The sequence below is a fragment of the Hypanus sabinus genome, unplaced genomic scaffold, assembly GCF_030144855.1.
Source record: "Hypanus sabinus isolate sHypSab1 unplaced genomic scaffold, sHypSab1.hap1 scaffold_465, whole genome shotgun sequence".
In the NCBI taxonomy this organism is placed as follows: Eukaryota; Metazoa; Chordata; class Chondrichthyes; order Myliobatiformes; family Dasyatidae; genus Hypanus; species Hypanus sabinus.
In genome coordinates this window covers 227,413-299,501 of record NW_026781336.1, presented here as the reverse complement: position 1 = coordinate 299,501, position 72,089 = coordinate 227,413, and the positions used below count along the sequence as shown (strand labels likewise).

At 47.8% G+C, this 72,089-nt stretch overlaps 1 protein-coding gene across 1 annotated transcript; it reads right to left on the bottom strand.

Annotated features, from left to right (window-relative positions):
* Positions 1-55,251: 55,251 nt before the first annotated feature.
* On the bottom strand, positions 55,252-69,442 carry LOC132389037 (C-type lectin domain family 9 member A-like). The gene is made up of 6 exons (XM_059961448.1): positions 69,376-69,442; positions 61,474-61,587; positions 60,562-60,660; positions 57,159-57,301; positions 56,555-56,619; positions 55,252-55,490 (listed from the first exon to the last, which is right to left on the bottom strand). The coding sequence occupies exons 1-6, from the start codon at positions 69,386-69,388 to the stop codon at positions 55,301-55,303; spliced, it is 624 nt and encodes a 207-aa protein (XP_059817431.1). The 5' UTR covers positions 69,389-69,442; the 3' UTR covers positions 55,252-55,300.
* Between the last annotated feature and the right edge of the window lie 2,647 nt (positions 69,443-72,089).

The following is a 72,089-nucleotide window of genomic DNA, read 5'->3' as shown; positions in this document are numbered from 1 at the left end:
TCCTTGTAAAACCTCTCAGCTCTCTTTCAACCTTAGTGATATGTTTCCAGTAAGTTGGTGACCAAAGCTGTATACAACACTCCAAATTCGCCCTCGCTGGTGCCTTATACAACCTCCCCACAACTTTCTAACTCTTATACTCAATACGTTGATTTGTATAGGACAATGTATCAAAACTCGACATGTGAAGAAACTTTTACGGAATATTTTGTCTGTATTCCCAGATCCCTCAGTTCGAATGCACTCCTCAGTGCCCTACGATTCACCCTGCATGTTCTACCTAGGTTTATCCTTCCAAAGTGCAATAACTCACACTTGTCTGTATTAGGCTCACCTACAAATTTCCCATTTGGTCGAAATCCTTCTGCAAGCTTTGGAAACTTACCCCACTGTCCACCATATCTCCAACCTCTGCATCATCAGCAAATTTGCTGATTCAATTTACCACATTATCATCCAGATCATTGAGATAGATGACAAACAACAATGGACCCAGCACTGATCCCTATGGTACACCACTAGTCACAGGCCTCCACTGAGAGAAGCAACCATCCACTACCACTCTCTGGCTTCTCCCACTGAGACAGTATCTAATGCAATTTACCACCTCATCATGTATACCTAGCGGCTGAATCTTCGTAACTTATCTCCCATGCAGGACATTGTCAAAGACTTTACTGAAGTCTATTTAGACAACATCCACTGCCTTCCCTTCCTGCACTTTACATTACATCCCAACTCCGATACTCAGTGCTCTGATTTTTAAAGGCCAGCATACCAAAAGCTTTATTCACCACCCCATCCACATGAGATTCCATTTTCAGGGAACTATGCACCATTATTCCTAGATCACTCTGTTTTACTGCATTCCTCAATGCCCTACCATTTACCATGTATGTCCTATTCAGATTTTTCCTACTGAAATGTCGCACCTCACACGTATCAGCGTTAAACTGCATCTGCTATCTTTCAGCCCACTCTTCTAACTGGCCTAAATCTCGCTGGAAGCTTTGAAAGCCTACTTCATTGTCCACCACGCCACCTACTCAGCATCATCTGTATAATTACTAATCAAATTTTCCATCCCATCATCCAGATCATTAAAGTATATGACAAACAACATAACCGTACCAGAACCTGCTGGTGTGAGTCACGAGACTCTTCTAACTTTTTCCTGTAGATTGAGGGGTAATAATCGATCTTGAGGCGCCTGTACCTTCTTCCCGATGGATGAGGGTTAGAAGCTGTTCCTGAACCTGGTGGTGCGGTTCCTATGGCTGCTGTACATTCTTCCTGATGGCTGAGGGGTAGTAACTGTCCTTGAACCTAGTGGTGTGGGTCCTGAGGCGCCTGTACCTCCTTCCCGATGGTTGAGGGATAATAACTGTCCCTGAACCTGATGGTGTGAGTCCTGAGGAGTCTGTAGCTCCTTCCTGATGGTTGAGGGGTGATAACTGTCCCTGAACCTGGTGGTGTGGGTCCTGAGACTCCTGTACCTCCTTCCTGATGGTTGGGGTGATAACTGTCCCTGAACCTGGTGGTGTGGTTGCTCAGGCGCCTGTACCTCCTTCCCGATGGTTGAAGGATAGAAGCTGCTCTTCAACCTGGTGGTGTCAGTCCTCAGGCTCCTGTACCTCATTGCCGATGGATGAGTGGTAATAACTGTCCCTGAACCTGGTGGTGTGAGACCTGAGTCTCCTGTACCTCATCCCTGATGTTTGAGTGGTAATAACTGTCCCTGAACCTGCTGGTGTGGTTCCTGAGGCGCCTGTACCTCCTTCCCGATGGTTGAGGGATAGAGGCTGTTCCTGAAACTGGTCGTGTGGATCCTGATTCTGCTGGAACCCTTTCCTGCTGGTTGAGGGGAAATAACTCTTACACAACCTGGTAGTGAATGGCCTGAGGTTCCCGAACATTCTTCCTGATGGATTCGGTTTACTAACTGTCGCTGAATCTGTTGGAGAGCGTTCTTTGTCTCTCGTAACTTCGGCCCGAAGGGTGAGGAGTAATAAATGTTTCTAAACCCGGTGTGTGAAATTCGAGGCTCCTATACCACCTTCCTGATGGTCGAGAGATAATAACTGTTCCTGAAGCTGGTACTATGAGTCCTGAGGCTCGGGGACCTATATCCCGGCACTTGAAAGGAAATAACTGTCCCTGTACCTGTTCGTGTGGGTCCTGAGGCTCCTGTACCTCCTACCTGATGGATGAGGGTTACTAACCGGTCCTGAACATGATGATGTGAATTGCGAGGCTCCTGTACCTGCATCCTGAAGGCTGAGGTAAAATAACAGTTCCTAAACTAAGGCGTGTGTGTCTTCAGGCCCGACATCTACAGTGAATGATTCTGCGAAAAATGGATGGTTGCAGGGTAATGTCCATTCAGTGAGTTTACCCGTAACAATCTATATCAGAAATGACATGATGTCTCTCTGTGGGTTCAGAATTTCTTTGTCAGCAAAACTGAAACCGTCACTCACTGTTCTTTGTTCCCCATTTACAGAACAAACTTGTTGCCATGGATGGATAACAGGAAAGGTACTTGTTACTTTACTCAACGGTGGCAAAACCTGACGATGAGGCGAAGAAAGAATGTTCAAACAAAGATTCAAAGCTACTGGTAATGAGCTCAATCGAGGAAGAGGTTTGTTCCAGACCATGTGAGGATGACTCTACACTGTCCAGGGCCTGACAAAGTGAATGTCCCAACACGCTCTCCCGTCTATCAATCCCGGGGTCAGACACAGAGGGAATCTCCCTCCGCACCGTCCCATCACAGACTCCAGGGGTCAGACACAGAATGAATCTTCCTCCACACTGTTCTATCACACACTCCCGGGGAGAGTTTTTGGGAGAGTTGCTGAACTTGAGTTGCAGGGGGATGGGATTCAGAACTCCAGAGCAGAACGGAGTCGATATGGAGACAGATGATGTTAAGACTGCAGAAAAAGTCAGATATCAAGACTATATGAATAATACGAATTGTGCACTCAGCACTGTATATTTCAATGCAAGAAGCATTAAAAAGGCGGTTGATCTCAGGGAATGAATCAATACAGTGAATTATGAAATTGTGGACATTACTGTGAATTGAGTGTAGGAGGAGCAAGCAGGAGAGCACGATATTTCTGGTTTCCCTATTTTTAGACGTGGGAAAGAGGAAGGAATTAAAGGAGGAGGGATGACATTACTCGCCTGAGAAAATTTTACTGCAGGGGACAGTCAGGGCAGGCAAGAAAATTCGACTGTGAGGTTTTATGGGTGGAAATGACGAATAAGAAATATATGGCAATGTTACAACATAGAACATGGAATAGAACGACACATTACAGACCCTTCAGCCCACAATGCTGTGCCGACACTTAGATAATGCCCCCCATATCATCCCTCACCTTAAATTCTCCCTTACACCTATCTAGTAGCCTTTTCAATTTCACTAGTGTTTCTGCTTCCACCCCAGATTCAGGCAGTGCATTTAACGCACCAACCACTCAATGTGTGAAAAAAAAAACTTCCTCTAATATTCCCCTTGAACGTCCCACCCAGTGTCTTAAAGCCATGGTCTGTTGTATTGTGTATTGCACAGTGGTGCCCTGGGGAAGAGGCACTGGCTCTACACTTTATTTATTCCTCGTAATAGCTTATTTACCTCTATCATTTCTGCTCTCATCCCTCTGCTCTCCAAAGATTAAAGTCCTAGCTCCCTTAATCTCTGATCAAATTGCATACTCACTAAACCAGGCAGCATCCTGGTAAATCTCCTCCGTACCCTCTCCAATGCTTCCACATCCTTCCTCTCGTGAGGCGACCAGACTGGACACAGTTCTTCAAGTGTGGCCTAACAAGGATTTTATGGAGCTGCACCTTTATATCGCGACTCCAAAACTCTATCCCTCGACTTATGAAAGTCTGCACCCCATAGGCTTTCTTATCTACCCTATCTATCTGTGAGGCAACTTTCAGGGATCTGTGGATACGTACCACCAGATCACTTTGCTCCTCTCCACTACCAAGTATCCTGCCAATTATTTTGTACTCTGCCGTGGAGATTGATCTTCCAAAGTATACCACCTCACACTTCTCCGAGGTGAACGTGTCTGCTGCTTTTCACTGGGAAATGAATAACCAGGCGTAAACGTCCTATCACGGATGGACCTCAACCCCGTGTATGACCTCGGAGTGTGTGTGTTGGAACAATACGGAGGGAGCTGCACTCTGTGTCTGATCCCGGCAGTGTGCAATGGATAGTTGTGCAGTGACCGTTATTCAGTGTATGTTTCCAGGAGTGTGTGATGGGATTATATGGAGTAATGCATGCCCTGTCGCTGACTACAATTAATGGGCCAGTGGATTTTGGCGTTTAAGCAGACTCCAATCCGAAATAGGGAGCAAGGGAAATGGTAACTCACATGTTCAGCTCCAACGGCAGCAATCTGAACACCCTTTCTTTGGCCCCACTCTCCGCCCCTTCCGTACCCTGTTCTCAGCACACCATTACTTCTCTATCATTCTTAAGTGGGTGAGTCAGCAGCGTATATGTACAAATGAAAACACGCTGTACGGGAAGCTGGTTTTGCAAAGTGAGGTCAGGGATTTAGCTATTAAATTAAAGGAAAGGACCACCAGATATAGGACGACCGTACAGTTTAGCACGTGGTGTAAGTGGGAGGGCACCGAAAATTGGAGTCATAGCAATTTTCTCCAAGGAAGGTGGGATCTGTACAGAATAGATGGAAGACATTTTTCACCTGAACTGGAGGGGAACTGATATCCCAGCGGGAAGGTTTGTCAGTACTGTGCATGAGAGGTTTTGGGAGAGTTGATGAAATTGAGTTGCGGGGGGGGGATGGGAATCAAAGCTCCAGAGCAGAGCAGAGTCGATATGGAGGCAGAAGTAGTTAGGCCCGCAGAAATAGTCAGATATCAAGAGTTTATGCGTAAAACGACTGGTGCACTGAGCTCCGTATATTTCAATGCAAGAAGCTTTAAACAAGGCGGTTGATCTCAGAAAATGAATCAATACAGTGAATTACGAAATTGTGGACATTACTGAGAATTGGGTGTCGGAGGTGCAAGCAGGAGATCACGATATTTCCCGGTTCCCTATTTTTAGTCGTGAGAAAGAGGAAGGAATTGAAGGAGGAGGGGTGACATTACTGGGTTGAGAAAATTTTACTGCAGTGTAAAGTCAGGCAGACAAGAAAATTCGACTCTGTGAGGCTTCATGGGTGGAATTGACGAATAAGAAATGTATGGCAATGTTACAACATACAACAAAGTATAGAACAACACATTACAGGCCATTCGGCCCACAATGCAGTGCAGACACTTAAACAATGCCCCCCATATAACCCCTCACCTTAAGTTCTTCCATACACCTGTCTAGTAGTCTCTTAAGTTTCACTAGTGTATCTGGCTCCACCACTGACTCAGACAGTACATTCCACTCACCAACCATTGAGTAAAAAAACCCTTCCTCTGATATCCCCCTTGAACTTCCCTCCCCTTACCTTAAAGCCATGTCCGCTTGTACTGAGCAGTGGTGCCCTGGGGAAGGGGCGCTGTCTGTCCACTTTATCTATTCCTCTTACTATCTTGTATACTTCTATCTTTTCTCCTCTCATCCCCCTTCTCTCCAAAGAGTAAAGCCCTAGCTCCCATAATCTCTAATCATAATGCCTACTCTCCAAACCAGGCAGCATCCTGGTAAATCTCCTCTGCACCCTCTCCAATGCTTCCACATCCTTCCTATAGTAAGGTGACCAGACTGGGCACAGTTCTCCAAGTGTGGCCTAACCAGGGTTTTATAGGGCTGCACCTCTACATCGGGACTGTAAAACTCTATCCCTCGACTTATGAAAGCCTACACCCCATAGGCTTTCTTATCTCTCTTATCTATCTGTGATGCAACTTTCAGTGATCTGTGGACACGTACCCCCACATCCTTCTGATTCTCCCCACTACCAAGTATCCTGCCATTTAGTTTGTACTCTGCCTTGGAGTTTGTCCTTCTAAAGTGTACCACCTCATACTTTCCTATCTACCTGTTTTCTATCTGTTTTTCTATCTGTGAGGCAACATCAGGGATCTGTGGACTCGCACCCCCAGATCTCTTTGCTCCTCCCTGCCACCAAGTATCCTGCCACTTACTTTGTACTCTGTCTTGGAGTTTCTCCTTTCAAAGTACCACCTCACACTTCTCCGAGGTGAACGTGTCTGCCACTTTTCACTGGGAAATGAATAATCAAGCGTAAACGTCTTATCGGAAGGACAGACAGGTGGGCAGAGTGAGTGGGGTGGCTCTGCTGGTGAGGATTGACATTCAGTCCCTTGTGAAGTGTGACATAGAATCAGGAGATGTAGAGTCAGTATGGATAGAAGTGAGAAATTGTAAGATCAATTTGATACCTCCTTTGTTCCTGATGTTTCTTACATTGTCGGACACGCACACTAGCCCTTCTACCGAACTACCTTTAACACCTTTATTCTGTTTCTCTTTCCTCAAATGCAAGATCTGGCTTTACTCCATCCACTGTACTTGCAGCTCTCGCATGGCCTTTATCCTTCTCCATCTCACAATCTGCTCTAACACTCCGGTTCCCCTCCCCCTGCAAATCTAGTTTAAACCCCCCGGTGCAACACTAGCAAAACTTCCCGCATCAGTTCAGGTACAACCCGTCCCGTCGGTACAAGCCCCACCTTCCCTGGAACAAGGCCCAATTGTCCAGAAGCATGAATCCATCCTTCCTTCACAAGGTCCTTCGCCACGTATTTAGCTGCATTATCTTCCTATTTCTGGCCTTACTAGATTGCAACCATGGAGGTCCCGTCCTCCAATTTTGCACCTAGCTACCTAAACGGCCGCAGGGGTGCTTTACTCATTCTGTCGCTTCCGTTTCCCCCTGCTAACAGTCACCCAGCTACCTGCCTCCTGACATTTCGGGGTAAATGTCTCCCTGTAATTCCTGTTTACTTCTGCCTCCGCCTCCCGAATGATCCGAAGTTTATCCAGCTCCACGTCCAGTTCCGTAACTCGGTTCGTCAGGAGCTGCAGCTGGATGCGCCTTTTGCAGGTGTGTTCATCAGGCACATTTGTGCTCGCCCGGATTTCCCACACACTGCTAACGGAGCACTCGACTGCACTAACTGCTGCCTCCATTACCTAGCCCTAAACTAATTAGATTAATTAAAGGAGATTACCCGGCCTTACCTCACTGGGAGCAAACTCGTACTCAGCATCTGCTCGCCGAAGCCTCTGGACCCAAAGCCTTCCTACTCTGTCTCCCTCCACTACGTGCTCCGCTCCGTTAATCCGCTCGCTTTTTAAACTCTCCCGCTACCTCACGGGCTGAATTTCACGCGCTTGCGCAGTCGGGCCCGTTCAAATTGCCGAAGCAATCTTTTGGAGATATGATGTGGTGGCCATTACAGAGACTTGGATGGCTCAGAGCCAGGAATGGTTACTTCAAGTGCCGACCATTAGACGTTACAAAAGGACAGGGAGGGGGCTAAAGAGATGTGGGCGTGGCGCTGTTGATCTGAGATAGTGACACAGCTGCAGGAAAGGTGGACGCCATGGAGGAGTTATCTTCGGAGACTCTTAGGGTGAAGATTGGGTACAGGAAGGGGTCAATAACTTTAATGGGTTTTTTATATGGAATATAAGATATTTTATATTGTCTGATTGTCAGGAAACAGAGAGCCGGAATATGCAGAAAATAGGGGAACAAATCCTGGACAGTTATGATAATAACAGAGTATATTAATTTCCCAAATATCGAATGGCATCTCCCTAGAGCAAAAGGTTTAGATGGCCGGGAGTCTGTTCGTTATGTCCAGGAAGTTTTCTTGACACAATTTGAAGATAAGCCTGCAGGAGGAGAATAGTTGTTACTGGAAAATTAGCCTGGTCAGGTTTTACATCTCAGTGAGATCTCACTATGTAAAATGATTTTGGCGATCGTTGTGATGACTTGCAGCAGACTGAAAAGCTTGAACACGTTGATATTAAAGAAGTGGATGTGCTGAAGAATTTCGAAATCATAATTTGGATAAGTCGCAGGAACCGGATGAGATGTACCCAAGGGTACTCTGGGAAGTAAGGGAGGAGGTTACTGAGACCTTGGCGATTATCTTTGCATCGTCAGTTGGGGCGGGTGAGGTTCCGGAGGATTGGTGGGTTGCCGATATTGTTCCTATATTCCAGAAATCGAGTCGTTGCAGCACAGGAAATTATAGACCAATGAGTCTTAAAATAGTGGTTGGTAAGTTTATGGAGATGATCGTAAGAGCCAGGATTTATGCACATTTGGGGAGGTATCATATATTTAGCAACAGACAGCATAACTTTGTCAAGGGCAGGACGTACCTTACAATCCTGATTGAATTTGTTGAGGAAGTGACAATGCACGTTGATGAAGGAAGAGCCGTAGATTCAGTGTTAAATGATTCCGGCAAGTCATTTGATAAGGTATCCCAAGCAAGGCTTATTAAGAAAGAAAGGATGCATGGGATCCAAGGGGACACTGCTTTGTGGATCCTGAACTGGCTTGCCCACAGAAGGCAAAGTGTTGTTGCAGAAGGATAGAGTGGAGAGCGGTCAGAGGTTACAGCGGTATAGCGATTTGGATTTTGAGGAAATTACAGGAATACTAGACAAGGGAGATGCAGTGGATGTTGTGTATTTGAATTTTCAGAAGGCCTTTAATAAGGAGACGCACATGAGCCTGCTAAAAAAGATAAAAGCCTGTAGAATTACGGGGAAGTTGCATACGTGGACAGAGCGTTGTCTGATTGTCAGAAAACAGAGAGTGGGAATACTCGGATCCCATTCTGGTTGACTTCCGGTTACTAATGGTGTTCCACACCGGTCCGTGTTGTGGCCGCGTTGTTTAATCTGTATGTCAAAGATTTGGATAGTGGATTAGATGGCTTTGTGGCTAAATTTGCTGATGACACAAATATAGGTGAAGAGGCCTGTAGTGCTTAGGAAACAGAGTCTGCAGAAAGACCTGGATGGATTGGGAGAATGGGAAAAGAAGTGGCAAATGCAATACAATGTTGGAAAGTGCACTTTGGTAAGAAATCACCGGACAGAATATTATTTAAATAAGGAGAGAATTCAAAATTCTCAGATGCAACGGCACTTGTGAGTCCTCGTACAGGACACCCTTAATGTTAACATCCAGCTTGAGTTGGTGCTGAAGAATGCGAATGCAATGTTGGCATTTATTTCCAGAGGAATAGAGTATAGGAGCAAGGATGTGACTTTGAGGCTGTATAAGACACTGGTAAGACCTCAAGGCGCACTGTCGGCAGTTTTGGGATTCTTGTTTAAAAAAAGGCTGAGCTGACTTTTGAGAGGGTTCAGAGGAGCTTCACTACAATGATTTCGGGAATGAGAGGGTTAACATATGAGGTGCATTTGTCCGCTCTTGGACTGCACTCCTCTGAGATTAACAGAATGAGCGTGGAACTGATAGAAACATTTCTAATGTTAAAAGGCAAGGACAGAGTTGATGTGGCAAAGTTGTATCCCATGGTGGGGTGTCCGGTGCGAGAGGGAATGACTTAAGGATTGAAGGACGCCCATTCAGAACAGAGATGCGAAGAATTTTTTTTAATCCAGAGGGCGGTGAATCTGTGGAATTTGTTGCCACGGGCGGAAGTGGATTTCAAGTAACTGGGTGCATTTAAGGCAGAGATGATTGTTATCTAATTTACTTTGCATCAAAGGATAAGGTGAGAAGGCGGGGCAGTGGGACTAAATGGGAGAATGCATTAGCTCATGGTAAAATGTCGGAGCAGACTCGATGGGCCGAAACGCCGACCTCTGCTCTTTTGCCTTATGTTCTTATGGATACAAAATTGGGCTGAGAAGTGGCAGATTGCGTTCAACTCAGGTAAGCGGGAGGTGGTTCATTTGGTTGGGTTAACTATAATGGCCGAATACATTACTAATGGTTAAACTTGCAGTGTGGACGATCAGAGGGATCTTGGAATCCGAGTCCATCAGACACTCAGAGCTGCTGTGCAGTTTGACTCTGTGTTTAAGAATACGGGTCATTGGTAATCATCAGCCGCGGAATCGAGTTCAACAGCGAGAGGTAATGTTGCAGCCCTATAGCACAACGGTCTGACCCACCCCCCACCACCTTGGAGATCTGTGCTCAGTTCTGGTCACCTGACAAACAGGGATGATGCTGAACCTATAGGAATGGAACAGAGGAGATTTATAAGGATTTTGCCTGTGTTGCGGTGCATGCCTTCCAGTAATAGTTTGAGTGAACTCGGAGTTCTGTCCTTGCAGCGACGAAGGATGTGAGGTGACCTGATAGAGGTGTATAAATGATGAGAGGCATTGAACGTGTGGATTGTCAGAGGCTTTTTGCCAGGGCTGAGATGGCGAACCGGAAATGGAACAGTTTTAATGTGCTTGCAGTAGGTACAGAGGGGATGATAGGAGCAGTTTCTTTTTTACGTAGACTGGTGCAGGTGTGGAATGCGCTACACCCGACTCTGCTAGATGCGGATACAATAGGGACTTTTAATAGAGTCCTCTCTGGAGCTGAGAAGAATAGAGGATTATGGGTAACTAAGTAATTTCTAAATTAAGTACTGGTTCAGCACAGTATTGTCTGAAGAGGTGCCTGTATTGTGCTATGGAATTTTTATTTTTTTTTATGTTTCCCTGGTTTTCTCTGTTCCACAGCACTCGCCAGCGACCCTGTCTACCTGTGACTGCAATTTCATGGAAACGTGAAACTGGATGCCGCGTCGCTTTGCACTGCTATAATTCCTAGAGTCGCTCCCGTTCACTGTGAAAGTCCTGCCGTGGTTTGTCGTCCTGAAGTATGACTGCTGGCCCTTAACGAATTCAGCTGAATGTGGCTGCGACCGAAAAACCTCCTCAGTTGATTAGGATCCTCCTGTCAATGATAACTGTCCTCTCTGTTGCCAACGCCACCAACATACTCTTTTCGGCAAGGTTATTAACTGCACAGTGTACATTCTTGTGCACGCAATCAAACTGCTCGGAGGGGTGTTCGTGGGTTCCACATCATCCTCCTGTGTAGTCTTCAATATTGATCTTGTTAAAAGCCTTGTTAAATTCCATGAACGTCACATCTACTATCCCTGCGTGATCTCCCTTCCCCGGTCAAATCAGACCGATAAATCTCCTTGGGACTCACGCCATCTGATACCTCCCTCCCCTTCGATGTTCCACGTTCGCTAACCACTCCAGTTCTCACACAACCTTCCACCTCCCAGGGCGTCCACCATGGGGGTTATTCCTAATGAACATATCTATGTATATTACATATACCAACACAGAAAAATAGGTAGTTCATGCACAATCAAATCAGTCGGCGATCTCTCCCTAGGTCCCACATCATTACGCTCGATAGAACTTGCCCTGTTTTACCGAATTGGACTTTTAGAAGAATCTATCCCGAAATAAAGACACAGACATCGGTGTACGGTTAACCCTTGAATAGGTGATCACTTTGCCTTACGACTCTGCCAATATCACTTAAATTTATACATTGCATTTTCGGCGCAAGCCAACAGCCAAATACAGTCAGTGAGCGATTTCCAGAAGCACTTGATCGGTATCAGCCAATCTATGAATTGTACCGGGAGGTGCACAAAATTATAACCGTCCGTCAGCCTTAAAAAACAAATCATTGGCCTCCACGGCCGCCTGTGGCAAGGAAATCAACAGATTCACCACTCTCTGGTTAAAGTAATTTCTCCTCTTCTCCTTTCTAAAAGGACGCGCCGCTCTTCTCAGTCTTTGTCTTCTGGTCTTCGACTCCCCCACCATAGAAACTATCCTCTCCACACCATCTCGATCAAGGCATTTAAATACTCAATAGATTTCAATAGGGTTACCCTCCGAAATTGAAGTGAGTGCAGGCCTAGAGATATCAAGCACTTCTCATATGAGGCCCCTAAATCTTGGATTCATTTTTGTGAACCTCGTTTGAGCTCTCTGCACTTTGAGCAACATCTTTCTAAGATAAGAGGGCCAAAACTGTTCACAATACTCCACGTGAGGCATCACCAGTACTTTATAAATTCTCATCATACACCTTTCCCTTTATATGCGAGCCGAAATGCTGAAATGCATTTGTCCTCCTCACCAGAGACTCTACCTGATAAGGTTAGATCATCGACACAACATTGTGGGCTGAGGGGCGGGTAATGTGCTGTAGATTTCTGTGTTCAACCTGCAAATTAACCTTTGGGGAATCCCCCACAAGGAATTTAAAGTCCCCTTGAATCTCTGATTTTTGTGTTTTCTCTCCATTTAGAAAATAGTCAACCCTTTCATTTTCTCCTAAAGTGCATATTTCAACACCGCAGGACATCTGCCATTTCTTTGCTCGGTCTAAGCCCCTCTGTAGCCAGTATACTCCTCAAAACTACCTGCCCCTCCACCTATCCATATATCGTCTGCAAACTGTGGACCCACGTTGATGGAGCTGCATACACGGACCGTAAGATCCCTCTGCTCATCGACACGGTCTTGTCTTTAATAGTGTGCTATATCTTTCTATTTGCCCGGGTTGAACTCATCGGTCATTTCTCCAACCATATATACAAGTTATTTCAGCAGAGCTGCAACTGTTTTCCTTTCTAGGAAAAAATGAGGAAGGGGCAGGACATGTGTATTCCAAAAATGAAGAAGTTCTCAGTACTCAAGAAGCATTCAATTTTGGCCGAAAAGGGAACTCAACACTCTTGTAAAAGCTAAAGAAGGGGCTTACAAGAAAATAAAAATTAGTGAGAATTCAATCATCGGTTCGGCTCGCGTCTTCGTTCGGGTGTTGGTAGCCCCCGGGCCGAGAACCTTACGAATTCTCCTTCAGGTGGACGCTGTACGGTGTTTAAAAACAGTACACAATATGAGAGTAACCGATTGAGCTTTACATTTGTATTTTGACCATATGGTTAGTAAAGTAACATAATAAAGAAAGGGGCACATTCTTATGAAACAGTCTAATATTCCATCGTTGGAGCTCACGGTGTCGTCCATTTGTTCCCGTCGACCTCTCCAGAACGTAGCCGATCCTCGGATCCACTCTATTCAGACTGCTCCGTCTAGTAGTCATAGAAACAGAAACATATAAAGCCTAAATCACAATAAAGGCCCTTCGGCCGACAAACTGTTAGAACATGTCCTTACTTCCGAAACATCCAGACCTTTTACAGATTGGACTTCTAAATTACCTCTTTTCACCAATAGCTCTCTATTTTCCTGCGCTCCATGAACCTGTCCAGGAGACTGTTAAAAGTTGCTGTCGTATCAGGCTCCACCACCGTGTCCGGCAGAGCATTATGCGTACTCACCACTCTCTCCGAACCAAAATAAAAATACCCCTGACCACTCCTCTGTAGGTACTTCTAAGCCGCTTAAAACTGTACCCTGTCTTGGTATCCAATTCATTCCTGGGAAAAAAGGCTTCTGACTATCCACGATCAATGTTTCTCAACTCATAAACATCTATCAGATCATCTGTCAATCTACATCGCTCCAAAGAAATATAGTCGAGTTTACTCAACCTATTCTCATAAGACAGGCTCTCCAATCCAGGCAACATCCTTGTAAATCTCCTCTTCATCCATTTTATCGTTTCCACATCCTTCCTGTAATGAGGCTACTAGAACTGAGCACCGTATTCCAAGTGGGGTCTTATCATTTGTAAAATAACCTCTCTGCTACTAAATTCAGCTTCACGATTGATGAAGGCCAATGAACCGGATGCTTTCTTAAGCACAGAGACAACCTGCGCAGCAGTGTTGAGTGTCCTATGGACTCGAACTCGAAAATGTCTCTGAGCCACCAAACTACCGAGAAACGTTCCATCATATTTGACCTACAAAAAAGGACAACCTCACACATATCTGGGTTGAACACTATCTGACACTTCTCAGCCCAGTTTTGCATCCTAGGACTGTCCCGCTGTAAGCTCGGACAGACTTCATTATTGGGGGTATCTCAACAAACCCAACCATGTATATTCCGCAAATTTACTAACCCATGCCTCCACACATCTTCATCCAGGTAATTTATAAAATCACGAAGAGAAGGGCTCCCTGAACAGGTTCCTGGGGAACTCTACTGTTCACCGGCCTCCATGCGGAATAGGACCCGTCTACACCTCTGTTTGCCTTCTGTGGGCAAGCCAGTTCTACATCCAAAACGCAAAGTCCCTTTGGGTCCCATTCAGCCTTACTTTCTCAATAAGACCTCCATGGGCGCATTATGAAATTCTCGTTGGAATCACTATAAACTAGATCTACAACTCTACCTTCATCAAGATGACCTGCGGCTCAGGTCTCTCCTCGTTCGGCTCGCACAGTTGCCTGGTCCTCCTTTCCTGGCGACATTTGCAACTTGATGCTTTCTAAAAACTACAGCATTTCGTATCTGTTAACATGTACATGCTCAAGGTTTTTAGTCCGCTTTAAGTCGCCTTTACAATCGCCAGAATCTTTTACACTGGTGAATTCTGAAGCAAAGTATACATTATGTACGTCTGCTGTCTCCTAAGGTTCCATCCACACTTCTCCACTGTCACACTTGATTCGTCCTAATCTCTCACATCTTATCCCCTTGTTCTTCACATTCGTAAACAGCGCGCTGCGGTGCACCTGAATCATATCCTCTAAAGGCTTCTTATGGCCACTTCTGGTGCTCCTAATTTCTTTCTAAAGTTCCTTCCGGCTAGTGTTTAAATCTTCCAGATCTCTGTCATCAACTAGTCTTTTTTTAAAATTTGGTAAGACCTTCTTTTCATCTTTTCTTCTTTTCCAAAAGCCTTTGTTGACCACGGTTCCTGTAGCCTATTAAACTTTCCCTTTCTCATAGGAACATATCTATGTATAACGTCACGCAAATATCCTGTGGAAATTTGCCACAACACTTTCTTACATTTCTGAGAACACCTGATCTCAATTTATGCTTCCAACATTTTGCTTAACCTCTTTTTTCTCCTTAATTCAACTAAATGCTAACTTATCTGTTCCTATCCCTCTCCAACGCTCTGATAAAGGAGGTAGTCTGTGATCATTATCCCCTTTGAAGCTATGATGTTGTGGGCATTGCAGGGACTTGGATAGCTCAGTGACAGGAATGGTTACTTGAAGTGCCGAATTTTAGATATTTCAGAAAAGACAAGGGGGGGGGGCGAAACACGTGGGGTCGTGGCACTGCTGATCAGAGATAGTGACACAGCTACAGAAAATGTGGTCCGCCCAATAATAGCAGGGATATCGAGTTGCAGGTAGGGGGACAGATCCTGGAAAGGTGGAATAATGACAGAGTAGTCACGATGGGAGGTTTTAATTTCTCAAATATTTATTGGCATCTCCCTAGAGCAAGATGTTTAAATCGGCTGGCGTTTTTTAGGTGTTTTTTTCAGGAAGGTTTCTTGAAACAATATGTAGATAAGCCTACAAGAGGAGAGGCTGTACTTGATATGGTATTGGGAAATCAACCTGCTCAGCTGTCCGATTTCTCAGTGGGAGAGCATTTTGGAGATCGTCATTATAATTCTATTTCCTTTCAATTGCATTAGAGAGAGACAGGAACAGAAATCAGAAAAGTGTTTAATTGTAGTAAGGACAATTGTGAGACTATCACGGAAGCTTAATTTGGAAATAAATGTTCTCCGGGAAAAGTACGGAAGAAATTTGCCAAATGTTAGGGGGATGAATTTGAGGAGCCAGGGAAGTAATGGTAGGGTACAGCCAACAGACAGATAAACTCAGTAAGCGATTTCAAGAAGCACTTGTTGTATACCAGACAGTCTACGAATGCTGCCGGGCGGTGCGCAAAATTAGAACTGCACGTCGACAGTCAGTTACTGCATTACCAAGAGAGTGTGGGATAGAAGTTAACACTACCTCATTCTTGGTATGGAACTTTGCTACCTTTTGTTAGCTCGCACAAGCAGAGCAGCTTCTACATCTTATCCTGTGACCTTCTTGGTCTCAATCTTCAGCTAGTCAAGTTTAGTAACAGCATTTAACTTCTTTCATAATAAAACAAAAGAAACTTATTGTAAGAACTTAAGATTTAGGGGCAGAATTAGTGGCTGATCCATAGAACCATAGAATATTACATCACAGAAACAGGCCTGTTAGCCCTTCTTGGCTGTGCCGAACCGTGTATCTGCCTATTCCCAGGGTCCTGCAACTGGCCCGGATCTCTCCATACACCTCGCATCCATGTAACTGCCCAAGTCCTCAAATTTAAAAGTGAGTCCCCATTTACCACATCATCTGGCCGCTCATCCCACACTCTCACTACTGTCTGTCTGAGAAGCCCCCGCCCCCTAATGTTCCCTTTAAACTTTCCCCCCTTCAATAGAAATAATAGTAATAGGTATCCATTAGTCACCTGAGACCATGGATTTGTGCCTTGGAAGGTTTCCAGGGCGCAGGCCTGGGCAGAGTTGTATGGGAGACCGGCAGTTGCCCATGTCGCAAGCCTTCCCCTCTCCACGTCACCGATGCTGTCGAAGGGAAGGGCATGAGGACCCAAGCAGCTGGCACCAGTATCGTCGCAGAGTTGTTCACTGTCTTGCTCTAGCACACAACACGCTGCCTCAGCTGTGGCTAGTACCAGTGGCCTTCAGATCACTAGACTGATGCCTTATCTACAAGGCCACGCGGCAAAACCTTCACCCTTAACGCAAACCCTCTGATTTTTTTTTTCTGCTCTAGCCTACACTTAGAAAGCCTGCTTGCATTCACACTATCTAAACCCATCATAATTGTAAATACCTCTATCAAAACCCTCATTCTTCTACGCTCCAGGCAGAAAAGTCCGAGCCTATTCCACCTTTCTCTGTAACTCAGTTTCTCAAGTCCCGGCAGCATCCTTGTAAACATTGTCTTCACTCTTTCAACCTTATTAATATCCTTCCTGTAATTCGATGACCAAAGCTGCACACAATACCCCAAATTCGGCCTCACCAATGCCTTATACAACCTCACCATAACATTCCAACTCTTATACTGAATTCTTTGATTTATAATGGCCAATATACCAAATGCTCTCTTTACTCCCCTATCTACCTTCGACGCTACCTTTAGGAAATTTTCTATCTGTATTCCCAGATCCCTCTGGTCTACTGCACTCCTCAGTACCCTACCTTGAATGTTCTAGCTTTGTTTTCGCATCCAACTTCCAATACCTCACACTTGTCTGTATTGAACTCCATCTGCCAGTTCCCAGTCCATTTCCCCAGTTGGTCGAAATCCATCTACAAGTTTTCAAAATCTTCCTCACTGTCCACTACACCTGCAGGCTGTGTATCATCTGCAAATCAGCCAATTTACCTTATTATCATCCAGATCAATGATATAGACGACAAATAACAATTGACCCAGCATTGATCACTTTGGAGAACCACGTGACACAGGCCTTCAGTCAGAGAAGCAATCATCCACAACCACTCTCTGTCTTCTCCCATAGCGCCAATGTCCAATCCAATTTACTACTTTACCATGTATACCGAGCAACTGAATCTTCCTCAGGAACCTGTCGCGCGGGTCCTTGTCAAAGGCCTTACTGAAGTGCTTCTCAGTGGGCCACACTCTGACTCCCTCTCCGCGGCACCTCTTCCACCCCCTGCTCTCGCTTCCTCGCTTTATCAGCTGCTCAGCTCGTGTTCGTTGGTGTCGGTCTGACTTCCTTGTCATAACGGGCTTCCTCTGACAACCGTTGCTTCTCCTTCCTGAGCTCAGAGACACAGAGGATCCTCGACAGGATGGACGACAGCGAGACTTACATGAATATGAAACCCATAAAAACCGGCTCACTGGCTCCTTCCCGAGGTGAGTGGGGCAGAAAGAGGGCGTTTATATCTGACTCTGACTCCGTGATCGTGTGATGGGCAGTGTAGATGGAAACGTCCTCTACGTTTGACCCCGGGAGTTCGTGATGGCACAGTGGGAAGGTAGCTTCACTCTGGGTCAGAGCGCAGGATTGTAAGATGATGAACTGGGAGATTCACTCTGTGTCTCACCGCCGGCGCGCGGGATGGGACGGTGAGGATCGAGGTTTCCTCCGTGCCTGAACACGAGTGTGCGCACTTTGTCGATGATGAGGGGGCCTCAGCCAATTTCTGAACCTCACTGTTTTGCTGAATCTCAGCTAAACGTTCTCTATCGTACGCGGAGCCTAAAGTCAAGACACTGTCTGTGCCCCAGGTCCGTAGGGATGGAGGTCAGTTTAATCTTTGTTGCCTTGACTGAGTTCATGTAATGTCTCCATTCCTGTCGAGAGACCTCAGGGCAAACTGCATCCGACCCTCCTGATTCGCTGTTTGAGAATACGTCGGACGTAGCGCGCAGGAGAGGCGACTAGGTGGGAGCAATTTGAAGGGGCGGGGGCGTTAATGACCATGGCGCGCTTCGGAAAGGCTTCGCTGAGAAGGCGAAAGGAGAGAGCTCTGGGATGCCAGCAGACTAACGAGCGCCGTGAGAAGGGTGCTGTTCAGAGAGGGCAATGAGAGATGCGGTAATGTGGGAGCACTCTAACATATGTTTTTAATTTCCTCTTGCCCCCTCGCTCTCCTCTCCCTCCTCTCACTCTGCACGCCTTATCTCTTCTCCCTTCTCTCTCCATTTACCTCACGCTGAATATTTTTTTCTCCTCTCTTCTATCTATCCCTCTTTCCCATCTCACCCACTCTGCCCTCTCTTGTATTCTCTCTGTCCATTCTCCCCCCCTGTCCCCTGTCATTTCCCTCTCCCCATTCTCCCCATTCTACTCTCTCTCTCTCTCGTTCTCCTCCTCTAACTACCACTCCCCTTTCTCTCCCTCTAACCTCTCTCTCTTCATTACCTCCCTCTCCCCCTGCCCTGCCTCTCACGCTCTGTCCCACTATTCCCTCTCTCCCTTTCCCTCCCTCTGTTCCTCCTCTTTTGACTCCCTGTTGCGTGATTATTCTGTCCGCTCTCTAACTATTTCCCAGCATCTCTCTACCCCTTTTTACCCAATAACTATTCCCTCCGTCATTGCTCATTTTTAAAATCCTCTCCCCTCTGTCAGCGGTCCCCGATCTCCCACTCTGGTTCTCCCTTCTGCACTCTTTCCCTCACTCTCTCGCTCTTTTTGTCTCTTCCACTCTCTCTCCGCCATATCTCTCTACCCTTCACTTTCTACTCACTCACTTCTCTGTCTCGTCTCTCAGTTCTACTCTGCGCTGACTACCTCACTCCATTCAACTCACTTTATTCCCTATCATCCCTATCTCTCCTCGTTCTCTTTCACCCATTCTCTCCCATTTTCGCGCCCATCGCCCTTCTTCGATCACCCATCTGTCAAACACTTCATCCTTCCTTTTCATCCTCTGTGTCGTTGTACTCCCTGTCTCTCTTCCCTCTCTCCCTTCATAACTCTCGCTCCCCAGCATTCTCTCCCCACCTCTCTGTACTCTCTCCCCTTCGCTCTGCACCTTGCTGTCCCCGATTCTCTGCCGCGCTCTCTCATCCTTGTCTATCTCTCTCTCGCAGACCATCTGACCTCCACCTGCACCGAGCTGAACATTCGGAAAGTCGAACGCCTCACCAATGCACAGGCTGGTCAGTGATGCAACAACCACATCATTCTGGAGGGCTGACATGTCATACTCCCAAATTCCCAAGTGTGCAATACATTTGTCTCCACCCATTCCCTGGCAGCTCGTTCCACAGACTGACCACCATCTGGGTAACGAACGGTTGTCAATTGGCTCTCCGGTTGAATTTTATCTTCCTCTTTCTACTTGAACCAGTGCGCTCTGATCCTTGATTGCCCAATCTGGGAGAAATATTTGCGCCCATTCATCTTGTCTGCGCTCCTTGTGGCTTTATATACCCATGAAAGGTCCCCCACCCCCTGCGCTACAAGGAATAAAATCACAATCAACCCAACCTCTTTTCCTAACTCAGTCCCTGGAATCCTGGCAACGTCGTCGTAACTTTTCCCCCGGCAAAGCCGTTGTAACTCTCTCCGCGCACTTATTTCCAGTTCGATTGCATATTTCCTGGAACAGGACGATCGAGACTGAATACCCAACTCAGAGTGCGGCATCACCGACGTTCTGTACAACTGCAACATCTGACGCCTGTACTCAGTGATATTCTGATGAAAGCCTGCGTCCACACGCATTCTTCACTGCCTTGTCTTCGTGTGACTTCACTTCTCTTTCTGGGAATAGTGTTCTGAATGGGCGCCCTTCAAACCGTAATTCATGCCCTCTTGTAATAGACTCCCCCACCACAGGAAACAAATGTGCCACATCCACCATGTCCATGCATTTCAATTTTCGAAATGTTTCTGTGAGATCCCCCGTCATTCTTCTAAATTCCAATGTGTACAGTCCAAGAGAGTTCAAACGTTCCTCGTATGTCGACCCTTTCATTCCGGGAATCAAACTAGTAAATCTTCTCTGAGCCTTCTCCAACGTCAGTCCATCATTTCCTGAATAGGGAGCACAAAACTGCACACAGTACTCCAAGGGTGCTCTCACCAGTGCCTTATAGAGTCTCAACATCACATCCCTGCTCCTGTTCTCTATTTCTCTAGAAAAGAATGTCAACATTGCATTCGCCTTCTTCACCACTGACTCAACCTGGAGGTGAAGTTGAAGGGTATCCTCCACGAGGTCTCCCAAGTCCCGTTTCATCTCAAAACTTTGAATTAAATAGTAGGCTCTGCCGTTTATTCCATCTACAAAAGTGCATGGTCATACATTTTCCAACATTGTATTTCATTTCCCACTTCTTTGTCCATTCTCCCAATCTATCCAAGTCTCTCTGCAGACTCGCTCTTTCCTGCAAATTAGCCAACGCTCTATCCACTATTTCCGTAATTCCACGGGCTCATAACTTGTTTAGCAGCCTTATGTGAGGCACCTTGTCGAAGGTCTTCTAAAAATCCAAAAACACAACATCTAATGCATCACCCTTGCCTAGTCTACATGTCATTCAGTTCGCTGTGAAATTTGAGAAATAGAAGCCAGAATGTGTCTGTATTTCATTGGAGTAAAGGAAATTGCAGTGGCAAGAGAGAAGAACTGGCTAAAGTTGCCTTGGAAGGGACACCAACGGGAAGGAGAGCAGAGTAGCAGTGGCTGGAGTTTATTCGAGAAGTGAGGAAGGTGCAGGACAGATATATTCCAAAAAAGAAGAAATTTTCGAATGGAAAAAAGATACTCCGTAACCTCGTGACTGACAGGAGAAGTCAAAGCCGAAGTAAAAGCAAAGCAGGGGGCACACAAGAAGGCAACAATTAGAGGGAAGACTGAGGATTGGGAAGTTTTTAAAATCTTACAAAAAGAATGTAAGGTAATCAAGAGGGAAAAGATGAACTGTGAAAGAAAACTGGCAAATAATAATTCAAAGAGGATATTAAAAGCCTTTCAAGTATACAAAGAGTCAAAGACAGGTGACAGCAGATATAGGACCGATAGAACATAATTCTGGAGAAATCTCAATGGGGGATGAGGAGAAGGCGTTGGAACTGAACGAGCATTTTGCATCCGTCTTCACTGAGGTAGACATCAGCAATATACCGGGCACTCAATAGTGTCAGGGAAGAGAAATATGCGCAGTCACAAAGAGGACAGAGAAAGTACTCAGGAAGCTGAATAGTCTAAGGGTAGATACATCTCCTGGACCAGACGGAATATACCCTCGTATTCTGATGTAAGTAGCAGTGGAGATTGCGGAAGCATTAGCAATGATCTTTCAAAAGTCGATAGAGTCTGGCCTGGTTCCGGGTGACTGGAAGATTTAAACTGTCAATCCGCTATTTGAGACTGGGGCAAGGAAGCAAAAAGGAATTCATAGACCTGTTAGCTTGAAGTTGGTGCTTGGGAAGTTGATGGAGTCGATTGTCAAGGGCAAAGTTACGGAGTATCTAGAGGAATATGACAAGATAGGCAGAACTCAGCATGGTTCCTTAACAGAAAATCCTGCCTGACAAACTTGGTGCAAAATTTTTGAGGAAATTACAAGTAGGCTAGACAAGGGAGATGCAGTGGAGGTTGTGTATTTGGATTTTCAGAAGGACTTTGACAAGGTGCCGTACGTGAGGCTGCTGAACAAGATAAAAGCCCATGGAATTATGGGAAAGTTACATACGTAGATAGAGCGTTGACATTGGCAGGAAACAGAGAGTGGGTATAAAGGGATCCCATTCTGGTTGGCTGACGGTAACCAGTGGTGTTCCACACGGGTTCCTTGTTGGGGCCGATTCCTTCAACTATTTGGATGACAAAATAGATGGATTTGTGGTTCAATTTGTAGATGATACAAATCTAGGTCGGGGTCGGTGTTACTGAGGAAACAGCGAGTCTGCAGAGAGACTTGGATAGATCGGTAGACTAGGCAAAGAAGTGGCGAGTAAATTACAATGTCGGCAAGTGTGCGGTCATGCACTTTGGCAGAGGAAATAAACGGGCAGAAGGGAAGATAATTCAAATTTCTGAGATGCAACGGGACTTGGCAGTCCTCGTGCAGGTCACACTTTAGGTTAACCCTCCGGTAGAGTCGGTGGTGAAGAAAGCCAATACAATGTTTGCATTCATTTCTATAGGAATATAGGAACAGGGAGGTGATGTTGAGGCTCTATAAGACACTGGTAATTCCTCATTTGGAGCACTGTGTGCAATTCTGGGCTCCTTATTAAAGAAAGGATGTGCTGACAATGTAGAGGTTTCAGCGAAGTTTCACTAGAATGGTTCTGGGAATGTGAATGATAACATATGTGGAACGTTTGACGGCTCTTGGAGTGTACTCTTTGGAGATTAGAAGAATGAAGGGGGGATCTCAGAAACATTTAGAGTATTGAAAGGCATGGACAGAGTAGATCTGGCAAAGTTCTTTCCCTTTCTGGGGGAGTCTAGTACGACAGGGCATTACTTGAGGATTGAAGTGCGCCCATTCAGAACAGAAATGCGAAGAATTATTTTTTTAGCCAGAGGGTGGTGAATCTGTGGAATTTGTTCCCACGCGCGGCAGTGGAGGCCAAGTCATTTGGCTGTATTTAAGGTAGAGATTGATAGATGTCTGAGTAGTCAGGGCAATATTCTCAAGGGAAGATTGGATCAGCTCATGATGAAATGGCGGAGCAGACCCGATGAGTCGAATGTCCGACTTCAGCACTTTTGTCTTATGGTCTTTCCACCTCTCTTACCAATTGCTTATCGCTACTTCTGTCCCACTCGCACGCTCTGCCACATTTTACTCCCCTCGCTCTACCCCTCTCTCCCTGTCTATTTTGATAACACTCTCGCATTTCTTACTCCCACTTCACTCATTGCCTCGGTCTCTCCTCTCCTTCTCTATTGCCTGCCGTATTTCGCTCTTCGTTCTGTCTCCCCATTCATATTTTCTCCCTCTCTCACTCCACCTCCCCATTTTCTGCCTGTCTGTTGCCCTTCTATTTGTCTCTCTATCACATTCTCTTGCTTTCTCTCCCAGTTGGGCTGGACCCCACCTACTGTCAGTTGAACCTTCGCCACAATGGACTTCTCATCTCTAATGATGAAGATCCTCCTATTGCGTCGGGACCAGGGGAAGTGCCCGTGACTGCGCAGGCAGGTCAGAGTTCACATTGTTGACGCCATTCTGAAAGGGTCGAGTGCTATACGCACAAGTTTACACGTGATAATGCATCTGCAAGGACCATTTCTCTGGCAGTACGTTCCATAGACGGAGCACCGTCTGATTTAAAAAATATCACTCTGGTCCGCAGTTAAATCTCGTTCTGCTGTCACCTCAGAACTGCGCAGTGATCCTCGATTATCCAAGTCTATAGAACATGACTCTGCGCATTCATATTGTCTGTGTCCCACATGGTTTGATAAACCTCTGTAAGGTCAACCATGAAGTCCACGGCATAAAATCCTAACCTGCCGGACTTATCTCCATTACTCGTCCATCGATTCTCGGCAATATCCCCGTAAAGCTCCCTCGTAATCTTTGTTGCTCAGGAGCATTTCACCAAGAGCAGGTGGACGAAAACTGAATACCCTACGTATTAAGTAAGGCGGCCTACCTGACGTCCTGTACAATAAAGTGACCTCTCCACTCCAGTGCTCAGTGCCTTGATTGATGAAGATGCAATCTTTACCACCCTATCGAACCTTTAACTCAATTTCTGGGAACGGATTTCCTGTATCCGTGACGCCATCTATTCCTTAACAATTTCCAGGGTCAATCTTCTTCTGTGAATGGGCGTCCGGGAGGCTGGCAGTCTCCAAGACACCCCGTATCTGACACCGAGCACGGGAAACTGGCCTCACACACATACGTCCTACTTCTCCTCGTCCCGTTTGCCGCCTAGGCCCGTTGAGCCAAAGCCCTGTCACTTTGCTGCCTCTCGCTCCTCTGCCCGCGAGGTCTTCTTTTTAAACCTTTCGCGCTCTGCTGGCTGACGTCACGCGCATGGGCAGTACCGCCTCTCTTTCTCCTGTGTAGTGAAAATCTCACTCACTCCGAAAATTCAGTAGTTCATTCGCAACCTTCTTGCTCCGAATAACGTGTCTACTGCTCTGCCCTCGTTAACCATCCTGGCTCCTCAGTCAGCTTGGCCTGTTCTTGTGGAATCCCGTTCATCTTTTCCGAGCACGATGCAGCTCGGCTTTGAGGGAAACTGCTCCGTCCATAACCGGAGGGAAGTGCAGAGAGTCGTGGAAAGAGCTCAGCATGTCGATGGTTTCAGCCTCACCTCCAAGGACTCCCTCTGCACTCCGGCAGCGTCGCGAAAGCAGACAGCCTGATAAAGATCCCCACACATCCTGGATAAGTCTCCTTCCCTCAGTCCCATCAGCCTCTATCATTGCAAGATACGAAAGCGCGTTTCACCAGGCTCAAAGTCAGCTTCTGCCCCGCTGTTATTGGACATTCAGATAGTCCGCTATTCCGATAAGATGGGCTGTTGTCCTCAAAGTTGTCCTCGCCGTCGCCCATGCGCCTTATTGTCAGCCTGAACCGCACTTTCTCCCTGACTGTACTCTGCATTCTGCTACTGTTTTACCCTATTCTAATCCAGCGGAGTCATCTTCATCTATGGCATTCCACTGGAACCTCTCCTGTCTGTGATGTTTATGTCGGGGTGGTGAGGAGAGAGGACAGTGGGAGTGACGGTGAGGAGGGGGGCACAGCATAAACCTTCAACCGCCCTCTCCCCTTTCTAACCTCACATTTTCGTCCTTTCCCTTTTCTCCCCTCCCTCTCCTTCCCTCACCCCATCTCATATCTCTCTATCACTCTCTCTCTTCTCTGCCTCTCTCCCTTCCTCTATCACTGTCTCTATAGCAAATTATTTCCCTCACTGCCTCCCCCTGTCCCCTTATCTTCGTCCTCTCTGCTCACTGCCCGAACCCCACCCGTTCTTGCCACCTCTGTCATTTCTTAAAATTGCCGCTCCTTCCTATACACCTCTATGTCCCTATCCCCGGCGCTCTCTCCCCTAGATCTTTCCTCCTCTTTCTCAAAAACTCTTCTCTCTCCTCCCCAATTCTCTCCCACTGTTCTCCACAAACCGTCCCTTCACAATCACACTCTCATTTGCTGTCTCTCCTTTCACTCCCCTCTCACTGCTCCGACTTTCTGCACTCTTCCCCAGCACACTATCCGCTCCCCCTCCGTCTCTCAATCTCTCCTTTCTCTCACCTCCTTCTTTTTCCGCATTGCTCTCGCATTTTCCAGCCCATTGCCCCATTGCTCTCTCCCTGTGCCTGTCTAGCGCGATCACAGTCTCTCCTCCTCTCTCCTCCCTCCCCCCAAAACCATTTGTCTCGCTGTCTCTCATCCCCTCTCACGCTTGCTTACCCCCATCTGTCACTTCTGCTGTCTCTTCTCTCTCTCCGCGACTCTCTCTCTCATTCTCCAACCCTGTCTCATTCTCTCCCTGATCTGCCTGTCCGACTCTCTCCACAAGATTGTCTGAACTTCATCTACTCAAAGCTGAACTTTTGGAGAAAGGATACCCTCATCTGCGAGGATGAGGGTCCACCCATTGTCATGGGACCAGGAGGGATGGCAACAACTACACAAACAGGTCAGAGTTCACAGCAGTGAAGCCGTTCTGGAATCATCAGGATTAATTCGCCAAAGATTTTCAAATTTCTAAATCATCTCCTAGAGCACTTCTCTGGGAGATCTTTCCACCTGCTGTCTGTGATGTACATAAACTTGTGCAAGACACCCTAAATGTTCAGTTGGTGGTGAAGAAAGCGAAAGAAATATTGACATTGACTTTGAGAGGCATGGAATATACGACCAGGGATGTGATGTTGATGCAATGAAAGGCACTCGGGAGACCAGACTTAGAATTGTTTTGGGTTCTTTAAATATATTAACATTAGAGGGGGTTCAGAGAAGATTCACGTTAGTGATCCCGGGATTGAGAGGGTTGTTAAATGAGGGACATCTGTCTGCTCTCGGGCTGTATTCCCTGAGGTTCAGGAGACTGAGGGGGGATCTTATAGAAACTTTCCGGATTTTGAAAGACCTGATCATATTAAATATGGAAATGTTATTTCCCATGGTAAGGGATTATAGAATAAGAGGTCGCGTCTTAAGGATTGAATGAATTCCTTTTGGAACTGAGATGCGGGGAAATTACTTCAGTCAAAGGGTGGTAAATCTATGGATTTTACCCCGAACAGCTGTCGAAGGCAAGTCATTGGGCGCATTTAAGGAAGGATAGATAGGCCGTTGATTAGCCAGCGTTTCAAAGGGTATGAGGAGAAGGCAGGAGAGTGGGGCTGAGAGGAAGAATTAGATCAGAGCATGCTTGAAAGGAGGAGGTCTCTATGGCCCGAATGTCCTACTTCTATTATATCTTATGGTCTTATGGTCGTATGGTCTCTCCCCAGCTGCGCATGAACAGGAGTCGAAAGTGAAGATCGGAAATAGACCGCACCGTCTGATCTGCCTACTCTGCCTAGTTACGTCCGCCCTCATCGTGGTCGTGGTCGAACTCTCGATCCATGGTGAGTGGAACGGTCTCCGGGTGGAGTCAGACCATGAATAAAGAGAGTGGAATGAATTGTCATTGTAAAGCACCACAGTGACACCGACACACCTCATAACGTAACACCGATTAAAAACCCATCACCATAACAGGGACACACCCCAAACCGTGATAAAAACACGGCCTTTACCGTAACACAATCAAGACTCGTCCTGTCACCGACACGCCATTCATCATAACATCAACAATCCTTTTACCGTAGTATGGTCGCGACCTTCAAAGAGACACTCCTGACCACGACATGGACACGACCATTGCCGTGAAACAGACATATCCCTCTCTGTGCGACCAGCATACCCCACACCATGACACGCATACTACACCAACCTTGACAGCACCAGGTACCTCACACTGACATTTCCCTCGCCTTGTCATCGAGATACACTTCATTTTGACACGGTCACCTCTCGACAGAGCACTGAAGTACCGACACGTTACTCACAAAAACTTGAACATACCCCGCACGACACTGACGCAGACCCCCATGGTAACAACTACAAAACATTCACCGGGCCATTGAAATACCCCTCAGTGTGACACAGACACGTTCCTCAAAGTGGCGCCGACGCCTCTCACTGTGACACCCTTCACCGTGATACTGAAACAGCACGCTCTGTGACCCGTTCCGTAGCTGACTCACGTGTCACTGTTAACGCTAAATATCCTTCACCATCTCTCTCAGTATCACAGATTCGTCAGTCTCTTAAACGAATGCACAACGATCTCCTTCACCAGTTCACTGAGATGGAAACGAAGTACAGATCTGTCAACGAAACCAAGGTTCAAATCTGTGAATTGTTGACCAGCAGAAGAGGTGAGGCCTCATCCCCCTCTTTCACCCGCTCCTCATCACAGGGCAGGCATGGAGAGAGGAAGCGTCACTCGATGCCTCGGATCGAGTTATCAGTATTCTCCAGAGGGAGGGTGAACATCGAGATGTCGTTTTCCATGTAGGGAAAACTAATGTAGGTAGAAAGAAGGGTGAGGTCCGGCAAACAGAGTTTATGGAGTTAAGAGCAAAGTTGAAGGACAGGACCGCCAGAGATGCAATCTCAGGAATACAACCAGTGTCACGTGCTAGAGAGGCAACAAATAGGATGATAATGCAGATGAATCCCTGGCTAAGGAGTTGGTGCAGGAGGGAGGGCTTCATGTTTCTGGACGATTGGGCCTTGTTCCAGCGAAGGTGGACCGGTTCCTTGCGGGAACGGAGAATGAAAGTCCTCTAAAGGTGAAATTTTGAGGGTACTCGATCTTTATGTTCGTGTTGGGCTGAAATGAAAGGTTTAAGGTTTGAGAGCGCCATGGTTTTCAAGGGATTTTGGAAACGTGGTTCGAAAAAAGAGAGAGATCTGCAATAAATTTAGGCAGCATGGAATAAATGAGGTGCTCGAGAAATATGATGAATGTTAAAAGAATCTTAAGAAAGAAATTAGAGAAGCTAAAAGAAAATATGAGGTTGTTTTCCCAAGTAAAGTGAAAATATATCCAAAGGGTTTTTACAGTTATATAAATAGAATAGTGAGGGATAAAACTGGACACTCATAGAATGAGAGTGGAAAGCTATCTGGAGCCAAAAGAGATGGGAGAGATTTTGAACAATTTCTTTTCAACGGTACTCACTAAGGAGAAAGATATTGAATTGTGTAAGGTAAGGAAAACAAGTATGGTAGTGATGAAAACTACGATAATTAAAGAAGAGTGAGTACTACAGCTTTTAAAGAATATAAAACTGTATAATTCTCCGGGTCCTGATAGGATATTCCCGAGGACTTCGAGGGAAGTTAGTGTAGAAATAGCAGTGGCTCTGACAGAAATATTTCAAATGTCATTAGAAAAGGGGATGGTCCCGGAGGAACCATTGTTTGAAAACTTTTTGAAGAGTAAACCTAGCAATTATCGTCTTGTACGTTTTACGTCATTGGTTGGTTAAATCAATGAAAAGTATTCTTAGAAATAGTATATATAATTATCTGCATAGACAGGGTCTGATTAGGAACAGTCAACATGGATTTGTGCGTGGAAGGAGATGTTTGTCAAATCTTATTGATTTTTGTAAGAGATTACTAGGAATGTTGACGAGGGTAAATCAATGAATGTTTTCCTTGTGGAAGGTTCCACAAGGAAGGTTAGTTAGGAAGGTCCATTCGTTAGGTATTAATATTGAAGTAATAAATGGATTCAACAGTGGCTGGATGGGAGATGCCAGAGAGTCGTGGTGGATAACTGTTTGTCATGTTGGAGCCCGTTGACTAGTGGTGTGCCTCAGTGATCTGTACTTTGACCAATATTGTTTGTCATATACATTAATGATCTGGATGATGGGGTGGTAAATTGGATTAGTAAGTATGCAGATGAAACTATGATAGGTGGCGTGGTGGAGAATGAAGTACGTTTTCAAAGCTAGCAGAGAGATTTAGGCCATTTAAAAGAGTGGGCTGAAAGATGGCAGATGGAGTTTAATACTGATAAGTATGAGTTCCTAAATTTTGGTAGGAATAATCCAAATAGGACATACATGGTAAATGGTTCGGCATTGAGGAATGCAGTAGAAGAGAGTGATCTAGGAATAATGGTGCCTAGATACCTAAAGGTGGAATGTCATGTGGATAGGGAGGTGAAGAAAACCTTTCGTATGCTGGCCTTTATAAATCAGAGCATTGAGCATAGGATTTGGAATTAATGTTAAAATTGTACAAAGGATTGGTGTGGAAAAATTGGAGTATTGTGTACAGTTTTGGTCACCGAATTATAGGAACAATATCAACAAAATAGAAAGAGTACAGAGGAGATTTACTGGACTGATAAATGGGTTTCAGCAGCTAATATTACAGAGAAAGTTTGAACAAGATAGGTCTTTATTATTTGCAGCGTATAAGGTTGAGGGAGGACTTGATAGAGGTATTTAGATTTATGAGGGGGGATTGATAGAGTTGACATGAATAGGCTTTTTTTTCCATTGAGAATAGGGGAGATTCAATCAAGAGGTCATGAGTTGGGGATTAAGGGGCAAAGGTTTAGGGGCAACCCGAGGATGAACTTCTTTACTCAGAGACTGGTAGCTGTGGGGAACGATATTCCAGTAGAAGTGGGAGAGGCAGGTTCGGTATTGTCATTTAAAGTAAAATTGGATAGGCGTATGGCCGTAAAGGAATGGAGGGTTATGGGCTGAGTGCAGGTCTGTTGGACTTGGTGAGAGTAGGTGTTCAGCACGGACTAGAAGTGCCGAGATGACCTTTCCTTTGTTGTAATTGTTATATGTTTATATGGTTATATGGGAATCTTTGCCTGTGCTACTCCGGAGGTTTTTAACTATATTTTCAGGTGGAGGGGATACAGAGTGTTAGAATGTATAGTGAGGTGGAGGAGGATAAAATTCAAGCGAGAACTGAAAGTACAGAGCATGGAGTAAAGCCAGATCTATCATATAAAGAAGATTTGAGGAGTGGGAAACAGAATAGATAGGTATTCACCAATGAGAGATAAATTCATGACAGTGAGGACAATATGAGTGAGGTTGATGTTCTGGAGCATGTTGAAGAGGAGGTGTTGGAGTTGTTGAAATACATTAGGACGGATAAGTCCCCGGGGCCTGACGGAATATTTCCTTCCAGGCTGCTCCTCAAAGCGAGGAAAGAAATGGCTGAGCCTTTGGCGAGGATCGTTATGTCCTCGTTGTCCTCGGGAATGGAAACTGTGAGCTGGAGGGAGGCGAATGTTGTCCCTTTGTTCAAAAAAGTGAGTAGGTATAGTCCAAGTAATGGTCGACCAGTAAGCATTAGGTCTGTGGTAGAAAAGCTGTTGGTGAAAATTCTTAGAGATAGGATAAATGGGCGTTTAGGGAATCATTGTCTGATCAGGGACAGTCTGACTTTGTGAAGTGCAGATGGTGTCTAACAAACCTGTAAGATCTGTTTGAAAAGCTGAGATGAGGATAGGATAGTGGATGTGATCTACATGGGTTTTAGTAAGTCATTTAATGAGGTTCCACACGGTAGGCTTATGCAGAATGCCAGAAGGCATGGGATCCAGAGAGTTTTGGCCAAGTGGATTCAGAATTGGCTTGCCTGAAGAAAGCAGCTGGTCGTGGTGCAGGGAGTACATTCGGATTGGATGGTATTGACTCGTGGTGTCCCATAAGGATCGGTTCTGTGTCCCACACTTTTCGTGATTATTAACGACCTGGATGTGGATGTAGAAGGGTGGGATGGCAAGGGTGCAGACGGCACCAAGGTTAATGCTGTTATGGATAGTGCATATGATTGTCAAAGTTTGCAGAGAAACATTGTTAGGATGCAGGAAAGAGCTGAGATATGACAGATGGAGTTCAACCCGGAGAAGTGTGATGTGGTAATTGTTAGAAGGACAAACTCCAAGGCAGAGTATAAACTCACTTGTGGGATACATGGTCGTGTTGCGCAGCAGAGGGATCTTGGGGTACAGGTCGACAGATCCCTGAAAGTTGCCTCACAGGTAGACAGGGCAGTTACGAAAGCTTATGGAGTGTTAGTTTTCATAAATTGAGGGAGAGAGTTTAAGAGTCTCGAGGTAATGATGCAGCTCTATAAAACTCGCGTTAAGCCACATTTGGAGTATTGTGTCTAGTTCTGTTCGCCTCACTATAGGAAGAACGTGGAAGCATTGGAAAGGGTACAGAAGAGATTTACCAGGATGCTGCCTGGTTTAGAGAGTATGGATTATGATCAGAGATTAAGGGAGCTAGGGCTTTACACATTGGAGAGAAGGAGGATGAGAGGAGACATGATAGAGGTGTACAAGATATAAAGAGGAATAGATAGAGGGGCCAGCCAGCGCCTCTTCCCCAAGGAACCACTGCTCAGTACATGGCATTAAGGTAGGGGTTGGAATGTCAAAGCGGATATTAGAGGAAGGTTTTTTACTCAAAGAGAGGTTGGTGCGCGGAACTCACTGTCTGCAGTGGAGGCAGATACACTGGTGTAATTTAAGATACCACTAGATAGGTATATGGAGGAATTTACGGTGGGGTCATATATGGGGTTAGGGTTGAATGGTCAGCAAAACATTATGGGCAAAGGGCCTATACTGTGCTGTACTATTCTGTTGTCTATCTCTATGTCTATTTGTCCTATGTTCTGAGGAAGTTTCTTTCCGTATCTGACCGCTGGAGTATGTAATGGGGTCGTGGCGAGAGAAGTTTGCACTTTATCTGACCAAGGCTTTGTAAGATGGTACGGTGTGGAGGGAGCTTCACTCTGTGACTGTTCACAAGAGCGTGTGATGTGACAGTAAGCAGTCTGAAGCCATGCGTCTGTCCTCAACAGTTTAAGGGAGTTTCACTTTGTGTTTGTCCCCTGGATTCTGTGATCGACGGCGATCTGTTATAGGACGGCGGGAAGGAGCTTTGTAACAGACTCCTGAAGTTTCTGATGGTAAGGTATTGAGTGGGCTACCCCTTGTGACGGATCCCGAGAGTGTGCAATGGGGTGTTGTGGCGGGGGATTTAATCGGAGTATGTCACCAGTAGAGTGTGATAGGACGGTGAGAACGCACATTGAGTCTGACTACAGGAATTCATGATAGAAGAAGACGGTTTTAGTATCTGACCCCCGGAAACGTGTAATACTGCAGTTTAGAGGGAGCCTCAGTTTGTGTCTTACCCCGGCAATGTGTGATGTGACGGTGTGAAGGGAGCCTCGCTCTGTGGCGGACCCTGGGAGTTTATGATGGTACACTGAGGAGTGGACATCACTCTGTGCCTGACCCTACAAATGTGTCTTGGGAGAGTCTGGAGGGAACTTTACTCTGTGTCTGATACCGGGAGTGTCTGAATGGACAGTGCAATGTGAGGCTCACACTGTGTTCAACCCTTGGGAGTGTGATGGGTCTGGATGGAGTGGAGCGTCAATCTGCGTCTGACCTCTGCAGACTGTGAAAGGATGCTGCGGAAGGGGATGACTGACACTGTGTGCATGTGACGGAATGCTACGGAGTGCTCCACTCCGTGTCTGACAGCCTGGCATGCGATGTGATGCTGTGAAGGGAGCATCACTCCTGGACTGACAGCGAAAGTATGATATGGGACGGAGTGAATGGAGCATCACTTTGTGTCTAAACCCGGGATTGTGTGATGGGTTAGTGTGGAAGCAACTTTAATCTGTGTATAATGCAACGTGTAAGTGTTGGGATTTGGGATTTTCACTCTGTGTCTGATCCCGGAATGTGGTTTGGAAGAGTGTTTTTGAACTTCTCTGCATGTCTAACATCGCAAATGCATGATGGGACAGAGGAGAGGGAGCCTCACTGTGTCTCTGACCCGGTGAATTTGAGCGATCATCAGAGATCTTCACTTTACAACTGACCGCGGGAGTGCGTGATAGGACGGTGTGGAGGAAGCATCACTCTGTGTGTAACCCCGCGAATGTGTGATGAAAGGGTGTCGAGGGAACTTGACTCCAGTGCCAACTAGTTCCCAGGACTGGATCAGAAATGAAGACCGGTGTTATTTCATATACACGTTTGTTACGTCTTACAAAGAGGCGAAACAGCATTGTTGTAACTCTGATTCAAATCTTTCTGAAATAAATTCAAGAAGTGAGTGTCAGATAGACAGAAAATATATCCACACCAGGGTGAAGCTCCCGCACACATGGTAGACATCGGTACCACGTAGGTGGAAAGTTTGAGGAGGTCCTGAAGAATGAGTACAGAGAGCTTGGCACCAAGTCACTACCAAGCAAGACCTCGAGGGCAGTCATCTCAGGATTGCTAACTCTGCCAAATGCCCGTGACAGTAAGTGTGTAGGATGCTCTAGAGGATTAAAACTGAGCAGTAGGGGGAAGGATTTCAGATTTTTGGATCATTGGGAACGCTTTTGGTACAGGTGGGACCTGTACTAAACTACAGGATTTCCAATCATCCTTGCAGTGGGGTCTGCAAGCTATCGGATGGTGGGGGGGGGACTAGTCCTGCAGTGGTATGGGAACCAGAAAGCCAGAGCAGATAGTGGAGCGGAGGTGAAAATAAATTATGTTAAAATTTCATGCCAAGGCAGAAATAGAAGGGTTGTGTTTGGCGGTAATAAGCTTCTGATCTGTGCCTATTTCAATTCCAGGAGTATTGTGGGGAAGGCTGACGAGCTGATGGCGTTGATTGACAATGCAATTATGGCATTATAGACAATAGTGAAACTTGGCAACAGTTGTGGCAGGGATGAAGGATGTTCGGAGGGGACGGGTGATGGCTTTGCTAGAGAGGGAAATTTATTCAGTAGTCCTCAGGCAGGACAGATTAGTGGGCGTGCCTACAGAGGGCATATCAGTGGAGCTGAGAAACAGGAAAGGAAGACGAGGGCATATCAGTGGAGCTGAGAAACAGTAAAGGAAGGACCACATTAATGGGGTTATATTATAGACCACCCAATAGTCAGTGAGAACTGGAGGAACAAAACTGCAGAGAGATAGCAGACAACTGCAGGAACTTATAGTTGTGATAGTAGGGGATTTTAATTTTCCACATATTGATTGGGTCTTCCATACTGTTAAAAGTCTAGACGGGTTAGAGATTGTAAAACGTGTTCAAGAAAGTTTTCTAAACCAAAATGTAAAGGTACGAACTCGAGTGGATGCCATATTATTTCTCCCATTAGGAAACGGGGTTAAACCAAGTGACTGAATTGTGTGCAAAGGAACACATTGGGTCTAGTGATGATAACGCCGTTAGTTTTAACTGGATCTTGGATAACGATATATCTGGTCCTCGGGTTGAGGTTAAAATCAAATTGGAAGAAATGAGAAAGGATCTAAAAAGCGTGGATTGGGGCAGGTTATTCCCTGGCAAGGATGTGTTTGGTAAGTGGGTATCCTTTAAAGCAGACATTTTTAGAGTGCAGTATTCGTATGTTCCTGCCAGGGTTAAAGGTAAAATGAATAAGAGAAAGGAACAATTGGTTTTCGAGTGATATTGGAAATCTGATAAAGAAGAAGAGAGCCATCGATGACAGGTCTAGGCAACAAGGAGCAAATAAGTTGCTTGAGGAGTATAAACAGTGCAAGAACATACTTAAGAAAGAAATCAGGAGGGCTATAAGTAGACATGAGGTTGCTTTGACAGTCAAGCTGGAGGATATTATATTTAACTACTTGGGTTAAAAGAGGCACGACTGCGCAAGCGCAGCAGAGCGCGGACGTTTTAAAAAGGGAAGCAATCTTCCACGTTTTTTCCATTCACAGCAAGCAGACAGCGGGGTAACTTGCTATTTTTCGTGAGAAAATCAGAATAGTTTTAACTACTTGCTGTCAAAGAGGCACGACTGCGCAGGCGCGTGAACCCGAAGCGCGGAAGTCTTAAAAAAAAACATTGTCATATCCAGCGGGCAGTGTCGGTGCAGACAACGGAGTGGGAGGGTGCAGAGTGATGGGGCTCAACGGGTTTAGGGGGAAACGGGAAGAGGCTTCTTGCGATCGTTGAGTCTTACAGTAAAGTGGTAAGTTGCAGGTATATTTATTTAGTAATAACAGTAGCATTAGAGGTATGGATCCAGGATTAGTGTTAAGCTTGGAGTGCCAGATGTGGGGACCCTGGGAGACTCCCAGCCTCCGCAAGGATTATATCTGCACCAGGTGCATTGAGGTGATGCAGCTTAAGGTCCGTGTTCGGGATCTGCAGTTGCAACTTGATGATCTTCAGCTAATGAGGGAAAGTGAGGAAGTAATTGATAATACCTAAAGAGAGATAGTGGACAACACCTCTGTGACAGCCCCCCTCAGAAAATGATATCTCGTTTCGATACTGTTGGAGAGTTTGACCTGACAGAGAAAGACCAACTCGAACGGGACTCCGGCACTCTGCCCAGTGCCGTGATCAAGAGAGCAAGTAGAAATATATTAGTTGTATAGCAGTCCATATTGAGCAGGACAGTCAAGAGAATCTGTGAGCCGGACCAGAAAACCCGGATGGTGTTGCCTACCTGATGCCAGGGTACTGGATGTCTCAGATCGGATCCGGAGTATTCAGAGGAGAGAGGGCGAGCAGCCAGGAGTCTTGGTACATGTTGCCACCAAGGACATAGACAGAAAAAAGAGAGGAAGTCCTGAAGGAAGATTACTGTGAGCTGGGAAGAAAAGCAGGACCTCCAGAGTAATAATCTCAGGATGACAGCCTAATGAAAGTAAGAATAGCAGATTTAAGCAAATAATCGTTGGTGATTTTAATATGAAAGTGGAGTGGGAGAGTCAGAAACGTACTGGATCTCAAGAGAGGGATTTTGTAATATACTTACTGGAGGGCTTTTTGGAGTAGCTTGACAACCAGGGGATAGGACGTTTTGGATTGTGTGCTGTGTAATGAACCTGAGGCGATTAGGAAACTAGAGGTAATGGGACCTCTTGGAAGTAGTGATCATAGTATGATTTAGTGAACTTTCAATTTTGCGCAGCAGAAGCTGGTATCAGGTTTATCAATATTTCAGTGGAACAAAGGTCATTACAGAGTTATGAGAGAGGAACTGGCCCAAGTTGTTTGGAGAATTGAGCTAGATAGAGGGACGGTAGAGCAGAAATAGATTTAATTCTTACAAGAAAAAAAGGAATGTTGAAAGGGCTGGACAGAGTAGATGTGGAAAGGCCGGTCCCTTGTGGTTGAGGCCAAGACAAGAGTCGACAGTCTTAGAATTAGAGGGTACCCATGTAAAACACAGATGAAGAGACATTCTTTTAACCAGAGTGTCGTGGATTTGTGGAATTCGTTGCCACATACAGCTGTGGAGGCCCAATCATTGAGGGTGTTTAAGTATGGGATTGATATGTATCAAATTATCCCGGTTATCAGGGGATATAAGGAAAAAGCCGGACATTGAAACTAGACGGGGGAATAGTTTATCTCATGGTGGAGTGGCAGAGCACACACAGTGGGTCGAATGGCCTATTTCTGCTCCTTTGTCCTGTGATCGTGTGATTCCATCATCTAAGTTATGGCTATACACCATAAAAAGAAGCGGTGACAACACTGACTCCTGCGGAACACCACCGGTCACTGGCAGCCGACCAGAAAAGGATCCTGTTTTTCCCACTCACACCCCTCAACGTGACACCGTCACACCGCTCACTGTCGCATCAAAACACTATTCCCCATGATGCCGACACCTCATTCACCATCTCTTTCAGTGTCTGATTGCCCCCAATCAAAAAGTACCAGAGTCTTTTGCAAAAATATCAGGATATGAACAGGACCCAGCATCAACGTAAACTGCAATTCCTCGAGCTGAACTCAACCCTTAAAACCAGTAATTCCGAGATTCCCGACCTGATCCAGGGAACTGTCTCAGGAATGTTTCGGCCAACAACAACAACGTCTCCATCCTCTTAAGCAAATTGTTTGTCCTCGAAAGCAAGCTCACCATCCTTGAAAACATATTGTTGGTCCTGGAAAACATCCTCTCCGTCCTGAGCTCCGATCTCTCTGATCAGCATCAAACGCAAACTGATGTCCGAGGCAAATTCAATGACCTCGAAATGGTGCAAAAATCTCAATCAAACCAAGACTGAAATCTGCCAACTGTTGAGGAGCAGAAATGGTGAGGTAATGTCACCAATTTCGCCCCACCAAAACAGATGGCAGAGAGGGAGGAGTGCGTGTAGTCTCTGGCTGTTCTCGGGAATGTGCGCTGAGACGTGCGGCCAGAGCGCCCCCTTGTGTCCGAACGCTGGCAGTGCGTAAAGGACCGGTGTGGCGGGGGAGAGAACTACTGTCGGAACCAGCAAGTGCGTTATTGCGACGCCAAAGAGGGAGCTTCACTTCGCGTTCACAGGAAGAGCGAAGAAGTTCTAATCCCCAAAATGAGTGACGTAACAGTGTAGAGATACCTTCAAGCTGTGTCTGACTACGACAGTGTGTGATAGGACGGTGTGGGGGGAGATTCAATCTGTGTTTGACTCCTGGAGTGTGTGATAGGACGGTGTGGGGGGGGGGAGATTCAATCTGTGTTTGACCCCGGGAATGTGTGATAGGACGGTGAGGGGGCACATTCACTTCGTGCCTGACCCAGGGATTGTGTGATGGGACGGTGTGGAGGGAGTTTTACTCTGAGTCCGTCCCAGGATGTGTGTGATGGGACTGTGTGGCGGGTTCCTCTTTCTGAATTCAACACTCAGCGGATGTAATAACAATTCAATGTTCCTTGTTCCTGAATTCCAGGACAAACATGTTCCCAGGACTGGATCAGAAATGAAGGCCTGTGTTATTTCATATCCACGTTTGAGCGTTCTTACGAGGGGGCGAAGCAATTTTGTACTATCTCTGATTCAAGGTTTCTTGAAATAAATTCAAAGAAGGAAGAGGTATGTGTCAGATGAACAGAGAATATATCCAGATCAGATTGAAGCTCCCTCCACACCCTCCCATCCCACACTCCCGGATTCAGACACAGTGTGACTCTCCCTCCACACCGTCCTATCACACACTCCCGGCGTCAGACCCAGAGTGAATCTCCCCCACACCGTCCCATCACACATTCCTGGGTGAGACACAGAGTGAAGCTTCCTCCCCACAGTCCCATCACACACTGCCGGCGTCAGACCCAGAGACAATCTCCCCCCACACCGTCCCAGCGCACATTCCTGGGTCAGACACAGAGTGAAGCTTCCTCCCCACAGTCCCATCACACACTGCCGGCGTCAGACCCAGAGACAATCTCCCCCCACACCGTCCCAGCGCACATTCCTGGGTCAGACCCAGAGACAATCTCCCCCCACACCGTCCCAGCGCACATTCCTGGGTCAGACACAGAGTGAAGCTCCCTCCACACCGTCCCAGCGCACATTCCTGGGTCAGACACAGAGTGAAGCTCCCTCCACACCGTCCCATCAAACACTCCCGGCGTCAGACCCAGAGACAATCTCCCCCCACACCGTCCCAGCGCACATTCCTGGGTCAGACACAGAGTGAAGCTCCCTCCACACCGTCTGATTACACTCTGCCGGCGTCAGACCCAGAGACAATCTCCCCCCACACCGTCCCAGCGCACATTCCTGGGTCAGACACAGAGTGAAGCTCCCTCCACACCGTCTGATTACACTCTGCCGGCGTCAGACCCAGAGACAATCTCCCCCCACACCGTCCCAGCGCACATTCCTGGGTCAGACACAGAGTGAAGCTCCCTCCACACCGTCTGATTACACTCTGCCGGCGTCAGACCCAGAGACAATCTCCCCCCACACCGTCCCAGCGCACATTCCTGGGTCAGACACAGAGTGAAGCTTCCTCCACACCGTCCCATCACACACTGCCGGCGTCAGACCCAGAGACAATCTCCCTCCACACAGTCCCAGCGCACATTCCTGGGTCAGACACAGAGTGAAGCTCCCTCCACACCGTCTGATTACACTCTGCCGGCGTCAGACCCAGAGACAATCTCCCCCCACACCGTCCCAGCGCACATTCCTGGGTCAGACACAGAGTGAAGCTTCCTCCACACCGTCCCATCACACACTGCCGGCGTCAGACCCAGAGACAATCTCCCTCCACACCGTCCCAGCGCACATTCCTGGGTCAGACACAGAGTGAAGCTCCCTCCGCACCGTCCCATCACACACTCCTGGGGTCAGACCCAGAGTGAATCTCCCCCACACCGTCCTATCACACACTCCCGGGGTCAGACCCAGAGTGAATCTCCCCCCACACCGTCCCATCACACACTCCCGGGGTCAGACACAGAGTGAAGCTCCCTCCACACCGTCCCATCACACATTCCTGGGTCAGACACAGAGTGAATCTCCCCCCACACCGTCCCATCACACACTCCCGGGGTCAGACACAGAGTGAAGCTCCCTCCACACCGTCCCATCACACATTCCTGGGTCAGACACAGAGTGAATCTCCCTCCACACCGTCCCATCACATATTCCTGGGTCAGACCCAGAGACAATCTCCCCCCACACCGTCCCAGCGCACATTCCTGGGTCAGACACAGAGTGAAGCTCCCTCCACACCGTCCCATCACACATTCCTGGGTCAGACCCAGAGACAATCTCCCCCCACACCGTCCCAGCGCACATTCCTGGGTCAGACACAGAGTGAAGCTCCCTCCACACCGTCTGATTACACTCTGCCGGCGTCAGACCCAGAGACAATCTCCCCCCACACCGTCCCAGCGCACATTCCTGGGTCAGACACAGAGTGAAGCTCCCTCCCCACCGTCTGATTACACTCTGCCGGCGTCAGACACAGAGACAATCTCCCCCCACACCGTCCCAGCGCACATTCCTGGGTCAGACACAGAGTGAAGCTCCCTCCACACCGTCTGATTACACTCTGCCGGCGTCAGACCCAGAGACAATCTCCCCCCACACCGTCCCAGCGCACATTCCTGGGTCAGACACAGAGTGAAGCTCCCCCCACACCATCCCAGCGCACATTCCTGGGTCAGACACAGAGTGAAGCTCCCTCCACACCGTCTGATTACACTCTGCCGGCGTCAGACCCAGAGACAATCTCCCCCCACACCGTCCCAGCGCACATTCCTGGGTCAGACACAGAGTGAAGCTTCCTCCACACCGTCCCATCACACACTGCCGGCGTCAGACCCAGAGACAATCTCCCTCCACACAGTCCCAGCGCACATTCCTGGGTCAGACACAGAGTGAAGCTCCCTCCACACCGTCTGATTACACTCTGCCGGCGTCAGACCCAGAGACAATCTCCCCCCACACCGTCCCAGCGCACATTCCTGGGTCAGACACAGAGTGAAGCTTCCTCCACACCGTCCCATCACACACTGCCGGCGTCAGACCCAGAGACAATCTCCCTCCACACCGTCCCAGCGCACATTCCTGGGTCAGACACAGAGTGAAGCTCCCTCCGCACCGTCCCATCACACACTCCTGGGGTCAGACCCAGAGTGAATCTCCCCCACACCGTCCTATCACACACTCCCGGGGTCAGACCCAGAGTGAATCTCCCCCCACACCGTCCCATCACACACTCCTGGGGTCAGACACAGAGTGAAGCTCCCTCCACACCGTCCCATCACACATTCCTGGGTCAGACACAGAGTGAATCTCCCCCCACACCGTCCCATCACACACTCCCGGGGTCAGACACAGAGTGAAGCTCCCTCCACACCGTCCCATCACACATTCCTGGGTCAGACACAGAGTGAATCTCCCTCCACACCGTCCCATCACACATTCCTGGGTCAGACCCAGAGACAATCTCCCCCCACACCGTCCCAGCGCACATTCCTGGGTCAGACACAGAGTGAAGCTCCCTCCACACCGTCCCATCACACATTCCTGGGTCAGACCCAGAGACAATCTCCCCCCACACCGTCCCAGCGCACATTCCTGGGTCAGACACAGAGTGAAGCTCCCTCCACACCGTCTGATTACACTCTGCCGGCGTCAGACCCAGAGACAATCTCCCCCCACACCGTCCCAGCGCACATTCCTGGGTCAGACACAGAGTGAAGCTCCCTCCCCACCGTCTGATTACACTCTGCCGGCGTCAGACACAGAGACAATCTCCCCCCACACCGTCCCAGCGCACATTCCTGGGTCAGACACAGAGTGAAGCTCCCTCCACACCGTCTGATTACACTCTGCCGGCGTCAGACCCAGAGACAATCTCCCCCCACACCGTCCCAGCGCACATTCCTGGGTCAGACACAGAGTGAAGCTCCCCCCACACCATCCCAGCGCACATTCCTGGGTCAGACACAGAGTGAAGCTCCCTCCACACCGTCTGATTACACTCTGCCGGCGTCAGACCCAGAGACAATCTCCCCCCACACCGTCCCAGCGCACATTCCTGGGTCAGACACAGAGTGAATCTCCCTCCACACCGTCCCATCACACTCTGCGGGTGAGACACAACGTAACGCTCCTTACATCGTGCTCGATTTCAATCATTAATGATTGCAAATTAATTTCACAGAATTCTGTTAACAACAGTGTCCTCGGCCAAGACAGTTCATATTGGATTGGAACATGCAAAGCGGGGTGAGATTTGAGGTTATGCCTGTTCTTCGAAAGAGATTGGGCAGTGGTGAGAGGGGGGTCACTGCGGATATTTTCTTTTAAAAAAACGGGTCTATGCGGAGAGAGTAAGGTAGTAGGAGTATTCTGTGGCCCGGTATCCCCGTAGGAAGAGATTGGGCAGAGCGATTGATTTGTTGAAGACAGTAGGAGTATTCTGTGGCCCGGTATCCCCGTAGGAAGAGATTGGGGAGTGCGATTGATTTGTTAAAGACAGTAGGAGTATTCTGTGGTCCGGTATCCCCGTGGGAAGAGACTGGGCTGTTCGATTGATTTGTTGAAGACAGTAGGAGTATTCTGTGGCCTGGTATCCCCGGAAGAATAGACTGGGCAGAGCGATTGACCTGTTGAAGACAGTAGGAGTATTCTGTGGTCCGGTATCCCCGTGGGAAGAGACTGGGTTGTTCGATTGATTTGTTGAAGACAGTAGGAGTATTCTGTGGCCTGGTATCCCCGGAAGAATAGACTGGGCAGAGCGATTGACCTGTTGAAGACAGTAGGAGTATTCTGTGGTCCGGTATCCCCGTGGGAAGAGACTGGGCTGTTCCATTGATTTGTTGAAGACAGTAGGAGTATTCTGTGGCCTGGTATCCCCGTAGGAAGAGATTGGGGAGTGCGATTGATTTGTTAAAGACAGTAGGAGTATTCTGTGGTCCGGTATCCCCGTGGGAAGAGACTGGGCTGTTCGATTGATTTGTTGAAGACAGTAGGAGTATTCTGTGGCCTGGTATCCCCGGAAGAATAGACTGGGCAGAGCGATTGACCTGTTGAAGACAGTAGGAGTATTCTGTGGTCCGGTATCCCCTTGGGAAGAGACTGAGCAGTGCGATTAATTTGTTAACCACCGCAATTTGTGTGAAGAAAATGGAAGGGGGAGTGTTTCGGGGACTGTGGTCTGTTGTTCAGTGGTGAGAAAATGCGTCGTTGGGAGTATTTGGGGAGGAACACTGTGGTCAGGGAGTGGGATACTGCAATTAATTTTGGACTGACGCGGGTCAGTGGGGTGAGATTAGGCAACGCGTTTAGTTTGTGACGGGCACGGGCCCTTGGTAGAGAGCGGACAGGGTTTAATCTGCGGGCTGACATGGACTGTGGGAAGAGAGAGGGAAGTGAGGGTGTTTTGGTGATTGACACAGGTCTGTAGGGAGCAGGTTGGACAGTGAGATTATATTGGGGACAGGCACGGAGCTGATCGGTGAGAGTGGGAAGTGAGAGTGTTGTGGTGATTGACACAGTTCTGTAGGGAGCAGGTTGGACAGTGAGATTATATTAGGGACAGGCACCGAGCTGATCGGTGAGAGTGGGAAGTGAGAGTGTTGTGGTGATTGACACAGGTCTGTAGGGAGCAGGTTGGACAGTGAGATTATATTGGGGACAGTCAAGGAGCTGATCGGTGAGAGTAGGAAGTGAGAGAGTTGTGGTGATTGACACAGGTCTGCAGGGAGCAGGTTGGACAGTGAGATTATATTCGGGACAGGCACGGAGCTGATCGGTGAGAGTGGGAAGTGAGAGTGTTGTGGTGATTGACACAGGTCTGTAGGGAGCAGTTCGGACAGTGAGATTATATTGGGGACAGGCACGGAGCTGATCGGTGAGAGTGGGAAGTGAGAGTGTTGTGGTGATTGACACAGGTCTGTAGGGAGCAGGTTGGACAGTGAGATTATATTGGGGACAGGCACGGAGCTGATCGGTGAGAGTGGGAAGTGAGAGTGTTGTGGTGATTGACACAGGTCTGTAGGGAGCAGGTTGGACAGTGAGATTATATTAGGGACAGGCACGGAGCTGATCGGTGAGAGTGGGAAGTGAGAGTGTTGTGGTGATTGACACAGGTCTGTAGGGAGCAGGTTGGACAGTGAGATTATATTGGGGACAGGCACGGAGCTGATCGGTGAGAGTGGGAAGTGAGAGTGTTGTGGTGATTGACACAGGTCTGTAGGGAGCAGGTTGGGCAGTGAGATTATATTGGGGACAGGCACGGAGCTGATCGGTGAGAGTGGGAAGTGAGAGTGTTGTGGTGATTGACACAGGTCTGTAGGGAGCAGGTTGGACAGTGAGATTATATTAGGGACAGGCACGGAGCTGATCGGTGAGAGTGGGAAGTGAGAGTGTTGTGGTGATTGACACAGGTCTGTAGGGAGCAGGTTGGACAGTGGGATTATTTTAGGGAGTGGCACGGAGCTGATGGGTGAGAGTGGAAAGTGCAAGTATTTTCGGGACACACGCGGCTGCAGGAGAGAGAGTGTCAGTGAGAGTATTTTGGGGTAGGATACCGGGCTGTGAAGAGATCGGAACAACTGGATGACTTTGGGGACTGAAAAGGCTCAATGGGAAGTGAAGAGACCTTTGGGAGCATTTTGGGGACTGCCATTGGGCCCTGGAGGGAGGCTCTGCATCTGGGATTACTTTGTGCTGTGACAGGGTACTGTGTGGAGAAAGTGTGATCGTGGAGTAATTATGGGGACTGACAATGCTCTGTGGGTAGATCGTTGGGCAAATGATTATTCGGGGACTGACACAGTGTCACGAAGAATGGGTCAGTGAGATATTTTGGAAACTGGAACAGGTATATAGGGAGAGAGAAGTTCAGTGGGAGTACTTTGGAGAATGACACCGGTCGGTGAGGAGAGTTGAGTCAGTGGGAGTATTTTGGGGACTGACACCGGTCGGTGAGGAGAGATTGAGTCAGTGGGAGTATTTTGGGGACTGACACCGGTCGGTGAGGAGAGAATGAGTCAGTGGGAGTATTTTGGGAACTGACACCGTTCAGTGGGGAGAGATTGAGTCAGTGGGTGTATTTTGGAGACTGACACCGGTCGGTGAGGAGAGATTGAGTCAGTGGGTGTATTTTGGAGACTGACACCTATCGGTGAGGACAGATTGAGTCAGTGGTGTATGTTGGGGACTGACACCGGTCGCTGATCAGAGATTGAGTCACTGGGAGTATTTTGGAGACTTACACCTGTTGGTGAGGACAGATTGAGTCAGTGGTGTATGTTGGGGACTGACACCGGTCGCTGATGAGAGATTGAGTCACTGGGAGTATTTTGGAGACTGACAACTGTTGGTGAGGACAGATCGAGTCAGTGGTGTATGTTGGGAACTGACACCGGTCGCTGATGAGAGATTGAATCAGTGGGTGTATTTTGAGGACTGACACCGGTCGGTGATGAGAGATTGAGTCGGTGGGAGTATTTTGGGGACTGACACTGTTCGGTGGGGAAAGATTGAGTCAGTGGAGTATTTTGGGGACTGACACCGGTCGGTGAAGATAGATTGAGTCAGTGGGAGTATTTTGAGGACGGATACCGGTCGGTGAACAATGATTCAGACAGTGGGGGTATCCTGGGGACTAACACCGGTTGATGAGGAGAGCTTAAGTCAGTGGGAGAATTTTGGGGTCTGACATTGGTCGCTGAGGAGAGATTGAGTCAGTGTGAGTATTTTGGGGGCGGTCACCGGTCGGTGAGGAGAGATTGAATCAGTGGGAGTATTTTGGGGACTGACACCGATCGGTGAAGATAGATTGAGTCAGTGGTGTATGTTGGGGACTGACACCGGTCGCTGATGAGAGATTGAGTCACTGGGAGTATTTTGGAGACTGACAACTGTTGGTGAGGACAGATCGAGTCAGTGGTGTATGTTGGGAACTGACACCGGTCGCTGATGAGAGATTGAATCAGTGGGTGTATTTTGAGGACTGACACCGGTCGGTGATGAGAGATTGAGTCGGTGGGAGTATTTTGGGGACTGACACTGTTCGGTGGGGAAAGATTGAGTCAGTGGAGTATTTTGGGGACTGACACCGGTCGGTGAAGATAGATTGAGTCAGTGGGAGTATTTTGAGGACGGATACCGGTCGGTGAACAATGATTCAGACAGTGGGGGTATCCTGGGGACTAACACCGGTTGATGAGGAGAGCTTAAGTCAGTGGGAGAATTTTGGGGTCTGACATTGGTCGCTGAGGAGAGATTGAGTCAGTGTGAGTATTTTGGGGGCGGTCACTGGTCGGTGAGGAGAGATTGAATCAGTGGGAGTATTTTGGGGACTGACACCGATCGGTGAAGATAGATTGAGTCAGTGGGAGTATTTTGGGGACTGACACCGGTCGCTGATGAGAGATTGAGTCACTGGGAGTATTTTGGAGACTGACACCTGTCGGTGAGGACAGATTGAGTCAGTGGTGTATCTTGGGGACTGACACCGGTCGGTGAGGAGTGATTGAGTAAGTGGGAGTATTTTCAAGACTGGCACTGGTCGATGCGGAGAGATTGAGTCGGTTTGGGGACTGACACCGGTCAGTGAAGATAGGTTGAGTTAGTTGGAGTATATTGGAGACTGACACCGGTCGGTGAGGAGTGATTGAGTCAGTGGGAGGATTTTGGAGACTGGGACTGGTGGGTGAGTAGAGATTGAGTCAATGGGAGTATTTTGGGGATGGACACCGGTCGGTGAACAATGATTCAATCAGTGGGGGTATTCTGGGGACTTACACCGGTAGGTGAGGAGAGATTAAGTCAGTGGGAGAATTTTGGGGTCTGCATCGTTCGCTGAGGAGAGATTGATTCAGTGTGTGTATATTGGGGGCGGACACCGGTCGGTGAGGAGAGATTGAGTCAGTGGGAGTATTTTGGGGACTGACACCGGTCGGTGAAGATAGATTGAGTCAGTGGGAGTATTTTGGGGACTGATACAGGTCGGTGAGGAGAGATTGAGTCAGTGGGTGTGTTTTGGGACTGACACCTGTCAGTGAGGGGAGATTGAGTCAGTGGGAGTATTTTGGGGACGGACACCGGTCGGTGAGGAGAGATTGAGTTGATAGAGTATTCTGGGGACTGACACCTGTCGGTGATGAGAGATTGAGTCAGTGGGAGTATTTTGGGGACTGACACTGTACTGTCTGCTTGAGTAGTGCTGTCGCTGTTGAAAATATTTATCCCTCCTTAACAGGGAAGCGGCCTCGAACGTCGTGTTCAAGGTGAACGCTGGACAGGTCGAATGCGCTAAATGTAAATCTCGTTGGTATCGACTTTGCAATAATGATGAGCTCCGTTTCATCTGTGAGAAGTCTGCATCTTTGTGCCCGGATATTCCTGTGAAGATTCGGGATCTCTGTCAACAGCCCGTGGAGCTGACTTAAATCGAAGGACATTACCAATTCCAGCGCTCTCCCAGACTCCGACAAACCCACCCGCTCTGCCACTCGCCTCTACCCTATTCCTCTCTCTCTTTCTCTTACTCGGCATCTCACTCTCTGTTCACTCTCAAATCCCAAACTCGACTCTGGACCTCCACCCCTGTCATCTCCCTCTATTTCATTCCCAGTTTTTCTCCCCAAACTTTCTTGCCTCCATCTCCCAGCATTAAAGGACTCTATCGCATGTTTACCACCTGACTCACTATCCGTGACTTATCCGCCCTGAGATTTGTATCTTTGCAGGATCGTTAAGTCGCAAGAATGCAAAATTAATGTAGAATGCAAAAAATAATAAATGCTGCAAAACTGTCGAGACGGTACTCATACATTCAAAACATATGCTGGTGGAGGGGAAGCAGGTGTTCCTGGACCATTGAGTTTGCAGGCTCCTGTGCCTCTTCTCTGATGATGGAAATTAATAATAAGGCACCCGTTCCCTTGTAATCGGCCTCAGTGATGGATCCCTCCTTCTAACCGCTGCCCTCGATGCTGGGGAGGGTTGTGTCCGTGATGGAGCCGGGTTGTGGACTGGGGAGGGTTGTGTCCGTGATGGAGCCGGGTGGTGTCCACACCCCTCTCTGGCCTCTGGCGCCCTCGTGCGGTGCAGCATCCACGCTAGGCGCCGATACAACAGGTCAGAATGCGCGGGAGTTCCGTACCCCGTAACGGGTTAAAAAGAACCAGCAGAAATGGACACACCTGGAGTCTGAGTCTTCCGTTATAAACTCCATTTTATTAGTAACTACGTGAGTATGGTAATGTCAAACAAGATAAGGTAAATAGAATAGCAGAGTATTTGCATATATAGGTGAGTCGATAAAGTTGCCCAGCTTCTCCAGCTCAGATGGTTAGCTGATACAGTCTTACGGTGGGATGGTCAGTAATCAGTTCAGTTCTGGAATTTGGTTTGAGTAGAGTTGGAGAGAGGGGTACAGAATGTTGATTTACGTTCCGGTGCCGGTGCAGAGCCTCCACTGATTTAAAGTCACTAACTTGTAACGATAGGGAGGGGGGATGCCTGTCTTCCACGGTAACGCTGTCAACCCAGGCCAGGATTATGCACACCGATAGCGTTCCACCGGTCACTCCTTAGTCTACACTGTGAGTAAAAACCCCCACCCTTGTCGTGGGTACACAAAGCCCACCAGTGTCCCCCATGCCTCTGGAGTCGACTGTCTCCTGTGTGGCTGGTATGTCTGATTAAAAAGTCAGCTGAGCTTGTGTATATCTCAGCAGTGCGGACCACCAGCTGTCCGTCATTTAGCTCCGCCTTTCAGTTTCGAAAGGCAACTCACAGACTCTCTCTCTCATCCCTGCTGCTGAATTGTTACACAAGCTGTTCTCTCTCTCTCTCTCTCTCTCTCTCTCTCCCTCTCTCTCACTCTGTCTCTCTCTCTTCTCTCTCTCTGTCTCTGTCTCTCTCTCTCTCTCTCTCTCTCTCTCTCTCTCTCTCTCTCTGTCTCTCTCTTCTCTCTCTCTCTCTCTCTTCTCTCTCTCTCTCTCTCTCTGTCTCTCTCTGTCTCTCTCTCTCTCTCTCTCTGTCTCTCTCTGTCTCTCTCTGTCTCTCTCTCTCTCTCTCTCTGTCTCTCTCTGTCTCTCTCTGTCTCTCTCTCTCTCTCTCTCTCTCTCTCTCTCTCTCTCTCTCTCTCTCTCTCTCTCTCTCTCTCTCTCTCTCTCTCTCTCTCTCTCTCTCTCTCTCTCTCTCTCTCTCTCTTAAAGGAACAGTCCACTTTGGAATAGTCCTTCAGATCTCGCCCCGACCTCTCAGATGCAGCTGTTTCAGGGGCAAAGTTTACCCTTTACGCAGCTCCACAGTCTCGGGAGCGGGGAACGCCTCTGCGGATATACCGTAGTCGACAACCATCCCAGCTCGAAGGTGGCGCTCCCCAGCCTCCAGTCTCTCCCCAAATAACAGAACTTTTTTTGCTTTCACCCGCGCCTGTATTTTAGCTAAGGACAAAGGGGCCATTGTTTATACAGACTCTCGCTACACGTTTGGGGTGGCCCTTGGTTTTGGACAACTGTGGGAACAGCGAAGATAATTCACCTCCTGTTGGACCCCCATCCAGAATGCCACGTAAGTAAAGAATCTCTTCCAGGCTATACTCCTGCCACGAAACATTGGCCGTTATTAAATGTTCGGCTCACCTAATAGACGACTCTGCAGTGTCTAAAGGCAACCATAGGACCGACTTAGCAACTAAACAGGATGCACTGGAGGCGACTTTCATAGTTTCCACTGCTGAGTGATTAGCTTTCACCACGACTAATTCGCCCCCAGCGCCGGGTACCCCAGACAGGGCGACAGTTCGAAAACTCCAGGGGGACGCCCCTGATTCAGAAAAAGCAACCCTGGAAGACACACGGATGTGCGCATTCGGTGTCCACCGGCCTCTGGCAGACACCAGATGGTCAAGTTTGTATTCCTGATGCTTTGTTACCGCTGCTTATTGATTGACTGCGTACGGACACCCACCTTGGCAAGGACGGAATGAGTAATATTTTGCTCCACACCTGGTGCCACCCAAGGGTGGAGGAGGCTGCCACAGCAAAGATACAAGCCTGTTTGATCTGCCAAAAGACAAACGCGGGAAAGGGAGTTTGTAGCTAACCCATCAGGGCTAAACTTGGTTAAGGATAACTTAATAGTGGAAGATAGATCAAGGGCAGAATGTAAAGGATAGAGGGAAAGTTTCGTACAGGGGCAAGGGGATATTGCAGTAAGTAAACTGGGCGTAGGTGGTGACAATACCGGGGCCCCTGAGTGTTTCGGGACTCGTGAACGGCGTTTTCACGGGGAATAGGGAAGAGTGAGTACCTAGTGCACGCTGTAAGCGCACTAAGTATTATACCTTCTGTTTCACGGGAAGGGATGGCGATGCGTTTCCGCCATGGTACTCCGGGAAACACCTTACCTGGAGAGACATTGTTTGGACCGCCGATGTAAGATAGACGAGGGAATATTCTCTTGCAAATGTATCCAAGGACAATGTGTGCCCCTCACTTGGGGAATTCAGTATGTGTGTGGATATTGTAATCGGACTCGTGTCAGCTGGTTCAGAGACTTTTGAATACGCCTCCCTATATCCCAAGGAGAGCTCATGTGTGATCAGAAATTAATCCGTGAGAATTCATCTCCCGGGACGAGCCCGGATACGTGTTCCTGTTTAACGGCACCTACACTACGGCCACCAACACTCTACCTACCCTCTTTGCGGTAGGAACCATTGGACCACTCTCTGCCCCCGGAAGGGTCACGTTCGGCGACGACTGATAGCTCGAGCCGTGAGTGAGGAATTCTGTGCTGACGGGAGGAATCCTGTTACTCTGGGCTCTTCTCTGGGCGATGGGTTCCTGTACACTCTCTCTCTCTCTAGGGGGTTCGGCAGGAGTCACAGCTGCAAAGAACCGGAACTACATCATTTTGGGCTAACGGTATTGGGAAACAGTACGGAGGAAGGCCTGGAGGCCGTTAACAGGGAGATGGTAGAGTTACGACTCTATGAACAGCAAACCAGGTACGCTGTGGATTATCATCTGGCGCAGCAGGGAGGGGTTTGCTCCATAGTCGGAGACAAATACATCGCCCATGTTACTGATGAGCCCGACAATGTACCTCATGCTATTCGGTCTACTAAGAAACAACTCGATGACTTCAGGCAAGGTCCACAGACAGGAGAGGGCTGGTTGGGATGGTTGCTAGGAGTATCTTGTGGGGCTTATCTACTGCACGGGCAGATTATTTTCATTGTAATATTTTTTTGTGCGTAGCTTGATAATGATCTGCCTAAATACTGGCTGCAGAATTGTCACGGAGAGGCTGATGCTAATGTCCTTTTCGACCCCCGTGCAGTTGGTTATCATGGAATGCTAAAAGGGGCGAATGATGAAGAGAAAGGTAAACTTAGGTAGATGGATCTGTGGATGGGAGAATGGATTAAGGGGTTTGATCAGCTTATGATCAATTGTCTCATAGGTACGTTATGATACTGAGCTGTCAGAAAGAAACTCTGCCCGGCAACAGGTGACGCACTGGGCATTGTTCTCTAAAAGTGCTGAGCTTAACTAAATATAGGTATAGATCGATAGAAGGGGCATCTCAAGTTATAACTATGGGACAGAACGTTCGAGGGAAGGGGGAAGTGATGGGGGAGGTGCCAATATGAGCGAGTTAAGTTGTAACCAGGCTTGCCTTGGCAAAAATAATAATAGCAAACAAAAAATTATTTTATATCTAATTGTACCTTGGCGTGCGATCGAAACTGTTCCAAAACTATTACCTCGCGTAATCATAATATTTCCTGTCATAATCAGATATATATTGTGTAGAATTGTGTTCGGGGTGAGCAGAGTCCGGTCTGTCTCTTTGGGAGATCATTCTGTAATTCCCCCCATAGCATGCTATGAATAAAGAGTGAAGTTTGACGGAGTATCGTTTGTTCTGCGGTTTTATTGAATTCGTGGTACCTTGCGCTATCGCATCTGGTCTATCCGCCTCTGATACCCTGATTGTTGTTCAAAGAAACGCGAGGCGCTGGTTTCTAATGCACTCATTTCCCCCGCTCCCGATCTCTGATCAGAGGCTGTCCCAACGCCAAGATTATATGAGTCGAGCACTCCGTCAGTCAGACCCAGAGTGGGGCTTCCTTCATTCTAACTCAACACAAATTCCCCGAATCAGGCAATGAGTAACGTTCTCCACAACACCCTCCCGTGGTCAGACACCCGTCCACACAGTCCCATCAGCCTCTCCCTGGCACAGACACACAGTGAAACTACTTCCTCCCCTTTCCCGTCACGCAGTCGCGGTCAGACCTCACGTGTAGTTCACCTCCACCCATTAATGAGTAACGCTCTCCAGAACACCCTCCCGTGGTCAGACAGCCCTCCACACAGTCCCATTAGAGTCTCCCTGGTACAGACACACAGTGAAACTACTTCCTCCCCTTTCCCGTCACGCAGTCGCGGTCAGACCTCACGTGTAGTTCACCTCCACCCATTAATTTCGAGAGAACTAGAATCTAAATGCAAGGATGGAGTTTTCTGGCTCAATAAGGAACTCTGAGGACACATTTGGAGATTTATGAGTAGTTCGGAATCCCTTATCGAACTAAATATGTGCTCATACGGGAAGGTATTCCAAGGAGGTTCAGGAAAATGACTCCAGGATTGGACGGCTTGTCATATGAAGGCAGTGTGATGCTCTGGGGCCTGTACCCGTTGGAATTCCGATGAATGAGGGGTGACTTGATTGAAAGTTCTCGGATGGTGAAAGCCTATAACAGAATGGATGTGAAGAGAATGTTCCCTATTGTAGGGGAGTCTTGGACCAGGGGACACAGCCTGAGAATAGAGGGATATCTTTCAGTAAAGAGATGAGGAGGAATTTCCTCAGCCAGCGCGTGGTGAATCTGCCGGATTGAATGTCGCAGGCTGCCGTAGAGACCCGGCCATTTGGGTATACTGAAGGCAGAATTTGATAGATTCCAGATTAGTTTGGTCATCGAAGGAGACAGGACGAAAGAGAGAGAGATTTGTGGCTGAGAGGAAAATGGATCAGCCATGATGAAATGGGGAGCAGATTCTATGGTCTAATTCGACTGCTACGTCGTATGTAATTATTTAAAGTTCCTGGTTTCCTGGCTGTCAGTAACTCAGAGGGCCCACATTGGGCCCTGCACGTTTATGCAAACACGAAGCTGTTATGTTTTCGACTGCACAGGACAGGCGGGCAAGTTCCCGCAACTCCATTTCCCAGCGTACGGTGATGTCACTTTCCTTATAGGACTCAGACTGGCAATTATACCCTGACACATTCCTGCATTGGAAGTCTGTACTTAAAGGCCTCTAGTTGAGCACTCCATAGAACAACCGAACCATAGAACACTACAGTACAGGACATTCAGCCCTCCATGTTGTGCTGACCCATATAATCCTTAAAAAAATCCTGAACCCACACTACCCCATAACCCTCCATTTCTCTTTCATCTATGTACCTGTCCAAGAGGCTCTTAAATACGCTTAATGTTTTAGCTTCCACCACCATCCCTAGCAAGTTATTCCCGGTACCCACAAACCTCCGTGTAAAAAACATACCACTGATGCCTCCCCTAAACTTTCCTCCCTTAATTTTGTACATATGCCCTCCGGTGTTTGCTATGGGTGCCTTGGGAAACAGGTACTTCCTATCCACCCTATTTATCTTTCTCATAATTATTTAGACCCAGCTCTGCTAACCTTCCTTCATATGACTTGTTCTCCAAACCAGGTAACATACTGGTAACTGTCCTCTGCATCATCTCCATAGCTTCCAATCCTTCTTATGATGAGGTGACCAGAATTGAACACAATACTCTAAGCGCGGTCTCACCAGAGATTTGCAGAGTGCTCAGTGCTCAACCGGAGGAGCTGTGTTTCCAGTCCTTCTGTGTGTGATATCTTTCGATTGGTTTGGTTCCGTCTAGTTTGTTTCGAGTCGATGCAAGTGTTAACTCCAGACGTTGCTATGGAAGTCTATCGTTAAAGGACTCTGGCTGAGCAGTCAGTGCTCAATCGGAAGAGTTACGGTGCCAGTGCCACTGTTTGTGTTGTCCTTCGACTGGTTTCTTGCCGTCGAGTCAGTTCCGGACTTCACTCTGCATTTGTGTTCAACACCATCCATACTTGTCTCGTTACAGAAGGGAACACAGCGTTAGGAGTTTGACAGCTGAGGGCTCCCACTGAAGATGGGGAAACTTCATTCGATGGACGATGGAGATAATTCTGTCCCGTCGGATCGCCTCCTGGTGGGGAGGCTGCAACGAACAGTATCGCAGGAGGCCTCAGAGGGTTATAGCCAACACTCTGACAGTCTCAACCCTCCCACTGTTGAGGACATTTTCATAAGATAACGCCCAGAGTAGGCGGCAGCCATCACGGAGGACCATCACCACCCTGGAGAGGCTCTCTGCTCGTTAATGCATCAGAGAGGAGTCACAGGAGACTAAAACCCCTCACACAACCATTCAGGAAAAGCTTCTTCCTCTGCACCATCACATACTTCAACGCACTAACTCGTCATTTTTGCTGAATTTATTTATATTTTGCATCTTACATCAAATGTTATCTTTGAACAAATGAGCGGCACGTTTGCGGCATTCATTAATATTTCTAATTTACATTAATTTTAAATTACGCCGCACCGATGCAGCAGAAGTACTGATTCCAGGCCGTATTAGTTTCAGATAATAAAGCAGAAAGCGATTCCGGTTGAAAACATCCCACAGGGGTGGACAGGACGATTTGTACGCTGGCCTTCACCACTCAGGGCACTGAGTGAAGGAGTCGGGAGGTCGCGCTGCAGTGGTACAATGCGTCAGTGAGGCCGCACTCTGTTTTGGTCGCCCTGATCCAGGAAAAATACCATTGAGCTGGAAAGATCCCAGGCTGAGTTATGGAAAGTGGGAAGGAAGGTTGGCACTTTATTCCCGGGAGCGTAGATCTAATCTTACAGATTTCTATAAACCCAAGAGAGGCAGAGACAGAGTGCACGAGCACAGAATTTTACCCAGGTTCGGGGTATCGACAACCAGACGGCTCTGGTGGAGGTGAGAGTGGGTGAGAAGGAGAAGAGAGAGAGAGAGAGAGAGAGAGAGAGAGAGAGAGAGAGAGAGAGAGAGAGAGAGAGAGAGAGAGAGAGAGAGAGAGAGAGAGAGAGAGAGAGGTCAGGGAGACGGGGTGTGTAGAGACAACGGGGAAGGGACAGAAAGAGTGGGATGCGGTAAAAAGTGGGAGAAAAGGTGAACTGGTGGGTAGAGAGCGCAGAGAGTGGGCGGAGTAAGTGCGTGGAATCAGTGGGCGGAGAGGGATGCAGAGAGATCAAGGGCGAATGGGAAGGGCGGGGAGGGGTGGGGAAATGTCGAGAAATAAGGGGATTGATGAGTAGATGTTTGACGTTGTCTGAAGAATTAAGTAGGAGGGGGTGTAGTGAGTGGTGTGGTAATTCGGGAGGATGGATGGAGGGAGAGTGGAAAAGAGGTAAAGAGAAAGGGGGTAGTCACGTCATTCATGTTGCCCCCACGGGCTGTTGACAGAGTCCCTGGATGTTTTCAGGAATCGCCGGGTACAAAGGTGCCGACTTCTCGCAGACGAAACTGCGAATACGTTTGCAAGGGTATTTGTCTCCGTCCGGTCTGCAATGAGTGCAGACGGTAGTTCGATTGGTCACGAGATACAGGACACCAGAGGCCGCTTCCCTGTGAAAGAGGGTTAAAACGTTTCAACACAGACACTACAGCGCAGCAGTAAACCCGAGACCCTCGCAGAACTAAGCTCATCAATCAGCTCTCTCCTCACAGCCCTGAGACCGTTCCCAGCCGCATCACACTGACCCACTCCGTCCCCACAGTCCTGTGTCAGTCTCCAAACTAATCCCACAGCACCACGCACCCCTCACAACCTCCAGTCCATCGCCAGATTAATCTCACTGACCCACCTTCTCTTCAGTCCTGTTTCAGTCCTCAGACAAATCCAACAGAAGAACTCTCCCCCCCTCCAAATCAGTTTCATTCACCAAAGAAACACACTGTACTACCCTCTCCCCAAAGACTTGTGGGAGAATCGAAATGAATTCCTCTATTCCTATATACTCTATTCCTATATTCCTCTATACTCTATTCCTCTGTCTGTGTCCAAATTAACCCCTTTGCCACTCCACCTCCCCTCAGCTTCCTGTCAGTGTCCAAACTTTCGCACTGCCACGCGATCAACCCACAGCCGCGGGGCCGCCGTCACAGTCCTTCGTCAGACCGCAAACTAGTCCCACGGACCTAATATTGGAACACCGCCCTGTGTCTCTGCTCAAACTGATCCTTCTGTCTCACCATCTCCATTCAGAGTTCTGTCTGTCACTAAACTAATCCCGCTGCCCAGCTCTTCGCTCACATACAAATGTCAGTCCCCAAAATCAGCATTGCCTCTCCCTCTCCCCACAGATTCGTGTCAGACTTCAAACTAATTCCACTGTGTCGCGCCTTCCAAACCGACCAGCTCGGTCTCAAAATTACCCCAGGGTACTGGTGCTGTTCCCTACCCACAGCCTGCTGAATGCCCGCACAATATTCTAGTCCCCTGCTTCGCCATTCCCCGACAGACAAGTGTCGGTTACAAAAGTATTCCCTTTGTACCATCCTCTCCCGACAAACTGGAACAGTCTGCAAACCCCTCCCTCTTCCCACAAACCAACTGCAGTCCGTAAACAAGTCCCATTTTCTCCTGTCAGGACTATGTCATTCCATAGGTAATACCACACAGATCTCACCCGTCTTCGCATTTTCCAATCCAGTATGCACGTTTTCGGTCGACAAGAAGGTGGGATATAGCGTTCTGTGAAGATACATTTATTTCATTATTGCCGAGAATCGGAAACCATTGATGGGGTCACTCTCAGTTTATTACAACAGGAGTGACGGTGGGACGGTGCGGAGGGAGCATTTTGTGTCTGACCCCGGGATTGTGTGATGTGACTGTGTGGAGGGAGATTCACTCAGCGTCTAACCCCGGGAGTGTGCCATGGACGGTGCGGAGGGAGATTCTCTCCGTGTCGGACCCCGGCAGTGTGAGACGTGACGGTGTGGAGGGAGGTTCACTCTGTGTCTGACCCCGGGAGTGTTTGTCGGGACAGGGTGAAGGGAGATTCACTCTGTGTCTGAAACCGGGAGTGTGTGATGGGTGGTGTGGAGGGAGATTCACACTGTGCCTGACCCGGGACTGTGTGATGGGCGGTGTGGAGCAAACCTCACTCTGTGTCTGTCCCGGAGAATATTTGTCGGGTGTGTGTGCTTTGTGCCTCACTCTGTGTTAGACCCCTTCGGTGTATAATGTGTCCCGTCCTACTGTGGGACCTTCATGAGTTTGGGACATACCACTTCATCCACTGAATTGATTTCGAAAAGACTTGAATTCCGGCCTGAGCATTCCTGCATCGATTTGTCGAAAGATGCTTTAAATGTGGATACGTAATAACACCTGTCTTTGTTAAAGATCCAGTCCTTCAAACAGGATTGCTCTGTAAACAGGAATAAGTGACAGTGAATCTTAATCCGTACCTACACATCGCAGACCCCGGAGGATTGGGCGAGACTGAGGCGCCGATTGAATCTCCCTCCAAACCGTCCCCTCACCCTTTCCCCGGATCAGACACAGAGTGAATCTGCCTTCCTACCGTCCCATCACACACTCCCGGGGTCAGACACAGAGTGAATCTCCCTCCACACCGTCCCATCACACACTCCCGGGGTCAGACACAGAGTGAATCTCCCTCCACACCGTCCCATCATACACTCCCGGGGTCAGACACAGAGTGAATCTACCTCCCCACCGTCCCATCACACACTCCCGGGGTCAGACACAGAGTGAATCTCCCTCCACACCGTCCCATCACACACTCCCGGAATCAGACACAGAGTGAATCTCCCATCACACACTCCCGGAATCAGACACAGAGTGAATCTCCCATCACACACTCCCGGGTTCAGACAGAGTGTGATGCTCTCTCCACACCACCCAGTCACACTCCCACGCAGTCCGTCGAATTGAATTGACTTTATTTCTTACATTGTTTAGGTACGTGGGCAGTAAAAATCTTTACGTTATGTCTCCGTCTAAATGTGCAATGTGCAATTTATAGTAATTTGTAATAAACTGTGTATACAGCAAGGAAATCAATAGAGCGCAGAAACACAACTGCATCAGCGTGGCTGAGTAAGTTGATGGCCTGATGGAAGGAGCTTTCCCGAAGCCTCCTGGTCCTGGCTATTATTCTGCGGTAACGTTTCCTCTTGCCGGATATATTGCAGGAGGTCCAGGATCCAGCTGCACAAGGCATGGTGAAGGACGAGTTCTCAGAGCTTCTTCGAGCCTGGACGGAGTTATGGCGTCGAAATCTCAACTGTACTCCATGAAAAGTATTTGCAGTGTCCTTCTTCTCCAGATCTGTAAGAACACTGTGCAGAGCAGTGGCTAGTGTGACAACTGTCAACCGGATGTGTCGGAAGGCAAATTATCGAAAACACAGCCTAAAAGGTGACTTAAGGTTCAGGTCGCTTCCGGTGCTCTCCAGGAAGGATTAGTGTTGGCGATATCTAACCAAGCGTCAGGAAGAGTTGGGTCGTCTCGGAGAGAGGCAGAGCTATTGGCAGCCCCACTGCGCTTGGCTTTGAAGCGTGTGATATGGTGCAGACCTTGACGTCATTTGCATGTGTTGCTGGTGGGGTGTTGTGTCTGGATCTTGTCCCTGTATTGAGATCCCCCTGATCACCGGCAATGTGAACAGTCTGTCGCGGGATAAGTGCTGCTCGCACGGAACCCTCTTCCGGCGGATGCCGGTCTGGGTAGATTCTGACCGATTTCTGGGGGCACATCCTTACTGCTCTTCCGAATGAAACTCGTCACCCCCTTCCGTAAACTTGGAGACATCCACAGCATGAAGGATATTCCGGTCGGCGTCACCAAAGCAGTCCTGTTCAAGGGAGACCGATCGAATCGGACCATCAGCGGACGATTTTAAGCATGGCCGCCATTTGTTTCAGCTTCTACCTGGAACGCGGCAGAAACAAGACGGAGGAGTGGCCCGACTTTCCAAACGGCGGGTGGAGGAGTGTTTTATATGATAGCGGAAGACAAGTGGTCGTGCCTTCCATCTCCCCGAGTGCTCCCCTGGATGTGTTGACGAAACTTCGGCGAGACTTCAGAAAACAACGTTCTGTTAAAGTCTGCGGCGACGATGAAGGCGGCCTCTGGGTACACGGTCTCCAGGGTGTTGACGATCTCGCACAGATCCCTGAGAGACAGGTCAGTAACAGGCTGCGACGGAGTACACACAGCTGTGATGATCACAGCCGTGAAATCCAGAAACACACAGCACAGGGTCAGGCACAGAGTGAAGGTGTTCCACTGTCCGACGCAGACTCCAGACTCCCTCCGCTCAATCTCATCAAAAGCTACGGTCAGATCATAGAGTGAAGCGCCCTCCACACCGTCCGGTCACACACTCCCGGAGTCAGACACAGAGTGAATTTCCCTCCACACCGTCCGATCACACACTCCCGGGGTCAGACACAGAGTGAATTTCCCTCCACACCGTCCCGTCACACACTTCCGGGGTCAGACACAGAGTGACAGAGTGAATCTCCCTCCGCACCGTCCCATCACACACAGCTCTGGTCAGACACAGAGTGAATCTCCCTCCACACATTCCCATCACATACTCCCGGGTCAGGCAAAGAGTGAATCTCCCTGCACACCGCCTCATCACACACTCCCGGGGTCAGACACAGAGTGAATCTTCCAACACACCGTCCCATCGCACACTCCCTGGGTCAGAGACAGAGTGAATCTCCCTCCACAACGTCCCAGCACACAGTGCTGTGGTCAGATAGAGAGTGAAGCTCCCTCCACGCCGTCCCATCACACACTAGCGGGGTCTGACACAGAGAGTGAATCTCCCTCCATACCGTCCCTTCACACAGTACCGGGGTCAGACACAGAGTAAATCTCCCTTCACACCGTACCAACACACACTCCCCGGGTCAGACACAGAGTGAAGCTCCCTCCACACCGTACCAACACACACTCCCTTGGTCAGACACAGAGTGAATCTCCCTCCACACCGTCCCATCACACACTACCAGGGTCAGAAATAGAGTGAATCTCCCTCCACCCCGTCCCATCACACACTCCCGGGGTCAGACACAGAGTGCATCTCGCTCCACACAGTCCCATCACACACTCCTGTGGTCAGACACGGAGTGAAGCTTCCTCCACACCGTCCCATCACACACTCCCAGGGTCAGAGACAGAGTGACTCTCCCACCACAACGTCCCAACACACACTCCCCGGGTCAGACTCAGAGTGAATCTCCCTCCACACCTTCCCATCACACACTACCAGGGTCAGAAATAGAGTGAATCACACTCCATACCGTCGCATCACGCACTCCCGGTGTCAGACACAGAGTGAATCTCCCTCCACACCGTCCCATCACACACTCCCGGGGTCAGACGCAGAGTTAATATCCCTCCACACCGTCCCAGCACACACTCCCAGAGTCGGCATTTGAGTTGTCCGAAACGTTCATACACTCCGAATGTCAACGGAGCGGTGAAGCTTCCTCGACAATCTCCTACCATACACTCACGGAGTCAGATACGGGGTGAAGCTCCTTGCACTCCGTCCCATCACAAAACCCTGACGTCAGAATATTAAGGTCTTCCCCAGAATCCCATTTCTCTCTCTGTCTGATGAGATGCGGGATGATATAGCCTCACCTCTGATACTGGTAAAGAAGTGGCAAATTTCCGGATAGGTGCTCCAAAGCAGAGTGTTGTTTGAGTCCGAGCAGATCTGAGCCTGACGAATCTGTGATACTGAGAGAGACGGTGAAGGATATTTAGCGTTGACAGGGACGTGTGAGTGGGCGTCTCTTTCCAGTGCTCTTATCCGCGTATAGATATCACGCGTATGGAGTGTCATTCTCAGGATTGTGGGACATGTTGGTGTCATGGTGAGGAGTGTCTGGTGTCATAGTCAAGGGAAACGGTGTCATCGTGACGTGCGAGTATGCGTCAGTGACGTGGTGATTGTTAATTCCGTGTCACAGTGAGGGACATATCATTGTTGCCTGAGGTTCGTGTCGGTGTCACAGTGATAAGTGTTTCTGTCACCCGATGAGATGTGTACCGGGTCAAGCTGAGATTAATTTCAGTGTTACGGTGAGGATATGTCGGGATCTCAGTGAGTGGAGAGTCTGTGTACTGGTGAGGGGTGTGGTGTAACACGGGCGGCTGTGCTGGTCTCACCGTGAGAGATGTGTCAGTGTTACGGTGAAGCTTGTGTCTGTGTCACGACGAAGAACGTGCTGTGATCACAGTCGGTGTGTCTGTGTTAGTGAAGTACGTGTCCGTGCCACGGTGAGGGGCACGTCGGTGTTACAGTGAATCGTTATTACAGTAACGACGGTGTCTGTCGCTATCAGTTTGAAGGATGTGTCGGTATCATGTTGAGGGATGTATTGCTGGGGCTACTGTTGGGGTCGCGGTGAGAGTCCCCTTACTACCACAGTGAGGGGTATGTGGTTTCACCATCAAGTGTGTTTCGGTGTGATTTTGGGAATTTATCGCTATTACAGTGGCCCTCTTTATTCTCTGCGGTTTGGTCTTTCCGTCCGGTGTGAAACTCACCATGAATCCTCCAGCAGATACCCGTGATGATGAGGGCCGCTGTTAAAACGCAGATTAGCCATATGCTTGAGTCTGATCGGTCTCCCCTTGCGGTTCGTTCATTTCCCATGTCGTCTGTGGAAAAGACGTTCCACGACTTTGTTACTCCATCGTCATATTCCCTGATCTACCCCACCCCTGCTCTTCCCATCCTCTGAGTTCAATTCACTCTCTTTCCCTCTTTCTGAGAAGTGAACATAAATCATAGATCAGAACTATTGCAAAGAAAATGAACACTTTTCCTGCCTACCAAAATCCATCTCCCACCATTCTCTGTAAATTGACGTGCCTGAGAAACCTCTGCTAAAGCGCCTCTATCGATCTCCCTCCAGCAACAGCGCTGGCAGCACATTCCAGTCACCCAGGCACTCTGTGTAAACAGAAATCCGCCCCACCCAGTGTAGGATTCACAGTCAATACCTAGAAAGCTAAAATCGCCAAAGTTCACGACCTTATGTTTCCTGTAAGAGCCTGCGAACTTTCCACAGGTGTGTTCATCTGAATCCTCACGACTGTTAGTTGATCGACAATGTAGCCCCATGAACGAGTTCATGCCGATCTTGTTTCTCACTTCAGCTCTTAAACTCTCACCTAGACGAGGGATATTTTCCCTGATTTGTAAAGCCGCCCCTCATTCTTGAATTTATTCCGCATCAGCACGACTAAAAGAGCAGAAAACTGTTTGAGCTATCTGATCTTCGCCTCCTGCAAACAAGTCTCACTGGTGACGACATTAACACCGGTCCTGAGCTCATCTGCCTTCCGTCCAGTACTTCCTGCTTTGAGACGTGCGCAGCTGAGATCATGAGTCCCAGCTGGTTCAAAAATTTTCTTCCTGACTCTATGTGAGGTCGCATCAGCATCTGTCCCAACAAGCACTCCACTCTCTGCTATGTAACGCCACCACTCCCCCTTTTTAATGGCGCTTCCCGCTGGGATAGTAGTTCCACTCCACTTCAGATGGACACTGAGAAATCTGCTCATGGCGGAGGAAGAAGCAGATTCATCACGTGGGGGCGCTATTGCGCGGCCTCCAGGCGGCAGTCGGTGCTTCCCCCTTGCACCGCTACCCTCCCCCCCAGTATTCTCTCGGCAGAAGACAAGGTCTATTGTTGTTGACTGAAGATGTCTTGCGGCCGTCAAATTACGCAGTGACTCGAGATGTGTTGTCGTCTGTTTATTGCCAATGAGCTATCTGCCTACTTTTGTCTAGACCAGAACCACCTCCCTCGTTCTACCGATATTACCGTTGTCTATATGGACCACGAAGTCTGCCTGCTCACTCTCACTCTTGACAATGTTGAGCACGAGATATCCGACACTTGTAATAGAGGATTCTATAGTAGGGGTAAACAGAAAAGATGTTCTGTGGACGAGAGATGGTATGTTAAATCTCGGGTGCAATCTCTCTCCTTCCCTGCTGATACAAAGAACCATATTCAGTGCCAGAGACTGACCGTTGAGACTTTCCTCTGCTTCTCATTTGCACCCCTCTCCCTCACCCAGAAGTGCAGAAAGTGGTCTACCGGTTATTCAGCAGATTGGCCACAAGGGGACTCTGCACAGCCTCTGGCTGTTTAACTCCATTCCCCTTCCTGAATGTCGCCCATTTTCCTGTGAAACTCTCAGTGGGTCTATCTTTCCACCAATATGTCCACCTTATCATTCCCTTCAGCTTCCCCAATGATTCCGAGTTCAACCTGTTCAGGTTCCAGTTCTTTAATGGCGAGTGTTAGAAGCTGGATGCACTTCTCACAGGAGACACGGGAGGTCTCCTTGCAGTCCCACGTCCAGCAAGGGGAGCAGGCAGCTCTCCTGTCAGGAATGCCTACCGCTTTAATTGCACAATCATAAAGAAAGAAACAACATATAAACTGAAATGAACTATAAGAGTACAGAGGAGATTACTGGAATGTTACCTGGGTTTCAGCACCCAAGTTACAGAGAAAGGTTGAATAAATAGGTCGTTATACTTTTGAACGCAGAAGGTTGAGGGGGATTTGATAGCAGTATTGAAAATTATGAGGGGGATAGATAGCGTTGACATGGATAGGCTTTTTCCAATGAGTGCAGTGGAGATTCAACCAGGAGGACATGAGTTGAGAGTTCGGTTGCAAAAGTTTAGGGGTAACACGGGGGTGAATTTCTTTTCTCAGAGAGTGGTAACAATGCGGAACGAGCTTCCAGTAGAAGTGGTACAGGCAGGTTCGATATTGCCATTTATATAAAAAAAAACTCGATAGGTATATGTACAGGGAAGGAATAGAGGTTTATGGGCTGAGAGCAGATCGGTGGGATAAGATGAAAGTAAGCGTTCGGCACGGACTAGAAGGGAAAAATGGCCTGTTTCCGTGCTATAAGTGTTATATTGTTATTTGAAATATTTCCGAGATAGCTGCCCGAAGGATTGCTAGAAAGGCAAATCAAAATCACGTTTGACTTCAAAAGACCTTCAGGACGATTTAGCCGACTTTGGAGTGGTGGTGAACTGTTCTACTGTGCAGCGACACCTGAACAAATATGACTTTCATGGAAGAGACATCAGAGAAAGGTTGAACAAGAATGAAACATTTAAGATTATTAAGGGATTGGACACGCTGGAGGCAGGAAGCATGTTCCTGCCGATGGGTGAGTCCAGAACTAGATGCCACAGTTTAAGAATAAAGGTTAGTCCTTTTAGAGCAGAGATGCTAAAAAACTTTTTCACTCAGAGTGTGGTGGATATATGGAATGCTCTGTCCCAGAAGGCAGTGGAGGCCAAGTCTCTGGATGCATTCAAGAGAGAGTTAGATAGAGCACTTATAGATAGCGGGGTCAAGGGATATGGGGAGACGGCAGGAACGGGGTACTAATTGTGCATGATCAACCATGATCACAGTGAATGGTGGTGCTGGCTAGAAGGACCGAATGGCCTACACCTGCACCTACTGTCTATTGTCTATTAAGTTAATTATTTTATTATTTAAACCATAGAAGGTTTGGGGGGTACTATCGAGGTATTTAAAATTATGAACGGGATAGAAAGAGTTGACATGGATAGGCTTTTTTTCCACTGAGAGCATTGGAGATTCAAACAAGAGGACATGAGATGAGAGTTACGGAGCAAAAGTTTCGGGGTAACACGAGGGGGGACTTCTTTACTCAGAGAGTGGTCGCTGTGTGGGACGAACTTCCAGTAGAAATGTTAGAGGCAGGTTCGATTTTGTCATTTAAAAAAATGGTTAAGTATATAGACAGGAAAGTATTCCAGGGTTATAGGGTGCATGAAGATCGGTGGGACTAGGTGAGAATACGTGTACGTCACGGTCTAGAAGAGATGAGATTACCTATTCCCGTGCTGAAATTGTTATATGGTTATATGGTTTGATGCTTTTTGTAATGGGTGATTTTAACTTCCCTAATATTGACTGGCATCTCCTGACTGCAAGGAGGATAGATGGGGCTGAAATTGTATGGTGTGTTCAACAAGGATTCCTACACCGAATGTGGACCGGACGTTGAGAGGAGAAGCAATACTAGATCTGGTTCTGGGTAATGAACCTCGTCAGGTGGCAGACCTCCCGGTGGGGGAGCATCTTGTTGAGAGTGACCACAACACCCTTAGCTTCGGCATAACTATGGAAACAAGTTAAAAACAGAAAAAAATGTGTAAGTGTCTAACGGGGAAAGGGCTAACTATAATTGGATCAGACAAGAGACACCGAGAGTAAATTGGAAACAGATGTATAGGGGTGAAATGTTAGATATAAGAAGCAGGAAGTAGGAGGGGCTCATGGAAAACAGGGTAACCAGAAGTTTTAGAAAGGACTTATGAGAGCTCGAAGGGGCTATGAGAAGGGATTGACATGGAGGATTAAGGGGAGCCCTAAGGCTTTCTGTGCTTATGTGAAGAACAGAAGGATGACAAGAATGAAAGCAGGGCCGCTAAAAGATAAAGAAGGCAACATGTGCCTGGAGGCGTAGGAGCTTGGCGGGGTCCTAAATGATTACTTTGCTTCAGTATTCACAAGTGAAAAGGACCTTGACCAGGCCTGTGTGCTGGACGATGTGACGATGTTGTGTCTTCTGAAAAACATCAGGATTGATAAGTCCCCAGGGCCGGACGTGATATACCCTAGGGTGCTGTGGTAAGTGAGAGGAGAGATCGTTGGCGCAGTAACTATCAGCATTTGAATCCTCTTTAGCTGTAGCGAAGGTCCCGGAGGGTTGGAGAATGGCAAAAGTAGTTCCCTTGTTTAAATAAATAACCGAATCCTCGGAACCATAGACCGGTGTGTCGGTGGTCTGCAAACTATAGGAAAATATTCCTAAGGATAGGACCTACGAGAATTTGGAGAAATACAGTCCACTCAAGGATAGTCAACATGACTTTATGAAGGGAAGGTCTTGCTTCACGAGCGAAATTGAGTTATTTGAAGAGGTAACAAATGAAATTGATCATGGTAGTGCGGTAGATGTGGACTACATGGATTGTAGCAAGGGCCCCAGGAGAGAATCATCCGGAAAGTCATTATGCATGGGATCAGTAGAACCTTTGCTGTTTGGATTAAAAAAAAAGGCTTAAAGGAATCAAGCAGAGGGTAGAAGTGGAAGGAAAGTATTCTGCCTGGAGTTCGGTGACTAGTGGAGTGCCGCACGTATCTGTCCTGGAACCCCTGCTATATGTGATATTTACTAATGAACTGGATGCAGAGGCAAAAGGATGGGTGAGTATGTTTGCGGAGGACAAGAAGATTGGAGGAGTTGTGGATGGAGCTGTATTTAGTCTGAAGTTACAAGAAAATATAGACAGGATGCACACTTGGGCAGTAAAGAGGTAGATAGAGTTCAATCAGGATAAATGTGAGGTGAGGCATTTGGGAAGGACAAACCAGCAGACTGAGTACAGGATTAATGGTCAAAAATTAGGAGAGTGGATGAACAGAAGGACCTTGGGTAGAAATCCATGCATCCCTCAAGGTCGCTGCACAGTTAGATAGGACAGTTACGAAGGCCTATGTGATGCTGGAGTTTATTAATAGGAGGATTGATGTCGAGAGCAGAGAGGTCATGTTGCAACTCTACAAATCTCTGGTGAGTCAACACTTATAGTAGATTGTTCAGTTCAGTTTCTCTCATTATAGGAAGGATGTGAAAGCTATGGAGAGGGTGCAGAGGAGATTTACCAGGATGTTGCCTGGTTTGGAAAACAATTCTTAAGAGGCAAAGTTAGCTGAGCTAGGATTTTTTTCTCTGAAGCGTAGAAGTATCAGAGGGGACTTGATAGAGGTGCACAAGATTATGAGAAGCATAGCCAGTGCCTGTTTCCCGGGGAACGGATAGCAAGAACCAGAGTGCATGTGCACAAACTAAACGGAGGGAAGATAAGAGAAGATATCGGGGTAAATTGTTTTGACACAGTGGGTTATGTGTGCCTTGAATGATGGAATGACTTGCCAGGGATGGTGGTGGAGGCGAAAAAATTAGGGGTATTTTAGAGTCTCTTGGACAGCCATATGGATTAAACAAATTAGAGGGTTACGGGGTATTGAGGGTTCCGTGCTCTTTTAAATTATACAAACCCCATTTCCAGAAAAGTTGGGAGATTGTCCAAATGCGATAAAAACAATAATGTGTTATATGTTAATTCACGTAAACCTTTATTTAACTGACAAAAGTACCTAGAAAAGATTTTCAACATCTTAACTGACCAACTTAAATGTATTTTGTAAAGATACACAAATTTAGAAATTGATGGCTGCAACACACTCAACAAAATTTGGGACAGAGTTCAAATAAGATTGGAAAGTGCACAGAATATTCAAGTAACACCGGTTTGGAAGACTCCACATTAAGCAGGCTAATTGGTAGCAGGTGAGGAATCATAACTGGGTATAAAAGTAGCGTCAATCAAAGGCTCAGTCTTTGCAAACAAGGATGGGTCGTGGCTCACCTCTCTGCCAAAATTCGTCAAAGAATTGTTAGTCAGTTCAAAAGGAACATTTCCCAAAGCAGGATTGCAGAGAATTTAGGTCTTTCAACATCTACAGTACATAATATTGTGAAAGGTTTCAGAGAATTCAGAGACATCTCAGTGCGTAAAGGGCACCGTCAGAAACCACGTTGAAATCACGTGATCTTCGAGCCCTCAGGCGGCATTGTCTAAGAAACCGTCATGCTACTGTGACAATTATAGCCACCTGGGCTCGGTAGTACTTCGGAAAACCATTGTCACTTAACACAGTCCGACGCTGAATCCAGAAATGCAACTTGAAACTGCATTACGCAAGGGGGAAGCCATACATCAACTCTATGCAGAAACGCCGGCGAGTTCTCTGGGCCCGAGCTCATCTCAGATGGACTGAAAGACCGTGGTATCAGGTGCTGCAGTCAGGTGAGTCGACATTTCAGTTGGTTTTCGAAAAAAAAAACGAGCGTCGAGTTCTCCGTACCAAAGATGGAAACGACCATCCTGATAGTTAACAGCGAAAGGTGCAAAAAAACAGCATCTGTGATGGTATGGGGTGCATCAGTGCCCACGGCATGGGTGAGCTGCATGTATGTGAAGGTACCATTGACTCTGAGGCCTATATTAGGATTTTAGAGAGACATATGTTGCCATCACGGCGACGTCTCTTCCGGGGACGTCCATGCTTATTTCGGCAGGACAATGCCAGACTACATTCTGCACGGGCTACAACAGCATGGCTTTATAGGCACAGAATGCGTGTGCTCGACTGGCCTGCTGCCAGTCCAGATCTATCTTCTATTAAAAACGTATGGCGCATCAGAAGAGAATCAGACAACGGAGACAACGGACTGTTGAGCAGCTGAAATCTTATATCATGCAAGATTGGACAACATTTCCAATTGCAAATCTACTGCAATTAATAACTTCAGTTCCAAAACGATTAAAAAGTTATTAAAAGGGAAGATGATGTAACACAATTGTAAACATGCCTCTGTAACAACTTTTGTTGAGTGTGTTGCAGCCATCAAATTCTAAATTTGTGTAAATTTACAAAATACAATTAAGTTGGTCAGTAAAGCTATTGAAAACCTTTCCCTTGTACTTTTGTCAGTTAAATAAAGTTTCACATGAATTAACATATCACAGATTTTTGTTTTTACTGCATTTTGGAAACTATCCCACCTTTTCTGGAAATAGGGTTTATACATAGGTCGGCACAAAATCGAGGGCTGAAGGGCCTGTACTGTTCTGTAGTATTATCGTGCCTATTGTCTAGTATCCCAGTGCACACCACCGGGGTCAGTCACAGCGCTAAGCCCCTCCCACTCTCTGCCCCACCCACCTCTCAAAGTAGACTGTGAATCCGCCCCTCTGAACTGCCTGTTGTTGTCGGTTCTCGGCCATCTTGTCGAGTCTCCGAGCTCAGGAAATGGATTGAACCGTCGATAGAGGAAACCCGGAGCGGCAGACCGTCATCCTCAAATACCTGATAATAGGCCGATGAAGAGAGGGACGGGGAGCAGGGGAAGAAATCGGGGAGGAGAGAAATTGAGGGTGTGCGAGAAGGCGGTCTAGTGAGATGAGAGTGACGGGAGGGACAGAAACAAAAGTGGAGTAAAGATTTGAAGAGTGATTGAGGAAGAGGGTAGATAATGGAGAGAGAGGGAGGGAAGGAATTGAAGGAGGGGTGTAGAGGGAGATGGTAGGGGTGAGAAACGAGAGAATGTCGGAAAGATTTGTGTCATCCATCGAAAGCCTCTACTGTGCTGGGGATTTGTAACTCCACCCCCACCCCATACCTTCCGCGCCACCCAGCACGCACCCCACCCCCATTTGGGTACTGGCTTTCTGTCCTACTGCTCCTGCTCATCGCCAGGGTTTCAGACATCAGCCGATCTGTCTGCGATACTCACCCCCAACACACATCGAGGCGAGTGATGCGCCTCCCTCCGAGTGAGGGTAAACAACTACCCTCGGAACTCGTACCCCTCGCCACCTTCCCTCCGCTCCTCTTCTTCCGACTCCCTCAATCCCACCCTCACACCTCACCCGTTTCTTTTCTCCCTCCCACCATTCCCCAACACCTCCCTACCTCCTGCCATTCCGGAAGACTTTGTGCGAGTGTCTGTGTCTGAAAGCCTTTGTATTGTATCCGGAAGAGGAAGGAAGAAGAGGCGAGCAGTGGGCAGGGACAGAGTGGTGAGATTGCACACACGGCAGGAACAGCATGACAGGACGTTTCACACAGAACTGTGGAGAGGCTCAGAACCGAAGGATCAACGGCGTTTGGAAAAGGGAGTAAAACCTGTTGTCAACTCTCCCCCATTCTCCTCACCAATCCAGGTGAACAGAGAAAGGGAGATCTGTAGAGGAGGGGCTTGGGTTGGGGTCGGGGATGTGGAAGACTATTGGTGATGGAGCGGTCCACGCAAACAGAGAATTGTGTCGGGGAGGTTGGAAATGAGGGAAAAGGGTGCAGTGGAGCAGAGAGTTGACTGAGTTGGGAGGAGTTGAGGGGAGGACGGACGTGTCAGAGATTGGGAGTATTGTGAGGTAGGAAGGGGTCGTCGGTGACCGGAAGTCGGTGTAGGGGATTGTGCGGTGGATGTATACGGCAGAGGAGTCAGATGATCATGGAACGGTCAGTGGTGAGCGGGAGCGGTGGGGTGACTAGACACCCCATCTTCTGTGATCTCTGTTTCGAGCAAAACCTCAGTACATTAGTCAGACGTCAGCCAACGATGATGAACCTGTTATGGATCTACAGACCTGTGCCCAACAGCAGACATGATTTAAATGGAGAGAAAATTAAAAAGATCTGTGCTAGGACTTGGAAGACCTCATGCAGGATTCATTTAAGGTTAACATTCAGGTCGAGTCGGTGGCGAAAAAGGCAAATGTGATTTTGACATTCATTTCGGGTTGTCTCTAATATCGAAATAGGTATGTAATGTTCAGAATTATAAGGCACTCATTCGCTCATTCGGAGCGTTGTGGGCAGTTTCGGGACCCTTATCGCGGAACGGATGAGCTTACATTGGAGAAGGTTCGGAGGCTGTTCACCGGAATAATTCCGGGATTGAATTGCTTGTCATATGCGGAATAAGGGACATCCCTCTATTCTTAGACTGTATCCTCTAGTCTTTGACGCTAGCAGCACAGGACAAATCCGCTCCACATCCATTCTAGCAGGACCTTTCACCATTCGAGAGATTTTAATGAGGTTACCCCTCATCCTTCTGAATTCCGTTCAATATCGGCGCAGAGCCATAATAAACTTTATTTAACAAGCCTTTTATTTCCGGAATAATTTTCCTGAACCTCCTTGAATCTTCCTCCAGTTTCCGCACAACCTTTGTAAGATAAGCGACCCAAAACCGGTCACTGTAATCCACGTGAGGCCTCACCAGTGTTTTATGTTTTCAGAAGTTTAAATCGTCGCGTTTATAGTCCTTAGAAATAATTGCTCACATGGTTTTGGACTTCCTGATCACAGACTCAACATGGAAATTAACCTTCAAGGAATCCTGCACAAGATCTCCCAAGTCCCTGTTAGTGTTTGGCTCCGTTTGTGTTCTCCATTTTCTCTACAATTACAAAATTGCCTACTCTTTCATTTCTTCTACCAGCATGCGTGGCCTTTTAATTTCCGACATTGTATTCATCTGCATTTCTTTGTCCATTCCCCTTATTTATTCAAGTCTTTCTGCAGACTGTCTACTTCCTCAAAACTGCCTGTCCCTCCACCTATCTCCATATAATTTACAATCAATTCTATTATCCAAATGACTGACACGGAATGTGAAAAGTATCGGTCGCACCACAGACCCCAGTAGAACAAGATGAGTCACCGGCACTCAATCAGATAAAAGTCTCCCTTTATTCCCACTCTTTGCCTCTTGCCAAATAGCCTCTGCTTTATCCAGGCCAGAATGTTTCCTGCAATCCCATGAGCTCGCAGCTTCTTAATCAGCCTCCTTTGTCTCAACTTGTCAAAGGCCTTCTGACAATCCAAATAGCACGTCATTAACCAATTCTCTTTTGTCGATCTGCATATTATTTCATTAAAACGTACAGCAGATTTGTCAGGCAGCATTTTTCCTGAAAAAAAAAACTTAGGCCTACTTTATACCGGGTCTCCAGGTACACTGCGACCTCATCCTTAACAATGGCCTCAAATAAATTCCCAACCGCTGAGCTCAGACTAACTGACCCAGAGTTTCTTTAACAATAGACTCTAATACCTTCGCAACCGCTGAGCTCAGACAAACTGGCCTAGAGGTCCCTTAACAATGGTCTCTAATACTTTCCCAAACGCTGAGTTCAGACAAACTGGCAAAGAGTTCCCTTAACAATGGTCTCTAATAACTTTCCAAACGCTGAGCTCAAACCAACTGGCCGAGAGTTCCCTTAACAATGGTCTCTAATAACTTTCCAAACGCTGAGCTCGGACTAACTGGCCTAGAGTTTCCTTAACAATGGTCTCTAATAACTTTCCAAACGCTGAGCTCGGACCAACTGGCCAAGAGTTCCCTTAACAATTGTCTCTAATACCTTCCCAACCGAGATATCCCAACCAGTGCCTGGAAATGTATGATCATGCATTTTGCCGGAACGAAATAAAAGA

Excerpts from the sequence above, each read along its gene's own strand:
- LOC132389037 (XM_059961448.1), bottom strand. Across the intron at positions 57,302-60,561 it reads CTTCTTTACCAGTATCAGAG|AGCAATCCTGTTTGAAGGAC; the intron begins GTGAGGCTATAT and ends TCCTGTTTACAG. Across the intron at positions 56,620-57,158 it reads TCAATTCAGTGGATGAAGTG|AACGCTATATCCCACCTTCT; the intron begins GTATGTCCCAAA and ends GTATCTTCACAG.